This window comes from Amphiura filiformis, chromosome 6 (assembly GCF_039555335.1).
Source record: "Amphiura filiformis chromosome 6, Afil_fr2py, whole genome shotgun sequence".
Classification (NCBI taxonomy): Eukaryota; Metazoa; Echinodermata; class Ophiuroidea; order Amphilepidida; family Amphiuridae; genus Amphiura; species Amphiura filiformis.
In genome coordinates, this window is record NC_092633.1 from 35,320,231 (window position 1) to 35,392,319 (window position 72,089).

The window sequence follows — 72,089 nt, forward strand, 5'->3', positions numbered from 1 at the left end:
ATACTGTGAAACTAGGCCAGGTGTCGTCAATAACAACAGGATTTTTATTTTACAAAAATATATTATTTCAATATGTACGCATGCTGTATCTAAATAAGGGTGTTTATACAGTCTTAAGGTTTCTCACTTTATATGGTTAAATTATATGAGATATGATAAGCTGCTTTTAGTACAAATTAGTTTGACATTTGAGAACGTCGCTTTGCAACTCTTTGGCGCATTTTATTGGACAGGGCAAAATAGTAATATACATGTACATTGAAAAGACAATAGGTGCTGTTGTATCTAGAGCGTATCTCTTGAATATCTTTATCTACAAGCAAGTGAGTATGTTACCTAATGTAAATACATAGCTAGACATATTGATCATTTAGTAACAATATGTTCTTGTGTTTCTTGAACTAAAATAGAAGATTAAGACAAAAGTCAGAAATGACCAGTTACACAAGAGTAATCACTTCAACCAATAGCATAATAAACTGTCACATTCGAATCATACATATAAAATATATATCTCACTGCTCATTCAATTTGTACAATCATTCATATTCTACAACAATAATAACTTTACGATATCATATTCGCTGCTGGGTCAAAAAAACAAAGGAATGTTTTGACAGATAAGGATCTTTAATGCAAACCTCGGATGAAACTCTTAAAACATGAAACAATTCGCCTTCAGATGAATGGCAGGCTCTGAATACATTTTCCTTCAGTACATGAAAAACATAATCAATGCATTGATATTATTAAAATAGCACATTTTTCTTACAGACATTTCAATCTACAGGCGTATCTTCTCAAAGCAGGTTATAAAGCAGGTCATATATGTTGCACTCAATTGAACTTATTTCATACTTTAACAACAAAAATCACGTAATCTACACTACTTTGCTCACATGAAAGTTCATCTGTGTTGGTAGACTACATAATTAATTTTACAAACTTATGATTTCGACAGACGTACCATTCGGTCGCAATTTTGACCTTCATCAAAAGACTGGCAACCCAAGTTTGGGATCAGTGACCTTTTAGACACTTGACCCCAAATGTTTTGGAGCCACGTGTCCAAAATGTCACTGATCCCGATCTTGGGTTGCCAGTCTGCTGATGTCAGAATATGAGGTACATCTTATGTGGATTTGGAATAGAATACTACTTTGGTGTAAATATAATGTTGTGTGTAGGTTTCTTGCTTTCCATTCCAACGGAATAAATTTGGGCCTTCGCTGTCTACAGCAATTCACAGTATTTAGGTACTCTGTAACAATTTTTGCAAATTACCGGTATAAGAATTATGACAACTGGATTTATTAATGCTTAACTAATTACAATATCCAATACACATTGGCATATATCACTGACCTTGTTTGTCTATTATCCACAAACGCCAAAACAGGCCAATACTTCGGGCAATAAAATATCTTGATCTGTCCCGAAAAACTTGATGAATTTGATCAAGGCATTTGTGGATTAGATAGGTCCCCTCAAGACATCATATGGCCAGAGTTATTGACAAATTGGATTTTTGCTGTTCCTACATGAAGTGTAAATCATACAACTTTACACACATGTAGTGCAGACGTTTGTATTTGTAATGTTAAGACATTAACAGTGTAATAAGAAATAGGAATATTTATTGCAGTGAGCAATAGCCGTCATTCAACGCAGATAAGTTCAATGGCAATCAATGTGGTCTTAAGGGTGGATTAGGACTTCAAGCCCCTAAGATGAACACTGAATACCATTAACCACCCATGACGGGTAAACGTCCGAAAAACAAAACAATATTCCTTTACATGTATAGTATGTTTTTAACTTTTTATTATAGAGTGTTCGGAACTACTGACGGGATGTAAATATACTTAAGTTTTAAGCGCATCGTGTTTAGTATGTTAATCAGTGTTATTTACCCGTATGATATAACATTGTACTTACCACTTGTACTATATAGTAATGGCAAATTTGGATAAAAAAATTTTCATTCTAAATATGTATACTTTTATATAGTTTAGACCAACAATTTAACGTTTCCATAATTCCAGGGTTAAAACCAACCGTAATCTGTGATAACATGTTAATGACTGTAATATCTACCTACTCATATATAGTAATACGCAGTGGTACAAACAGATTTGTATCTGAAATCTTTACAAATACACACATTATATTTTTCACCAAATCTGTCCTATAAATACCTACACATGAAATGTGATATAAATGTGCCCAGTAGCTTGATGCAAGAATTGCTTGTAATTTTAGGAGTATCCTTAAAGCATTCTGTATTTTATTAATCTGTTCAGGATATGTTCAATTTATTACACATCTGTTTTTGTTCGGTGCCGTCGAAACATTCTTTTCTTTATTGTAAACTTTGTTAACTACCTGCAAATAAAAGTCCATTGATCACGTTGTCAGTTGACTAGAGGCATTGGGATCTATTCCTACCGAATGTGTCCCTTGCAGCATTGCCAATGAGTGACTTGTACATGAAGTTGCCATCCAAACTGCCAGAATATCACATTAATTGAAGACTGCCATCCAAACACACGATTTAACTCTTAACTTTAATTTTAAAAGTACCAATATGTAGTTGAAACACAGCTCAGCATTCATAGTTCTCTCTCTCTCGCTCTCCATTTCATCTCCTTTCGTATAATAATTCCATACGCTTAGCCGTCTACAAAACGAAACAAAATTGGCTAGTCAGTTTATTAATCAATCAAGAACACAACATATGTAGTAAAGTCCTCGGATCAGTGCTATTTCCCAAATAGCATACCATCAGACCAGCGTAATCTTGACTTTTTCCGTTTATCTACTACATCATGAAGTGGATATCGCTTGCCCAACATAATTCCACTGTGGAATACGGGTCTTGATCGCTTCTTGCTCCTGCTCATAAGACCCTCCTCTTCAAGTGGTGTTCTTTTTCCTTGCATAAGTGCGCTATGAAATGGTACTCTACTACGTCCTCGTATCTCCACATTGAAATGCCTAGTGTCTTCATCTTCATCGTCATTTAGAAAATCACCGGTTTCATCGAATCTTTTACCAAAAAGTAAACCTGAATTTAAGAAATTTCGTCGACCAGACTGTAGAAAGAAAAAAAGAAAAGAACAGAACATGTTAGTGAAACGTCAATATGAAGCAAAAATTGCGGAATACATTATCTGGACGATGATCGTGATAAAGGCAATGCTTTTCCTTTGAAGGTGTATGACACATCTTCAGTTAGGATCTTTAGTTAAGAAGAAAACTGCAGCATATTCGTCAGTTTTCAATTATTCAAAGCGAATTTTAATCGCTTTAAATACTTAAAAGTATGTATTATGTAATCGCTTTAAAGGGACAATTAGATAGCGTTTTATATTTTGCCCGGATATTTTGACGCTTCAGAAAGTAAATGCTCTTACATCGCGTACATGACCTGAGGTACATAACAAATGGGAGGATAAAGCTAGTACGTAAATCACCCTCGTGTAAAATAGGCTGTCGGACTATGATTAAGGTGTGTGAGCAGTCAATATTGGGATTGCCAGCAACATTTACAGATAGTTCTTTACAATGATTTATCAAAAAACATGAGCTATTACGATCAAATTGTAATTAATACTTGTTCATGAATTCAGAGAAATAACACCAGGTTTCAACAATTTTGCCGGTAGTTAAAACTGTTGGAACATAATGAAATATGTTTATTTCCGTAGTTCAGCATCCGTTTTTCTTGTTAATGCCATTGATGCTAACCCCTCAAGCAGTCAAATCCAAACAAACTTGTAAAATAGTAATTGTGGGTGGAAGATTTATTTTGCATTACCATTTTAGCACCACTCCCACCTATCAGTATTTAGATTTTACAAGCCACCAACCTTTGGAACATAAAACTCGGTGTAATAAGAACATTAACCCATCGTGCAAAGACAATGTGCTTAGATCACGATACTCTCAATACAGAGTTCCATCATGTTAATAGCGCTCTTTTAGTCCGCGGGTACACCAAATGGGTATAGAATACCCCCTCATGGTCGCAAACTGGATCCTAAACCTAACGCACGCGTGGAAACTGCACCTTCTAAAGGACATATAACCTTTCCATAATGTTCAGGAGGTATCAGAACCTTTGAGCAATACAATTGAAAGTCTGGGGGTGTGGTCCACGTACGCTCCACCAATACCATTCGCAGCATCTTATTTGCACCAAAGGACAAACCCAAGAAAGAAGACCGGTCAGGTGCAATCTATAGCATCAAGTGTTCTGACTGGCCGTCCAACTATGTGGCGAAACCGCCCGCCCCCTTAAATCAAGACTCACTGAACTCAAAAAGGACACTTCCTCTGTGGGTGACCACATGCGCCAACAAAGACATAGTTTCACCTCTCAGAATGTGAAAATTCTAGACTCCGAAAGCAGATGGTTCGAAAGAGTCGTAAAGGAAGACAACATCTGGCAGACGTCTATCGGCCGCTCCTCAGGTCACGTGATTCGGGTCTATTCCCTGGGGCACGTGACCGGTCAACAAACGTCTACGATAACAATTGAAGAAGAGTTTCACGGATGTGACTCGAAAATATCTGTGAGAAGAAACATTGCTTGCTAACGTCCTGCAAATAAAAGTCCATTGATCACGTTGTCAGTTGCCCAGAGGAATTGGACCCTGTTGCTACCAAATGCGCCTCTTGCAGCATTCCCAAAGAGTGACTTGTACATGAAGTTGTCACCCAAAATGCCAGAATATCATTATCACATTAATTGAAGTGAATTAGTTTATCTTACCTGTAATCAAACTGACTATAATTATAACTGCAAGCACTAGATATTGATTAAATCATTGACAAATATAAAGCAATTCAATCATTTTCAGAAATAAATCTTTAATGGATTATCACATAGATGTGGTAACCTTTTAAATCAAAATTAGCCTTTCTTTTTCGACGTACCAAATCTGCATTCGCTTTAACCAACACATCTTAACAACTTAAAATCACATTTTATTCAAATAACTTTTATTTTGTAGCCAAGTTTTAAGAGTATAATCATGAATACGTCCAATTGCCTGGCACGTAAGATAACATAGATGTGACGATGGAGGAAGTACTTTTGAAATTGCCCTCGTAATATAAGGCATCAATCATTAAATCTCTATTGCATTGGAATAATTGTGTTATTGTGTAATCTAGGACGAGCTTAGAATACTGAGCATTTTATGTAGAGACTAAATGTCAATTTTAAAACTCCTTTGTCAGTTAAACTCCAAAGAGGCTACATTAAAAATTCAATCAGCTGAGTATCACTGCTTCATATATGTACCAGACGGTCTCAGCCAATGTAGGTCATTTTGTATGAATGGTATTATATACGCTTAGTTGTAATGATAAAGTCAATACAATTAGCATACCCTGTACGATGTATTAATTGACTTTTAACGTAAAAGCTATGCTAGACCTATTGTCCGACGAGTTTGATCAATACTTAGCGTTGGGTATTAAATCAGCACTAGATTTTCTCTTCAATATTTTAATGACAATATAATTACTTTAACTATTTTCAATACAGTTTCATTCAGAGATTGGAAATTGCTTTTAAACAGTGAATTTTTGTAGAAGAACCTTTATAAGAGTCCTGTGTAATCATGGTGTAATTGAACACAATTCTATACTTGCTCTGTCTTTTATAATCATTTATGACCTACTACTAGTAAATGAGACGGATAATCAGAAATGACAAAAATAGGATTTTTTACAGCAACATCCATACCATGATCATAGGGAGTATTACACTTCAAACACATGTCTGGGTGCATTACTTAATAATTAGAATATGATGACAGGTCACAGAACGACATGTTCTGACATAATGAAAAACTTAATATAACATGTTACTTAGGGTGATTCACAAAAAATGAAATTGGTATTTTTCAACGAGACACCCCCTCATTTTGTTCATTTTGGTAATAAAATTATACCTGCAAAATATGAAAAAAAATTCAAAAAAGTTTAGGGGGTGCTACCGGTCAATGAACTTTTGTACACAAAGTCAATGGGATTTTTTGTCAAAAATTTCAAACGCTTATTTCAGGGCCTAAAAAGTCTACCACTACCAGGCTTGGAAAACTGAAGTAAATGTTCAATGATATACCTAACTTTGTGAAAACATGGGTTTTTACCAAATTAAAGTTCATATTGACTGTAATAATAAAAATGTTTCAAAAGTGACAGAGGAGTGTAGCTCAAGAAAAGAATACCCTGAGATATCCCCTGGAATCCCACAAGACACCCAAAATTTATACCTTATTGAACTGAACTGTTGATAAAAAAAAAGATTACAATTCTTCACATATTAGTTTACCCCAATGGTGATACCAGCTTTTGAAATCTTATGTAATAGTAACTATCAAAATCCATACATCTGTATCAGGGGTGGTCATTATGGCCATACCTGATGAAGATTTGTATTGTTTGAATTGAATGACCACAGGAAGGATTAGATTCACCATGGTTGAAAAGAAATGTATATAAATTGGGGTCACAACATTGGATAGTGGCCAGTTCAAAACTACACCTTGTGCAAGGTACTTGTGACAAGAGCTAGAGTGGCTAAGACACATTTACTACTGGATTACACATTAAACATTACACTACACTTACATAAAATAACAAACCTACACACATTCAACACTTGAATTTTTCTACACTAGACCTACATGCTCTGAGAAAACAAACAAAATACAATATAGGAAACATAATTATGATCAAGTAAAAACAAACAAAACAAGACAAAAACAAAACATAACAGAACAAAAACAAAACAACACATAATCATGATCAAGTAAAAACAAAACAAAGCAAAAACAAACAAAGAAACAACAACAAAAAAACATTAAAAAAAAAGAAAGAACTAGAGCCCCATAAACACAACTTTATATTAGCCAAGTACCATAATATTTTGGCTGTTCCAGCAACTGCCTTGCCCCAAATGTAACAGTTTTCACAAAATGCAATTTTCTGGAAAGCGGGTTAACATTTTACAATTTTCTTTAGTATTTATTTTAAGGACATTACTCACACTATGATCAAATATTTTTGGCACAATCAGGAGAAAATTAACATGGCTTTTTTGTGTTGTAAAGAAAATGGCTCATAAATCCCATTGACTTTGTGTACAAAAGTTCATTGACCGGTAGCACCCCTAAACTTTTTGAATTTTTTTTCATATATTTTGCAGGTACGATTTTATTATCAAAATGAACAAAATGAGGGGGTGTCCCGTTGAAAAATACCAATTTCATTTTTTGTGAATCACCCTAATGTTACTCTATTATTTATTTATTTATTTATTTATTTATTTATTTATTTATTTATTTATTTATTTATTTATTTATTTATTTATTTATTTATTTATTTATTTATTTGTTTATTTATTTATTTATTTATTGCTACGTGCTAATTTCACTAGTATAATAATAATAAATATTTATTTATTTATTTATTTATTTATTTATTTATACACCAGTAGCTTGGCTACCACTGGTTTACAAAATGTATACATACAGGGTGTATCAAAATGATTGGTTCCCATCGATATCCAGTGATTATGGACACGAATACCACATCAAAATGTAATATAGAACCCATGCTTTTGTAGATTAATGTCATAAAAGGTCATTAAACATTAAACTGTAGTCATTTTAATAGGATCTAATGTTGAACAATAAAGTGTGCACAATCTACGCAGAGCATTATGTGAGGTTACGCTTACAATTTCTTCGCGATACTCGCTGACACATACGCTGTGGATATGCGTACGCGTATTACCTTAGTGTAAACAACTTACAACATTTGTGCAAAAAGTAATAATTTCTCTTTAAACCACAATATTTTTGCGGTAAAAGAATAGAAATAAAGGTTGCTGCCTTATCCTTTATACCAAATAATGTGTCTTGGGCAGTCAAAACATTTAAATGGGTTCAGCTGTCCCTCAACCTATTACGTTTATAATGCCTCGGGACACATTATATGGGGTGTAAAAGATACCGCATTACCCTTTATTTCTTCACTTTTCAGCATGAAGAGCTTTGTTTCAAAACCCCTTACGTCCACTTTTGGCCAAATTGAGTTATTGGCATAATATTATAGTGTGGGTAAAAATACACATTTTGGTGGTTGTTTGACCTTCATACTACCTTCCCTTCCGGAGTTATCGCATATTTCCGTTTGGGAAATCTTAGAGGAATTTCCGGAAATCTGAACTTAAAATGAATATAGAATTGTTTTGTTTTAAATTTTTTTTTTTTTTTTGGTAGCCTGGAATGTTCTTTACCTATTAAAACCAAAAGGAACTGTTTTTGGGTCACTATGTTTGAAAAATCATTTTAATTAACAAAAGGTGTAGCTTCGGAAATACCCAAAAAATGCCATTTTCCCGAATTTAATTAAAAATTCATAATTAAAAAAGTAAATGAGATATTTCAATTTTTCTTTTTGATTTTCAAAGCATTAGTCAAGTTACATAATGTAGTGCAAACAAATGGGCTCAAATTTGATTGTAAAGGTGGTTTCTAGAAAAGGGGTACATTTATTTTGTTGCAAAACCCCTTACATCCACAAAAGGTGCGATATAAAATAAATAATAAAATAAATAGAAAGCCTTGAAAATTGTCCCAAATCTATTCTTTTAGTTTCTATTCATCAACACTTTATCCAATCCCAAATTGAATCAAATCGAACAAGTAATACTTGCACAATTAAAAAAAGCTGTTTTTCTCAAAAAGTCAAAAGTGGATGTAAGGGGTTTTGCAACAAAGCTCTTCATATACATAATACATTCTATTGCAAAGAAACATAGCAATATAAAAAATGCACTTGGTTAAGGAGCTTAATTTGTTGCTTATTTCACTGCAAACAGGGTGTTTTAGTGAACTTTGTATAACGCTAGTTGTAACACAAAATGGTGTATCGACGTATACATATTGTATGCCTCTATCAAAAAATTGCCGACATTGATGTGCATATCAATTATCATATGCAGTGCCATTCGCTTACATATCTGTTCCTCAAGGTACAGACGTGAATGATGTTTATAAAAAAGTATAAAAAATAACGGGGAAAACTGATATTGTCCAAAAGTAATTTGCACAATATATTCATGCTTTTGGTTAGGAGGTTTCTTTAATTGTGTCGTCCCAAGAGACGAGATGTTTTAATAGCACTGCAGAATGATTTACACATATCTATAATTATATACAAAACAAAGTTTCATAAAATGTGTCACAGAGACGGATGCTTTCATCAACAAATCATCGGTGAGCTTTAACTGGGCAAGAGCAAGGTTTAATTTTGAAATGGTTAGGGTTTACCGCATTATCCAGCATCAACAATCAACGGTGAGCCTTAAGGGCAGAGTAATGGGAGAGAACATGGACCTTTTCGAGCTTCATTATTTCTGAATTGTATGTCCAAAGTATATAAAACTATACATTTTTGGAAAGGAAATGAGTCAAGGAATCCTATGGTGATGTCAGATTTGTTCAAAAATCTCAAGTTTTTGAAAAAATCACAAAAATTCACTTTTTTACCCCAATTTTTGTGTGACAACTTAGAAAAAAATCCGTTCGGAGTAAAAAAATTCAGTTAGCTTTTCATGAAGAAGAGACATGAACTTAGGGAAGGTTTTTTTTTTTTTGAAATTCGTCTCTTTTTCGAAATATTGACAAAAACATGTGAAAAAAGCCATTTTGTCACTCTATTAAGCGAAAAATTGAACATAATGGTGTATATTTTTGTTTAAAACAAATATTAAAAAAAAAAAAAAAAACCTTCCCTAGACTTTGATGTACTCTAAAGGATAGTGCAAAAGTTTACCCTTTGCTTGCATATTTTTCGAGTTATTTTGTCACAAAAATCGCGCAATATTGTCAAAAGTGAACTCTGAGAAATCGACGTTTTAGTTAAAAAAATGTCAAAATTATGCACAAAACGTCCTTAAATTTTAAAACGGTAAGACTTTCACACTTGTAAAAGCTGTATCTGGTGCATGATCTAAATATGCATCTTTTTGCACCACTGAATCTATAATGTCTGCTTTCAGTGCGCCAAAATTCAAAATAATTAAAAAATCTAAGTGGCATTTTGACTGCAAATTTTTGTTTTGTTTACACCACATTTGCTGGCGTTAACAACATACCGAATGCGCCTTGACTGCGTTGGACATACGCACAGAGTTGCGCCGCGTCACGCGACGCGAATCGCGCGCGTAATCACAATATTTCGCATTCGCGCATTTCTGACTCATTATTTCCCGCCAATTTACTAAGCTGTCTTGAGCCATGTGACTTTTTAGAGTTGAAAAGAGTGAAATAAATCAAGCAAAAATACGAATAAATATTAGCAAGTTGTATTTTATCAGTTTCAAGTGATAGAATACATCTTAGTGTTGATAAATATCAAAAAATCTCAAATTCGGTCGTGGACGAATGTGTCTTCCATTACTATGGCCTTAACTGGACAAGAACATGGTTTAATTTTGAAATGGTTAGGGTTTACCGCATTATCCAGCATCAACAAATCATCGGCGAGCTTTAACTGGGCAAGAAAGAACAAGGTTTAATTTTGAAATGGAATTAGGGTTTACCGCATTAACCAGAATCAACAAATCATCGGTGAGCTTTAACTGGGCAAGAACAAGGTTTAATTTTAAAATGGTTAGGGTTTACCGCATAACCAGCATCAACAAATCATCAGCGAGCCTTAACTGGGCAAAAACAAGGTTTAATTTTGAAATGGTTAGGGTTTACCGCATTAACCAGAAATGGGTATGATTTCCCAAACTACCTATCGAACTGAAATTTGTAGGTAACTGTGTCGCTTTCATTACAGAAGCGAGTTTTACAACAGTTAAAATACCGATGTCGATTATAGTCGCCATAGATTATATCAAATTATATAAACTTGCAAACAATCATCATGTGATTCTTAATAACCTTGAAAATTGCGAAAAGTAATAGACTTATAGATGTTTTTGTTGTTCAATATTACTGTGCGAAGATGGTATTGTGGTGGATTACAAATCCAAAGCACTATTGATGTCAGCTGCACCTGTTACAGATATCTGAGGAAATAACTTGGGATAGTTTCAAGTTTCAAGTTATTTTATTGACATCACCAAACAAATAGGTACAGTCAAGTTATACAAAAGATACACATATAGAAAATAATAAAGAGAATAAGTAAATTATAAAACTAAACTATTAAACATCTAGGTTACTACGTGCTTCAAAAGCAGAGTTTACAAAAGTAAGAACAGGTTTTATACTATCAAAATCTGTGACACTCATTATTTTTATAAATTTAACATCGTCAGTCAGATTATCAAAGTTATCATACATATCAGTTAAAGAAAAGATTGGAAAGTTGAGCTCACATGTATCACATAGACTTTCAGTAAGTTCCTAAACTCAAGTGTGCCTGTACAGCTATTTTTGCTTCAAGGTCGTTTTAGAATTGCATTAATTACGAAATATTAGACAACAAAGTAATCCGGAAGATATCAGATTTAATTTGCACCTTAGCATTGAAATAAACCATCCCGTGACGAAGTCTTAAAAGACGATTGAAAAACGATCAACTGCATGTATGTCTTTTCTTGCTTTATTTATACTAAAACAGCTTACAGCAATAAACCAAATCAGTTCTGGTTAAATTATTCATTTGGCAAAATGGCATTTACATAATTCAAAATCTACTTTCAATAGTTAATAATTGAATAACAATATGTATAGTCTGCTATTGTTTGTTTGCTTGTTATTAAAGCAATATTGTAACATTTTCATAAGAAATAGAAGTGTATTTCATTTCCACAAAATATTAGGTTTAACTGTCATATAACTTAACTTTGATCCCTACAATTGAGGCAAAGCAAAGAAAATCGCAATTTAATACCAGCGCATATGTCGCCAATGTGTGTTGTCCGATCGCGACTAAGGTCGGTCCTTTTGATGTGTTATGACCTTCCCACACGCCATGTACGTATAAGGTTATAAACATCGTTTGACTAATATTTTGATCGTTGTAATTAAACGACGTATTTCGTGGTTTTAATAAAAAATTCGGATTTTGTCACAACTATCAGCACCTAAAGACTGTGAGGGCGTCCTCCTCAGCAAATGTTATTATAATGGCTTTAAATGGAACTCTTTAATCCTTTATGAGATTGTTTAATTTTGATGGCGATGAAATACACCTGATGCCAATATTTTACAAGATTCTTACTTCTTCAAAATTACCAGTCCAAATGTTATTTGCAGTTGGTCGATCTAAGAATTAAAAAGTTTCCTCGTTAGATGTGCCAAACAGAATCTATAAAATGTAACATTTTCACTGTATAACTGATTATCTTATGTAATCATAAAATTTGACCTTGAAAATATTGTCAGTCATTAATAATCTTGGTTTTGAATTTTTTTAAATCATCATTTTGCATGCCGTTAATATCAATAAGATGTAACATCTAAATTTGGATCAATAATAGTGTCATTTTAATGTATTTTATTGTATTATATATAATTTCACTTTGTTATTACTTCTGACAGTTTTCATCTCTTCACATTTGCAATACATGATGTATCTACATTCATACGATAATAACATTAGAATGTAGTGAATGTATTGTCGTACGCCTACTAGAGACCTTTGAACAACATATTATTGCAAATCATCAAACATTATTACATACAAACACAAATTATATAGAAAGCACTATTCATCTGTTATTTGTTTGGGTTCAATAATGAAGCTTCCATTTTACCTTCATCTAGATTTATATAAGCTGACGTATAACGTATGTCTAGGCTACACTATAAAATAATGAGAATTGAAGTTAAAAGGGGAATAGATGATCAGATCAATAACCTCATCTCCATCTTTTCTCAATCATAATAGAGATTTTGGTATCAGTCGAAAGCCCGTGGTTTTTCTCATTGCACCTCTAATATCAGGACTGAAATGTTTTGGTTGGATTATGTAAGCCAAAATGTATTGTAAGTTTTTGTTTTGTTTTGTTTTTCATAGCTTTAGACGAATTCAAACAATCATCACTTGAGAAGCAGTTTCTGAATGAGAAGTAAATATTCGTCTAATGGTAATAAGTTTAAAAACAAGAGTAGATCTGTTGAAGAAGAGACGTGTATTCTCTGAGACAATGTTTTAAAAAGTATACATTATAACGACGTGGTGGCGCCCAATATTGGAAGTATGAAATGGTAAAAAGTATGGGAATATTTTATTCCGTCCTCTGGAGTACACCATCCTTGTTAATAAAGACTATAAGTAGATGAAGGATTCTTCTTACTAAATGATAAGAGGATTCGGTAATACTGATATACGCGCAATGCCCTTCTGCTTGATTTAAGCTAGGGGTTTAAGGATACGTAAAATTTAATTTTATACTGTGATCCTAATAGTAAGTTTACGCAGGTTTGCTGTCATCTAAGATTTACCATAACCATAAAATGAAAAGCATTTAAATTAAACAATCGTATCTGTTTGATGGAATGGTTTAGGACTTCACATTTCCCATAATCGTATTTGGGACTTTGTGACCGTAAAACCTATACGTTTAATATAACAAGCTTGATCAGATATGGCCAACACCTATGCAAATCAACTTTAATTTGGGCATGTTTTAATTTTATTTCTCCGTGGATACAGAAAAGGTATTTTGCTATAAATTTATGGTTAAATATAACAATATATTGATGCTGGCGCGGTGAAGGAGATATCTGCCTGCCCGATGACCTGTTTAAACTATCATTGGTCAATCCATTACTGTATTAGCGTGGGTCATCGGAAAACCACGGTGAACAAACAACGAAAAAACCAATTATTAAATGCACATGTCCTTATAACACGCCAAGGGAATATTCGTTGTAAAGCTTCCTAATCAACTACGTATTCCTAAAAACACTGCACACAAATATTTGTACTTTTTGCCACATTTTTAGCAAATGAATTAGTGAGTATCACGTCGCGCGTCTTTTAGATGGATATTTTTAAAAGTCTTTTATAGTGTCTAAGCCCGTAGGGGGTATGGTACCAGATGGGGGGAGGGGCGAAGCTGTACTGCTACCATAGGTATGTGATATCATGGGCTACACCAAAATTTGTAAAATTGGGTATAGGTAATATGAACCATTTGTGGATCGATAATATGTATGCACTGTTTTCAAATATGGATGCATACTTCATACATCTGTTTGGCACTTGAAACCTGTTAAACATTATGATATATTCAGGACATGAAAAAAACGCCGTTAGTTAAGAAGCAATGAGCAATGGAATTAAAACAAAAACCTATACAATATACAAAAACCGTTCTTTAGCAAATTTGCAATTATTCGCTAGGGTACATTTTGGTGCGATCTGAAATATATTTCAAGTAGGACATATGTAGCACAAAACTCATTAAAACAGGGTGCTCAGTGAATTTTGTATAACGCCAGTTGTATTACAAAATTGAACATGAAAGAGACATGAACGTATTTTACACCCATTACACATATCTTGAGCAAATATCGAAAATTGTTGACATACATGTTATTATCCCGGTGATGTACATGTGTAACGATACATTTCTAATGAAGAACCAGTCGCATTCTCGTTCTTCAAGCTAAACAAATGAACGATGTTTATAAAACAATGGGGATAACAGAGATTGTCCCAAAGTAACTTGAACACTTAAACAGACATTTAGCGCAATAAGAATATATGCATGACTTTGGTTGCAAGTGTATTTATTTGTTTTGTAACAAGAGACGAGCTGCAGCTTTAACATGTTTTTACATAACACCGCAGACAAGATTTACACATATCTATATTACACAACAAAGTTCTATACAGTGTGTCACAGAGACGGATGCCTATCATCCATAAATGATGGGTGAGCATTAACTGGGGGAAATAACAGGGCTTAATTTTGAAATGGTAAGGGTTTACCATTTTCACCAGTAATGCGTATGATTTCCCGAGCTACTTATATGACCTATCAAACTGAAATTTGTAGGTCACAAAGTCTGTTCGATTGCAATAGCGAGTGTTTACAATACTTGACATACCGATGTCGATTACATTCGCCAAATATAAAATTATACACATTTTCAACAAAGGTAGTGTATAATTATGTATACGCAAAAACATACATAGTAAGTTTTATGTGGTTCTTGATATACAACCTTGAATGTTGTGTAAATGAAAGACTGTTTAGACGTTTGTGTTGTTCAATATTACTGTGCAAAAGCTATGTAAAGATGATATTGTGGTGGGTTACAAATCCAAAGGCCTATTGATGTCAGCTGCACCTGTTACAGATATCTGAGGAAATAACTTGGGATAGAAAAGATTGGAAAGTTGAGCACACACGTATCACATAGACTTTCAAAACTCAAGTGTGTCTGTACAGCTATTTTTGCATAAAAGCTCGTTTTGGAATTACATTAATTACGAAATACTAGACAACAAAGTAATCCGGTAGATATCAGATTTAATTGAAAAGCCTTTCATTTTTAAGAAATAGTTCGCACAATACATTGTACCCGGGCGTTGTACCCGGGGTCGTACCTTAGCACTGCTATTCCGTGTGTTAGGTTCCTTATCGCAGCATTATACTGAAGTCTTAAACGATTTACGAATTCATACTCCCAAAAGCTCTATTTTCTTGCTTATATACTACATGTAAAACAGCTTGCAGTAATTAACCAAATCAATTCTGATTAAATTATTCAGTTCAAAATCTACTTTCAAGAGTGAATAATTGACTATTAAAGCAATACGTATGGTCTGCTATTTGTTTGTTTAGATTGTGTTCTCGTTCATATATAGGGTTTTTCTCTATTAATTGTAACGCGCTAATCCTTTATAAGATTGTTTACTTTTGATACTGACGAGGTTTACCATACGCCACGGTTACGCCACGGTTTTACAAGATTCTGCTTATTCTAAATTACCAGTCCAGATAATATCGTATCTCACAAATTCAAACGTTTCCTCATTCGATGTCCAAAGCTCTTGTCCCCTGTTTCCCCCACCCCAAACCCAAACGAAAATTTCACCTTTTACGGTAATTTTGCCCAAAATTTGTTGCTTTTGCCCCCCTTAAATTCACTTTGCCCCCTCAATGCCCCCCGGAAAAAAAACCCCTCGTGCAGCCACTGTCGCTGTCAAAAAGAATTAATAAAATGTAATTTTTCACCATGTAACCTTTGATTATATTATGTGACCATAAAATTTGGCCTTGATATTTTACTGCATCTTAGAACATTAATTTAATAATCTTGGTTTTGAGTTTTTGAAAACATTTTGCATGTTGTTAATATTAATAAAAGCTATAGGATCTAAATTTGGATCAATAAAAGTATCATTTTAATGTATTTTATAATATAAATTTGGTTCACTTTGTTATCTTAGAAGCCAGTTTTCACCACTTGACATTTGCAATATTTTAAGGATGAATCTACACTTTCATACGATAATAACATTAGAATGTAGTAAATATAGCGTCGCACGCCTACTAGAGACCCTTGAACAACATATTATTGCAAATCATCAAACATACAACATAAGTTATATCACTATTCACTTAATATTCATCTGTTATTCGTCTGGGTTGAATAATTGAGCTTTCATTTACTTTCATGTAGATTTTGTAAAATCTGATGTTCTAATGTATTTATAAAAAGTACAATTACGGGACTTTTGGATGTCCAACAGATCGATTTGAACGTCTGGAGATGAGGCATTTCTGCAGACCATAAATCAATATGACCTTCATCCAGCAAGGATCAGCCAAGCACAAAAAGTTTATTGTTGAGCTCAACTAGGATGCTCTCTTCATTGATTTTGATTAATATTGTACCTGTTTTTCCTTGACATTGGGTTATGATACACTCACCATTTTTCACATACGCCTTCCAGTTTGCACATGGCGTATAATGAATAATGAGTAAGCGTTATTACATTACATTTTGTAACAAAATCATGAAAATGGGATTTCCTTTCACCGTTTCTTTTTCAAAGGAAGTTTACAAGCTTGAAATATAGTCACGGATACTTGTTGCTGCAATGATTAATAAAAATACCTGTGTGATGGTTGAAGGCTCTGATATTAACTGCGTACAAGTACAACGCCTAGACGTTGATCCACACGCCTCAGCACACTTTACATGTTGTCACTAATCACGGCCCCACATCATTCCACAAACCATTAAACAACAACACAATGAGTTGCAGCTAAGAAGCGTTCCACAATTGACTCAGCTCCTCGAGTTTCGTACCGGTTACTACGAGACAATTAGCAGTAAGTTCCTTATCCAAGGGAATTTCAGTCTAAATGTTTACACGATAGCCTACTAAAAAACCTAGGGGCCTACTACCTACCTTCTACCTCGTTTTAAACAAACATACTCCAAAAGTCCGTAAATGTATTATACAGTAAAAATGTTGAGAATTGAAGTTTAAAGGGGTATCGATGGTCCGATCAACATCTTCATTCCAACCGTTTATCAATCACAATGGATTTTTCCTTATTGTCGCTATGATATCAAGGATGAAATATTTCGTTTGAATATTGTAAGCCAAAAAATAGTATAAAATCGGACAATGCTCCTTAAATGAGCAATTTCCAAATGAGACGAGTAATTAATCATATGGCTAGATTAAGGGGTACTACACCCTGTGGTAAATTTGTGACTATTTTTGCATTTTTCTCACAAAATAATAACACACTGGTAACAAAAGTTATGTATATTATTGAAGCAAGGAATCCAATTACTACATATGATAGGAAATGAGGTACATTCTAGCGGTACCTCTTTTCTTATCATAAATAACGAACCGCTTGTCTTGGGTCACTGAAATTCCAGTGTAGTAATTGGATTCCTTGCCCTATAATATACATAACTTTTGTTACCACTGTGTTTTTAGTTTTTGAGAAAAATGCAAAAATAGACACAAATTTATCGAGGGGTGTAGTACCCCCCTTAAGTGTAATAATTAGTGTGAATCAGCTGAAGCTGTATCCGCTGGGACACAGTTTAAAAAAGTGTATAAGGAGCCCAAAATGAGTATGAAATGGTAAAAAGTATGGAAATATTTGACTCCGAAGTACATCACCCTTGTTAACAATGGCCACATGTTTTTTTAAATTACCAGAAGTTTTAGTTTTATTTCTTTTTATAACATTAATCTAGAAATTGTGTATAATTTATCTTATGTTGAATTTTGTCCATAACGAATGGAAACTGATGATTACCAGTAATTTTGTTTAAATTATAGTGTGTGTTTAATACTCACAAAGTGTATTATTTAAAAATGACAACACAGTAAGCTTTTGCTCTAAGGGTAAACCTGCGTCCATTATATTACTCTAAGAAATACCATCCAACGTGATATCATTAAACGGGCTCACGCTATTAACTACCGACTGACTTGGACTAATTGGGCAAATAGGGAAATACAATTGGGATCCCTAAAGCAAACTTTGAAATAGCGGGGGGAATAGCGCGGATTGTTGTGTGTCCATTCACTTCAAGATTCACTGGGGCGTGCCCACATAATAACGTCAAATTGAGTCACTATGACGTCATTATGAAATATTCAAACGTTGCGTACATGGGAAATAATCCACTCGTATCAATGATATCTAACGACACTTCAGACAACACTAGTAGTAGTCGTCCATCCTGTTTTTACATCCACTTCCAACTTTCAAATAATTTCATTTCAATCAAGCTTGATAAATATCTCCAAAGTCTTCAATGTCAATTATCAATTATGATCATCATCGATAAAAGACAATTGCTGTCAATACGTTAATAGCTTGATTGTTGTCTTAGCTCAATTGACTTGTTAATGAAGCGTGGGCGTGACTGAGTGCGTATTGAAATACCTGTTACGCGGTTGACAAAGCAAAGACTATTTAAGTAGATGATGGACACGCTACTCTAACTAAATGATAAGAGGATACGATAATACTGGTATACGTACGATGCCCTTCTGCTTGATTAAAGGGATATCAATGTTTGCACAGTATTTTTTGTGGGACCTGAAAGCACATCAGGCATATCGAATTGCATTCTGAATACGAGGAATGTCCTTCTGATATCAAATAATTTTAACTTTTTGAAATTTGTTATATAGTACAAATTTTATGGCAAATTTTTGAAATTTTATATTTTTGATAATTAACAGTCCTCGAAGTAAACTTTGTAAATCTAATGATATGTACTTAAAGTGTATGTATCTGGGATAAAAAGCCGACCATCAACTGAAAATTGTGAATAAAATCTATATCTTCAATACGAAAGGTCAAAATTTTAATATGATGGACTTTTCATCCCAGCTACATACACTTTAAGTATAAATTTCAAAAATATCAAAATATAATTTGCCATCAGAAGGACATTCCTCGTATTCAAAATGCAATTCGATATGTCTGATATGCTCTCAGGTCCCACAAAAATACGTGAAAATGTCGCTATCCAAGCCCTTAAGGATATGTAAAATTTAACTTCAAGCGCTGATTCTATATAGTAAGTGTGGCCAGGGTTACTGTCATCTAAGATTTCCCATAACCATTAACGACAACCATTTGAATTTAACAATTATGTCTGATTTATGGGCTGTATAGGACATATAATGCATCTTATGCAAAGATCGTATTTGGATTCTGTGACCGTAAAACCTATACGTTTAATATAATAAGCTTGTTCAGATGGCCCAACAGATTGCAAATAAGCATTGAATTCTCCGTGGCAAATATTCTCTCAGACCAAAAGGCTATTTTGCTATATACAAATTTCTGGTAAAATATAAAAATGTATTGATGCTGGCGAGGTGAGGTGATAGGTACCTACTGCATGCCCGATGACCAGTTTATACCCATTGGTCCATCCATTACTGTATTAGTTTTGGGGAAAAATACTCAAAACTTAATTATTAAATGCACATGTCCTTATAACACGCTAGAGAGTATTCATTGTAAAGCTCCAAGATGAATTCTAAGCAGACACTACGTATTATTATTATTAAAAAAACCCACTATACAAATAAGTTTTGCGTATTTGTAAATATGATTGTCGCATTTTTTAAATTTTTGAGTGTCACGTCGTGCGTGTTTATAAGGGCCTGTTTTCATTTTATATGAGACCGTACATCACTAATGAGCCGTAAATTCCTCATACGGCCAACTTTGTTTTATTTCGTGTTTAGAAAATATATATCATAAACTTTTAAATGGTATATCATTTTGACTTCAAACGATATCCAGAAGTGGAGTTATGGTTTGTTGAACTTTGCTCCTTCAACAAAATAGTACCTTTTGTCGTTTCTACATGTGTCTCTTTTCCCACATTGCTGGTAATAAATACCAAAAGTCATAATTAGCGGTCATTTCAACTCATCCCCCAAGTCAACGAGGTTCAGGAATGTCCCTCATTGTTAATTGTTGGTTATACATACATATACAAAATACAACCCACCACTTGAACAGGATTTAGCCAAAGCAAACAAAGACCAGAGCTATTAAGAATTCTATAGACATCTAAGGTCGAAGCTTATTATCCTCTTCAACAATAGGATTATTGATTTGTTTAAAATGAGATACATGTTGGACCAACTTGAGGTACATATGAATACGACCTTCATGCACATTTTACATGCAACTCAGATCACAATTTAGGACATTTACGCCTCATTCGTCGTGTACGATCACATATAAAACCATGATACCATTTTCATAACAATTGTGGGCATTTCAAACAACTTCATTGTGGATGTAATTGTCTAGAAATCATAAAAGAAAACCAGAACAAAGTTGCAGTTTGAAAATAATTTTTCCAAGTTTATATTTTTTTTGTAAATTATCAAATCTCTCTATAATATTACAATGCTTTTGGTGTAGAGCTGTTTATTCCTCAGGCGTGACTATGAATCCGGTCTTTCGGGATGCGACAACAACTTACCGAGCTGTAGCATTAATATTGAGAGTAAATAATGATTTCAAATATTGTGGTTGTAAATTTGCTCACTGTTTGGCTGTAACATTTCTTTTTTTACACAAAACTTCAAATTCATATTAAATTGATACTTTTTAACGCTTCTTTGACTTTTTTCATTTTTTCATTCATTCATAAATATATTTCATTTATTTATTTATCTATTTATCTTCTTACTATTTTAATCTAACCTAGATTTGAATGTACGTTAATTGTTTGCGAATGAATAACGGAAATAGAAAGGCTGCTAACCTGATTTTTCTCGGATATTTTACATTCTAATGTAATCATGGGTAATTTCAACTTCCTGGCACGTAAGATAACAGAGATATGACGATGGATGTAGAACATTTTGAATGACCTCGTAGTAAAAACTTATTTTAAAAGTTTCTACATCATATAAGTGTCCGACTCACAGAATAAGGAGCGAACAAATAACCTAGATTTGAATGTACGTGAATTGTTTGCGAATGTATAGCGAAAATAGAAATGCTGCTAACCTGATTTTTTCTCAGATATTTCACATTCTAATGTAGTAAAAACTTATTTTTAAATAGATGGACTACCGGTAGAAACTAAACTGGTAAAGTTTCTTCATCATACAAGTGTCTGACTCACAGAATAAGAAGCGAACAAATAACCTGGCACGTAAGATAACAGAGATGACGATGGATGTAGAACATTTTGAATGACCCTCGTAGTAAAAACGTATTTTAAATAGATGGACTTCCGGTGGAAACTGGTAAAGTTTCTACATCATATAAGTGTCCGATTCACAGAATAAGAAGCGAACAAATAACCAAGAATGTACGTTTGTTTGCGAATGTATAACGAAAATTGAAAGGCTGCTAACCTGATTTTTCTCAGATATTTCACATTCTAAAGTAGTAAAAACTTTGTTTTAAATAGATAGACTACCGGTAGAAACTGGTAAAGTTTCTACATCATACAAGTGTCCGACTCACAGAATAAGAAGAGAATGCAAGATTTGAATGTACGTTTGTTTGCGAATGTATAACGAAAATTGAAAGGCTGCTAACCTGATTTTTCTTGGATATTTCACATTCTAATGCAGTACAAACTTATTTTAGAATATTTCATGTAAGACGATATCTTAATACATATATCCTAACACTCTAAATAATGTGAATTACCTTAACAACAATTTATGACTTGCCACTATGTATCCAGGTGAGACGGGTCTCCTTAATTATACATCATCCTAGCGTGAAATTGTGGGCAACTAGTCACTAGTTACTGGAATATATCAGGAAAGGGTAACATGACCCTTTTATGGATCGAGAATTTGCGCTCACCGTTTTCAAACATGGATACATACTTCATAACTCTGTTTAGCTCTTGAAAACTGCTTATGTACCGTAAACATTAAGAAATATTCAGAAGTTTTTGGTAACTATATTATTCAACTAATACTAATAACATTTAACGAAACTAGTAAGAAACCAGTAAGAATCCGTCAAAATAACTTGAGCGGTATATTGCTTTTTCACTCTCGCTTTTTAAGCATAGCGTATCGGATAAATGCAACAGCGAAGCAGTAAAGCTTATCATTAGTACAGTGGATTTTCAAATGCACATTCAGACACCATAAAAACGCTAAAAGCCATATTAATAAAACTGATAAGATTTTAGTATCTTCCATTATGGCCTACGTAATTACAAAATTACCTGCAGGCCATGCCTGTATGACTATTTGACGCAATCGGAGAGAACTGTTCAAGAATGTCGTAATTGAGATAGAATTTGTTTTCAATGTCAGTCTTTCTTGCAGCTTTACAAGTTTGGCATTAAGATTTTCTAAACAATATATTGTAACTGCACAAATTCAAAGTATTTTTGTTTTGTATTCTAAATGCTAATAAATTTAAAACTCGCCATACCAATCCGATATTGCCAAATATGTTTCAATTAATTTTTTTAATTTAACTTAAATGTGGGCAAAATTGGTTGCACTTTGGTTGTATTAGCATCAAAACAAAGAGTCATTGGTTGTATTTTGGTTGTATATAAAAGTTTGTAAAACGCTATAATGACGTAAATATTTGTTGTTTTGGAATCGGCAATAGAGGAGATAACCATCTAATTCAGTATTTAAATTTTAAGTATTAGAAACGCCTTTTCTACGTCAGAGAGATACTGCAAAATCTTGGCTGTAAAATAGGATCTGCCTTAAAAAGATGATCTAGAAAGTGGTCGTCCAATAATATTAAGTAGCAGGGGAAATGGATGAATATACAATCAACATAAACTTAACATATCGATTAAAAAAGACCATGATAAACTATACATTATTAGAACTTTTGTTTAAGGCAGTCGACATGGTAATTAGGAAAAAAGGTAATGCATTTTTCTTTTACATCTAAATAATGTGACCGAGGCAGTAGAAACGAGAACACATTGTTTTGGTGTAAAGGCTAATGCTTTATTTCTATTCTAAAACCACAAAATAATATGATTTAAAGAAAAAATATTCCTTTTTTGCCCAGATATTTCAAATTGTTTGCTTCAAAGTGAAAGCGCATTTTCCTGAAATATTGTACGCGTAAATAAGTGTAATGCTTTGCGTAGAATGTGTTACGGCGCTTATACTACATTGCGCTTTGTTTTGCGTTGTCTTGAGAGAAGAGCATAAAATTCATTGCCCTGGCCACTTTATTGTAGTTTTTTCATTTTCATTTCGATTTTCATTATCTAAATCAATATATCATTGACAAATAACACTTTAATGTTTTGCAAAAGTTCTACAAATTATATACTTTGAAAACTTGCTTGAATTATTGTTATTAATGAGTTACGGTTACAAAAGTGTTGCTGTTTCAGTCCTCTTTACAACATAATTCAAGAACCACAGGATCTACAAAAGTATATTTGTGATGTTTGAAATCGTCTACATGCTCGTTATGAAATGATCAATGCAATTTTTGCCAAAGCTTACTGCCATTCGCAAGATGCTGTGAACTACCAAATCTCAGCAGTTTTAAATAGTTGCTAACCTTAAAAGGTCTTTCATTGAATGATTCACAAACAGTGTTGTCTATCAGATTAACGTAATTTTTGAGTAGAACGCCCTACACTACAAGCAGATTGCACTAATCACCTGTGTATGTCAACAAACATAGATTGAATACAATACCGCTCTTTTCAAAGATACTAATCTTACAGGTGCGAGTGATCAGCCTTTTTTTGACATCTATGGTTCAATGGATAGGTACCGCGTGAACGTTGTAATGCAGGGCGATATATTCAAAATTGTATTCCTCTATTGCTATGGTAGTTGATTCGATTGATTACGTCACTTCTACGGAGAATTGAGTGGGTGAGAAATGAGTAAACATGTCATTCGTGGGAGAGGAATAATTACCATAACTATAATATTAAACATGTATCGTTGACCAGGCCAATAGATTTGCACGGATCAATAAGGTTACTAGTACGGATCAGCAACTTTAGCAAATCTAAAGAGAAGTTGAAGACAATTAAAGACTAGCGTGATGTTTATCACGCATTTCCGTCAGCAACTGTTCATTTCTAAGAACGTGTAAAAATATTTAAATCGTATTAAGCTGTCAAACTTTGTGTTGTTTTTTCCTTGTTTATCGGTTTGATATGATCCGCTTTTGGCTCACTAATTGATTCTCACTGGAAGCCGTGAATAGTAAAAAGTAAAAAACCCGAGGGCAGAATAATATTCTTGATGCTTTGACGACTGATGGACTGAGCCTTTAAATCTTGGCGCATGAATTTTAAGCCCTGTCAGCATAAAAAAGATCAAATATATAACATCAAAATATATATTGTCATTGAAAATGTATGAGATATGTATTTATTAACTTGAGGGCAAGGGTTACAATTTTCTTGAAATAGTTAAGTAAGCAGCATTTTGTGATGATTAAACTTCTGTTAATTAGTATGCTTTAAGGGGTGGAATTCCTCACCAATATAATACAGAATTATCCGTTGGCAATGTATTCCTAAAAAGCAATTTCCAAGGAAATAAACCTAGCTAGTTTACGTCCTTAATTTCTTTTTCCTGTTCTTTTCATAGCCTGCATGTTTGTTCCGAAAATATATTTAGACAAAAGTAGACAAATATCCGTAATTTATATGTAACTATATTAAGCATTCACATGCCCAGTGGTCAAATACTAGGATTTATTTGACGGAAATTACCAGATTACTATATGCAGCTACTAAATCTCTTTTGTCAGTATCGATGAGAGTATCAGTTTAAATTTGTTGAAGTCAACAGAGATACATATATCATTATTCAATAAAGTCGGTCTGGACCTGTTTTCATTAATGTTTGAGAAGGACAAAATAGTATTGATTTTCTTCCTTCTGATCCTTTTTGAAAACGATATCCATTATATATTGAAGTAGGGCAGGGACATTTTTGTGAATATATGAATAAATAGTACTTAAGATTGTTTTGATAGCTGTCTATTGAAAATGTTGAGATGTGGCACTGAAGTAATATGATACTGCAAGTGTTCGGGTAATATCATCCAAGATAAGATCTACTCTTTTGGCAGGTGTTAGCAAAGATATTGGTGGCAAAAATAATTTGAGCCAATCCATGATATGTCTTCTTTTTGTAAGGGATAAAATCAAAACTCGACTGGCGGTCGACCACCGGTTTTGGGCGGTTCCGTCCGGTGTTTCTATTGCTCTAAACAATGGAACGCGATTTAACAGCCGGTAACCGCCGGTCAACCGGTAGTCGAGTTTTGATTTCATCCCTCAGTAACATACGATATACGTTATGATCCAAAAGAGGCCCTAATGAAGACGCTTACGACTCTCAATATCAGAATGAATGATATGGATCCTCGGGTGAGAATAAATCATTGATTGCATAACTATCTTAAGGGGCTCAATCATAAATGTCAAGGATGAATGATGTTACGATAGTACCATTTACACTTTGTAATCTAATGTATTTGACTACACAATTGATAAAGTTGTCAATGTTGTTATTGGAATGAACATCAGAATATTGAATATGTATGATTATTTTATGAGATAAAATTAGTCTCCTTCGCAGCCAGTTTGGTTACGCTCCCTCCATTTGTGTGGAGGAAGCGGAACCAAACTGGCTGCCGTGGAGACTAAGATAAAATATGGACTGTTCCATTCAACGAGACTTTGCCGAGTTGAATGGAACAGTTCATATTTCACCGAGAAAAAAAATTCTTTCCATTTAATGAATAATCAATATTTGTTTTATAAAACTCTTATAAATTCCTTTTCTTCCACATACTGTAATAAACCACTAGGAAAAATAAATTTATGTTTATGTAAAAGCGAAACCCACACCTATAATTGGCTAGTCGAAGTGGTCACCGCACGCGCTACATGCCTGCGTTTGTCAGCGTTGCCATGGTAGCTGCGGGTGAGTGCAATGGAAAATTGACTATTGCAATCGCGCTGAGTGCAATAATCTTTTTCTAAAAATAGCAAAAATAACGAATAGTGATTGACCAATCAAATGACAAGAATCTTTGTAAGAGTTAAATCCGATTTGATCCGAAAACCAAGAATAAACTTTTTTTTCGTAAAAATGCCACCGCTAAAGCAAAACAAGAATTTATCGAGGCACTGCGTGCATACGACTATTTGAAAAAGAAAAATAAGAAAATTGAAACGGCAAGATGTACAAAACACGAAGAGAAACTCTTTCGGTCTGATTTTGGGAACTTTGGCAAGAAATTAGTAAATGGGTCATTATATCAAAACCAAGAATACCCTACGTTCAATAAAACGGTTGCCGACGAATTTTATCAGGGAAAGTACTCAACACCAGATTTAAATCTTGACGATTTGTCCTGGATTCCCAACCTTCGTACTCCTCCTGAGAACAATTCTTGCTTTGCTTCAGCGGTGGTATTTTTACGAAAAGCTTGTTTTCTCAGTTTATTCTTTGTTTTGCGAATATCGTTTAAAGTTTTCGGATCAAATCGGATTTAACTCTTACAAAGATTGTTGTCATTTGATTGGTTTTGCTATTTTTAGAAAAAGATTATTGACACATACCACGTATAAATAATAAAATGTGATGCGATCAAGCAAAATCAGTCGGAACTCGGAAATATTAAATTTTCAGTTTCTTATAGGATAGTAAAAGCATTTATTTCAAAACTTGTGTTTGTCAAAAATACGATTGTTTTAATCAGACTAACATAACATTAGTCATTACAAATAATCACTATAAATACTTAATATAACTTTCATTTATTATGTAATAGTTATCATTGAAGACAAAATGAAATTTCGTCTGAAATGTGGATTTTTTTCAGATCACTGATGCTAAAATAGCTTAAATATACTATTTTAATAGAAAGAGACAACTTACAAGTTTTCTCTTACCCAGTCTAATATATGTTACGTTATTCCTTAAAGTTTGATCAGAAAATAAGCATGATAAGAGAGAAAGAATCAATCGTCGCTTGGCAGGACAAATCTATGTACATTTTCACTGTTACTCATTTCAAAAAACAAGGAATTTGAAATTTCCAAATTTGAAGGAATTTCGTTTTATAGGGGACGTCACCTGCAAAATAATAATAATTGTTAAATTTGATGTTTTGTAATTGTTAACTATTTGCCAAATAGGTATCAGCGAAAATGCCATGAGGATTTTCCCACCTAGCTACGTAATATATATTTCAAAGCTAGCAAACATGTTGATTTTTAAAGGGCCTTTTGAGCAAATTGAGTGACTTGAGCGCTACTTCACAAACACCCGTCCTATAGCCAAGCATCAGGTATAACGACTGAGTGCTTATTACCCGATAACGTAACGATTACTGTTTATCAAATATAAATACAGTACACAGAGGCAAGGCACAGGAAAAAGTCATTTGTACTGAGAACGTGAAAAGATGCGGGCGGATGGCGGAGAGATCGTGTGCGTGTTAGATTGTTAAAAAGATCTGACTATTGACAATCTAAATACGTGTGGTTTTATGTATTGCAATAACAATATCAATATGGTAATGAAAACAACCATCATAGGCATTAATTGTTAAAAAAATGTCTCATGAACTTGGCAGTAAATCTATGAACAATGTTCTTGTCATGTTTTTGTCGATTTTGTAGTAAAACAACTGATAATACTGTAATATTTAGGAAATGGTCAAACGGCTACTTCAGTATCCAAAGTGTCCAGGTTAGGGACTTCATGAACTTTACTTCCAAAATAGGAACTTTATTTTCCATAAATTGACTTCTGTAATGATATCAGTGTTGCTCTCATGTGACCTCAAACTCGATAGATGCATTTTAATAGAGTAGGATTGCTTATATACAACATGTATGCGGTATGAATACACCAATTAAACACTGACGCACAAACTTCATGCATTATGTTCAATTTATGGGAATAATTTGGAGGGTGTAATCAAGGTTAATAATCAGCATGATTAGTGAAGAAGCCATAGTATTTATTAGGGTTTTTTACTTACTGTCTTTGTTTCATTCTCGTCAACGACATTATCTAAATTATGTATCTGTAACTAGTTTTCAAAGCCATTATGGTAATAATGTTGTATGTCAGTTTCTCATAAAAGATTTATTCGGTAATGTGCTTCAAACTTACGGAATAAAGTACATAGCATGATAGGGTATGAAGGGAAAGGACTTGCTTGAATTAATGTCAAGATCGATTTCTTATATGTGATATTTTGATATGCAATTTTAAAATCAAATGTCTGACTGTAGTGAACCGGCATTAAACCTTAAATTTGCATGTTTTTGTTTTATTGGTATCCCATAAAAACAGAGGTAAATGAAGTGTGTGTAATCTTTTTAACGCTTAAGGATCCTTATCCGTGTTAGATTCAACGATTAAATATTCCAGTTATTAAGATAACACCGAAATGGTGTCTTCAAAAGTCATTTGTGTAGATTTGATGCAGTACAAAGGACCTTTTACATATTCCTAGTGTATGTTAAGAAAGGTACAAAGAACGTAAATTAGGTTTAACATGAGTCTATTTGGAAAGTATAACATTTGCATTTTGATGTGCTTACTAGGTTAAACAAAATGTTTTGATGAAGTATAAATTACACGATGCATTTTAGGAGTTTCTAATCGCTATCTCATCCTTCAAATTGTCATGCTACGATCAATTACCAATCTGTTAGCCTTCATATGTAATTAAAGAAGTACGAGGAAGCAAAATGTGTACGTGGTGATGGATTGATATAAGAGAAGATATATTTAATGTATAGCATTGTGTTAGAGGGAAAACACTTACAATGTGAAATTCTTGTTCGTTGATTGTGTGAAAGTCATGTTTTTGAAAGTTTACATGTTTGAAATTGACTTGAAAATGGGAAATTATTGGTCCACCTACATTGTCTGATCTTTTTCTAATAGGTGAGCTCCGTCCCAATTACTACTATAGAAGTTCAATGATCTCTGAGATATCTTGAGTTCTTTTGTGTTTGGTTTTTAGTCATTTATTTTATCTATCCACTACGGATAGCATTATGATTCACATTCTTTCCAATTTTGTTATCGGTGCTGTGCTCTCTGCTACATTATAAATTGGTTGGTTATAAATACGTTGTATATCATATACTACTGTCTGTCCAATTAACTTAGATACCCAGTTTTTGTTACGTATTTGAAAAAATACCCACTTTTAGAAAACGTCATGAAAGAAAAGTGTTAACATTTGCTGAGACCTAACGGGATTGTTGTGTTTCCAAAGCATTGAGTGAGAGTTTACCTGAAATTCGATTGAAATTGGAAGGCTTTTCTCAACACTTTAAAAATAATCCGGTAGAAGTTGGGTACCATTATTTTGGAAAGTCTCATTATACATATTTGTAGGTATGGTGATTTTGGATAGTGAATGGATGAATAGTAAATTAATTCCTCACTAAAAACATTTGTTCAATATAATTCAGTTCATAAAATGCAGGCGGTGTTTCTTATTGGCATACCGTAAACGTTCGCCTAATGGCGCTATGGGCTCCCTTGACATAACTGGAATTTTAGACACAAACTATAAGTGCCCTCCCTTATAAATCCCACCAGCAAATAAGGGCACATACCCTTAATTCTTGTTTGGTTTTTAGAGGAGGTAGCTCTCTATTTGTACATGAAATTTACCCCAAGGCAAAGGAGCCCAGGTGCGCCATTAGGCGAACGTTTACGGTATTCATTCTTAGCGTATTAACTCAGTGACCTGCTGTCCCCCAGCCAATTCAGCGCGGTATTTGAATCTTCTTCTGTGTATGCTTGTCGCTTGGCCTAATTATACAATAAATACAAATTGTATGCCCTATGAATGCTCGGATGTTATTGGTCTCAAAGCCAGCTATTCATTTCAATCCAATCTAAAACTGAATAAACCAGTAATATAGCTATTGAGAAATCAAAGTCCTAGACCACTATTATATTTTGCAGATTTCCTTTTACATATTAAACGTATTGCTAACCGTCGAGCGCCATACGCGATGGTTAACGCATTAAAGTATAACCTGGTAACAGGTTATACCTGACTTATCTGGTCGGTTTTTTGTTGTTGCAATATTGTTTTTCTTAAATGGATACAGTAACGGAATAGAATATAAAGGTCATCCATAATTAAATGGATACGGTAAATAAAACTAAATATTACCGTAATTCATTAAGAAACAGTTGTCATCCGCACCACAGCTTGCGGATGTAATCTGTAATTATTTAATATCGTTATTGGTGGATGACTTTTCTTTTCACACCATATTCACTCGATATGAGGTAGTGTTAATCAATTGAGTGAATACCTCATATTGACACCTTTCCAATTTTCTTGAATCCTTTCCTTCAGGCTGAATCTTTGACCTAATTAATCATAACGTCAATTCTCATTCTTCCTACCAGTCTTCTACGATTGTCGCAGTTCCATGTGCACCAGTTATAACAACGCACAGGTGTTAGTATTTTGTTACGTAATTACGATTTTAATTAGCCTTGTTGTAGATTGCACTGGTTTTATGCAACTTGTTATAAATATAGATCATAGTGCATCTATATCCCAAGAATAATTAAAAGCAAACTGGTGTTTTTTTAACTTTTTGATATTGTTGATTTTTTAAATATTCACCCTACCTAATTGTAACTTTCAGCTTCGAGGGCGCACTGCCATTTTAAGGTGTTTACGGTTCAGTGCGTTAAAAAAAGTCACAGGTCAACCTATGTTGAGTTAGATTATTAGTCTACACATAACTGCTATATATTTCTAACCCATGAGTAAATAACAGATACATTTATGTATTCCTATGTGGATTGTAAAACAATGAAATTTAATATTTTGACTCTATTATTGTCAGTTAAAAATTCAAAACCTCAAATTATCAAATTTGATGAAAAGAACAGACACTTGATTTAAAGCCGTAAGCCTTTTCATTGGGACTTCTTTTGGGTTGTCACAAATGCTATTTACAAAGCAACTTGATGACTTATTCTGAATATATTTGGTTGGCTTAAATTGGGCTAATCCATTTAAAATCCACACTACCCCTGTGGAAGATTTTGGAAATGTCTTCCACAGAGGGAGTATGAATTTCAAATGGAATGAACACATTAGGAGCTCTTTTTGAAACTCACCCTCCTTCAGTGGAAGATTCAGGTTGAATCATTCTCAGAGGGTGTATGAAATCCAAATGGAGCTGCCTAATGTGTTCATTCCATTTGAAATTATAGTCCCCTGTGGAAGATATTTCCAAAATCTACACCGGGTAATGTGGATTTTAAGTGAATAGCCCATTATTTGTGCTACCAATCTTTACTAACACCTGCCAAAAGAGTAGATTTTATCTTGGATGATATTACCCGAACACTTGTGGTATCATATTACTCCTGTGCCACATCTCAACATTTTCAATAGACAGCTATCAAAACAATCTTAAAATACTATTTATTCATATAGTCGCGAAAATGTCCCGACCCTAGTGCTTCAACTCATATCAATATGGATATCGTTTTCAAAGACGGCTTTTAAAGAATAAAGCCAATACTATTTTTACCTCCCCAATCGTGATCAAATATTCATGAAAAAAGGTCCAGATCGATTTTATTGGATAATGATATATTTATTTCTGTTGACTTCGACAAATATAAAATTGATACTCTCATAGATACTGGCAAGAGAGATTTAGTAGCTGCATAAAGTAATCTGGTAATTTCCGTCAAATAAATCCCGCATTTGACCACTGGGAATGCTTAATATAGTTACACGTGAATGGCTCTATGCCTACTTTTCTACTAACACGTTGATTTAAGATATGCTTGAAAAAGCACAGGAAAAAGAAATTAGGGACTTAATTTATGTTAGGTCTGTATTTTCCTAGGATCTTGGTTTCTAGGAATACATTGCACACGGAAAATTCTGTATATTCTGATGAGCAATACAAAAAAAACATCCACAAGCTTAAGCACACGTTACAGGTCGTTGCTGATCACTACGACCCACATCATTCCATAAATCATTTAACAACAACACAGAGATTTTGCTGTTTCAAGAGCGCACACCCTAGACATTCCATAAATAACCATCGCCAGGATCATAACCAGGATCAGCTCCCCTAGTTTCGTACGGGTTACAACGAGACAACTAGCAGTAAGTTCCCTGTCCAGTGGAATATCAAGTTTTCCACGAGAGCGTACTTTATCAACGCCCGGGTTCGAACCCGCAACCTCTCGCACCATAGTCGGTCGCCTTATCGATTGAGCTAACTTGATTACTTGAATACCACCCCCTAAGGCATGCTAATTAATATAACCCCCAAGATTTGACCTTCTTAAACGGGTCACGGGTAGGTCAAGCTATACCCTTGAAATGAGAGGAATAATTTGTTGTGCCTTTAAACCAGATTTGAAATTTGACCACTGTGTTGACCTTTGACGTTGAATATGACCGGAGTGCCGGGAACTATTTTTGTTAACATCTTGAATATGTTATAGGACCATAAAAGGAAGCTAAAAAGTTGGTTTGGTAGAGTCCTGGGGGTGAACATTAAGCCCTGGTATATACCGAACTAAAGATACAAACCACTGTAAGGCATGTTCCGCAAATGCCGATTGCTTTCAGGCATTGCAACAAGGTGATCAACCATATCAAAAGCAGCTGACATGTCCAGAACAGGCAGAACCAAAGCAAAGACCTTGCCTTCATCTATGCTATATAACTGGCTCAAATTAAGTTAAGATCAGATTGGAATGGATAGCTGGCCTTTGAGACCAGTAAACTAATATTTTTCCTACAGCATATGTTGCAGACGGATTATGCAACGTGTATTTGAAGACCGAATTAAAAAGACTAGTTTGCGTCTGACGTACTGTCAACCAGACCAAAAATGCCGTACTGCGCAGGTCAGCAACCATTCAGAACGCGTCGTTGCCCTGACGTCAAACGCAAACTAGTCTTTTTAATTCAGTCTTCAATTATAGTGCCAGACAATTTATAATGGAGCAGAGATCAGAACACCGATAACTAAATTTGAAAAAATATGATCATAAGGCGAGGCATCCTCCAGGGTAAAAAGACGAAAAATGTATTAAAAATCAAACAAACAAGAAGTCAAGACATCCCTTAATCAGACAACACCGAAGAATCACGACTCGTAAAAATAATAATTCATTGGCAGCCCAATTTAAAGCACCTAAAATAATAATAAAAACAAACCATGAGTTTCATGCATCATAAAGACTTTAATATGTCGATCTCTAACTATTATTCAACGATCAGGCATCTCATGCTGTTAGTGTGTTTTCTAAAACTGTACTACAAATTCAATATAGCTTGTTGTAATGCGTCACGCGTACACTTGTTGGTTACATAATTACGTACGGGAATCTCCTTCTTATCATGAAATCTTACATTTGTTGGGCGGTTCTTACGCATAGATACGTTGATCTCTTTCTTGGGTAAACAACTCATAGCAGAGATAGAAATAATCACTTACTTAACTGGAGTTGGTGAATATTATTTCCTCGCGCTATCTCCTTTAATTACATATGAAGTCTAAAAGATTTATTAGAGAAGATAGTGATTAAAACTCGTAAAAAACATCTTTTAAAATGTATTTTATCAACATATTTTTGTTTAATCTAGTAAGCACATCGAGCCATTAAAATGCAATTATTACACATGTTAAACCCAATTTACGATAACATATCGTTTAAGTATAATGCAAACTGCATTTTATGTCTTGCAATAAAAGATCCATTTGAAAGTACTTTAATCTGCATCAAAGGAAAGAAAATGGCTTTTAAAGACACCATTTGAGTGTTATCTTAATAACTGGAATACTTTATCGATGAATTTAACACGGATAAGGATCCTTATCAAGCGTTACAAAGATTGCTTATGTTTTAATTAACTAAGCAAGTCAAAGAAAATTAAACCTAAGTTTCAGCAAGTTGTATCGTTTTCTCAACGCCATTTCAATAAGTAATATTGATAAAGAGCATACACATTTAAAGAGTAATGGTGGTTCACTAAAATCAAACATTTGATTTAAAATAATATTGCATATACAGTAAGCCAAATATTAAGGTACCAATTATATTCACCGCCTGTATATCCTAAACAAAGACAGATATGTCATAATTGGAACCAGCAGCCAATAGCTGCATCTTTTAGCTCAAATTTAAGACCTCATTCGTTGAAATTGTTCAAGAAATAAAGACATGGCGATCCCAAAACCCAAGGAAGATACCAATTTAAAAGTTGCAGTTTGCTGCATTAAATGCCCTATTGATTTGTACACAAAGCGTTCGTGAACAAGAGAACTAGCGTTGCGCTTCCATTGATTAGCACGTTAAAACTAGCGTCGTGCTTTCATTGATTAGAACACAAAAGTGCAACTTTTGATTTCGTTTCTTCGTTAGGTTTTTAGATCACCGTTTCTTTAATTCTCAATCAATTTCAACAAAATAAGGTCTTGAATCAAAGCTAAAGAGTACAGGTTTTGGACTGCTTGTTTTAATTTTGACATATTTGTCTTTATTTAGGATATACAGGGTGAACACAACTGGTACCTTAATTCATTGGCTTACTGTAGATTAGAAATCGATCATTACATTAATTCCAATAAATATTTTCCCTGCACACATCGTGTACTTAATTATATTTAGGCACATGCATATTTGCCTACATAGAGTTAAAGAGAGCCCTCAAGGATTATTTTCAGACTTTCTGGCTGGATGGGTTTTCATCTCTAGAGGGGGCTATTATTGATTCTCAGCAGTCTTCATCAGGTGATGAGCTAATTTGCATATCACCTGGCGGAAAATTTTAAAGTGCCACATGTACACATGTGGCATCTTCATTGGGCAGGTGGCTTGGAAATAGAATCACTTTTGTGAATGCTGTTGGAGTATCAACACCTTGGACAAGTTTGCTGCTGACAAGAAGCAGTTTGTAATTTTCTCATCGGTTACTGCATGGAGATAGAAGATTTTCTTAATTTTTCATCGTTGACTGAGTGGAGATAGAAGATTTTCTGAATTTTTACTGTGTCGGATATCGAGTACGGTGTGGAGAGAGAAGAGATCCTCAGTATCAGTAATTGGAATACTGGTAGGTTGAATTGAAATTGTTTGTGATACATGGGGAAAGTAAATTATTATAGTTGCATTTCATTATCACTGCTGTGTAGCCAATTTGAGAGAGAATAGTATGCCTGTTATGGGAGCATGGTATGGTGTTTAGCCGTGGGTGCTTAAATTTTGTTGTATTTTTACGCTTGAGCTATTGGGCAGATGGGGCAGTGGTGAGAGGGCTCCCACATGGGAATCATATGTTTGAATCCTGCTGCTGCACATTTTTTCCTATTCATGCAGAGTCATATTATTTGGGTTAAGTTTCTTCTCTTCGCTCCGGAAGAAAAAAAATAATTGCAATTCATATACATGTACTGCTTGTCAGCGAACCAAGGTGGTATTTCTTTGATTTTTAATTTTGTATGACCAAATGGTGTACAAGTTCAATTTTGCTAATGGCTAGCGTGTGTCTCAGTTCATTTGTAGATCCTAGGATGCCGAAAGCAAGACGTGGTCGGAGCTGTCGGTGGGCCAGTGCGACAAGGAAGAAGTTTGGGTCAACAACGGAGACAGATGGCGGAGCCGCAGCTTGAGGAACCATTCCAACTTGTGCGGCAGAGGACTGAAGAAGCTCAGCACCAGTCTCTTCGAGTTGCCAGTCCTCATAGACGAGTTTCCGAGAGTGCAGGTACCCCAAGCTCAAAATCCAGGGCCTTCCTGTGGTCTAGGGCAATGTCGCCCAAACAGTAGTGACGGGATGTTAAACCCCACAAATGGTGAGTTCAATAGTATGCCTCATTTTGCTTTTTGTTAATAATGAAACGTTGGGTTGGGGATGAATAAGATACAAAGCATAACCAAATTCTATGAATGCCACACAGACAAACATAAAGTCTGAAAAATCAGTGAAGCATAAAATGCGCACTAAAGCAGCGCATGTAAATCCATCATACAGGTGAAAGCACTTTACTAACTTTATCATGTAAATATCCATTGAGGAAGTTTTGTTTGAATGTTGTTTTTTAATGCTGTCGGAGAAGGGGTGAGTTTAAGGGATTGGTCAAGATCATTCCAGAGGAGAGCACCATGTGTTTTGATGGTATTTCTAGCAAAATCCGTATTAAATAATTGGATGTGAAAGTCTTTAGAATGTCTGGTATCGTGGGTATGGATGTCATCATTAGTAGTAAAGAAGTTGTCGTAGAGGTCATCTGGTAGCATTTTGTAATGAAGTTTATGCATAAAAATTGCTGTTTGAAATTTGAACATGTCATGGATTTTAAGGGCGTTTAATTGGTGGAAAAGTGGGTCAGTGGTAGGAGAAAAAGAGAATCCAGATTGCGTTGTTTTTATCTGCCCAGACAATTGCACAGTAAGTTAAATAGGGAAGGACAATTGTATTTTAATAAGGTTTGCAAAGAGGCCTCCGGTAGAAAAGTGCGGACTTTACGTATAATACCATTTTATTTTGACACACTTTTAGTGACGTGTATAGTGTGGGATTTCCAGCTGAGGTTATCATCAATAAGTAGGCCTTGAAATTTGGTAGTAGGAACCAGATTTAATTCTGTGTTATCTATTAGTGCTTTTATATTTGTTTCAGATTTATTATTGTATTTATTTCTGAAAGCATGAGTGAACATTTAATTTAAACCAATTTGATATTAAATTAAGCTTAGCATTAATAATGATTCGAGGTGATGGTGATGTTAATGCGAAAAAAGTAAGTTGGTATCATCTGAAAAAGGATAAAGTGTGGGACTTTGGAACAAAGGGAAGGTCATTAATATGTAATAAGAAGAGGAGGGACCAAGAATTGACCCCTGTGGAACTCCGCAGGTGATATTAGTGAGAGGAGAAACTGCTTCATTCAATACCACACATTGTTTCCAATCACTGAGATAATTTCGAATCCATGTATTGGCCAGACCTCTGATACCATAATGATCGAGTTTGTTCAAAAGGATGTTGTGGTTTAAGGTATCGCATGCCTAATTACTGAGGTCAAGGAAAATGCCTGCCACGTGTTGCTTTTTATCAAGGTTTTCGGCAATTTTGCAATAAAGCTCTTAGAATATCATGAAGTGAAATAAAATTTAAAATACGATTATAAATGACTTTTTCAAGAAGTTTGATTGTGATGGTAGAATTGATATAGGCCTATAATTAGAGAAATTGTGACAATCGTATACTTTAAAAAATGGGTGTGACTTTAGCAATTTTTAGTTTTGTGGGTACAATACTGGATGATATTGAGGAATTGGAGATGTGGGTGAGAGTAACGCTTATTTCGAAGATAATTGATTTAGAAGATTGGAGCTTATTCCGGCTACACCAGAGCTATATGTGTTGTTTTTTGAAGAGAGCTTGATAATTTACTCAATTGATGTTGGGGAAAGGAAGAGTCTTTTGTTGTTTGGAAAGTCATTGAAGGTTGACGGGGAATTATTATCGGGTTCGGTGTATTTTCGGCCAAAAATGGTCCGATGTTTGTGACAAAGTCATTACATTTCAATGCAATGTCTTTATGATTAATGGCTTTATGACCGTTAACGGTATCAGTAATGAAATCGGGAAATTTCATTTTTCTGTTTTATTTATTTATTCCTACCTAAGAGTTGTTCGAGTTTGCCACATTTATTTTTTCATGTTATGACTATGAAATTCAATTTCGGAGGTAATGCACAGTTTCTTTGAGTACGTAGCAGGGAGTTTAAATAGTTTCTATATTTGGTATATTTTATTTCATTCTCGACAGTGGGCTTGGAGATATACTTTTCATAGAGTCTGTCGTTAGTTTTAATCGATTTTATTAGGCCACTTGTACTGTAATCCATGGTCTCCGAGGTGATTTTTCTTTAGATAATTTAGTGGTCGTGATTGGACAGTGAATATCAGTCAAGATGGTTAATTTGTTAGTGAATTCATTTTAAGCACCTTCTGTGTCATTGTTTGTAATGAATGACCATTGACCAATCCACAAGTGCAAGAGCATTTTAAAACCTCTGATGCTAGGGGAAAGTACTTGGAAGTTGCCTCCCAATCTAAAAAGATTTTGCCACTTTCAAGAGCATCCATTTCAGTCTCATTCACTTCGAATTGGTGCAGCAACAACGGCTGGGCAAATAGGCATATCGGGCCAACCGATTCAGGCAATGGGATATGCATATGTTATATTGCATGGAAGCCTAAATGGGGGATCTGCAGGAGCTTCTAGTATCTTCAGATGACGTCCCCGACTTGCTTGTCTTTCACCTTGGGTGCAACAATTTGAATTTTATTAGCAGTTCAGGTAAAGCATTTCACTATAATTATGGTGAGCAACCTTTTCTCTTTCTGTGCGGAATTTTTGCCTCCTACCCAACTCATTTGGTCCTGCATATTCCCTCGGAAAATTTGTAGATTTTTTAGATACGATGGGTTGGAAGTTGACGCAAGTGAACAGGAATGCAAAAAATCTCTTCCTCAGGGCAGGTGGCAAGGCCATTGGCCATCCGGAAATCCATCCCTTTGGGTGCAGAATTTGTTTAGGGGCGATAATGTTCATTGGGACACGCTTGGATTAGACTTGTTTGTCAATAACCTGAAAGGTGCCTTGGGAGTTTTTCCACCTTCAACCTTAGGCCTTGGTATTTCCACATTGGATGCTGCGGTAAGCTTACAGACAGTTTGGGCGACATTGGTGGGCCCAAAAAGCGTCTTTTTGGGGTGGGTCAGTTTGTTTATAACAAGTTCATTATTCAGCAAATAAAGTAATAAGGTTAAGCAATGTTCAGGCTCCACAAGCACATTGTATCCAGTAAACGGGATAATTTTAAATTCCAATTTGAAATGTTGGAATTTCACAATAAAAAAAAAAAGAGACAATCCTCAAGTCACAATCAAAATTACATAAGTTTGCAATTGCAATAATGCAACAATTAAAGAATAAGAAAGGAATCATCAAGTGCACAAGCACAAATACTGTAATTTCACAATGTTAATTTTAAAGAATAGTAAAACAATCGTCAAGTGCACACGCATGAATTTTATTGATTTTCACACATTGTCTTTTAATGACCAAACCGTGTGCCATGAGCTTGAGTACTTGGCACACGTTGATTGTAGTCTGGTATGATCAGTATGATCATGGTCATCGGAAATAAACTTGCATTCACAAATGGCAATACATTTTGTGTTTTCAGCTTCTTTCTTGAGGTGTCTTATTTAATTATATTTAGGCACATGCATATTTGCCTACATAGAGTTAAAGAGAGCCCTCAAGGATTATTTTCAGACTTTCTGGCTGGATGGGTTTTCATCTCTAGAGGGGCTATTATTGATTCTCAGCAGTCTTCATCAGGTGATGAGCTAATTTGCATATCACCTGGCGGAAAATTTTAAAGTGCCACATGTACACATGTGGCATCTTCATTGGGCAGGTGGCTTGGAAATAGAATCACTTTTGTGAATGCTGTTGGAGTATCAACACCTTGGACAAGTTTGCTGCTGACAAGAAGCAGTTTGTAATTTTCCTCCCACCCTCCCATATATTTTCTCTGGGAGGCAGCTATCTTGCCGGCAGTTTGGAGGTAGTGGTTAATTAAATCTGTGTGGTTTGGAGGAGTTCAGGTAAAGATGGAGCCATGGATTTGGGTGGTTGGCCTTTTAAAGGCTGAGCTATACTCAGGGAATATATATATTTCTTATTTCAAGTAATATTTCGGGAGGAATAATGTTCAGTATGGACTAGTTATATGCAACCCTTGTGTCTACATACTGGGTAAAGCAATGTTATGTAATTGCCACTGCCTTAAATCATACTGTTCCTTTTTACAGGTTATGCTTTAATAAGGTCTTGGAGGATCTAATTCGTCACATGTCTTGAGCCTACGCGCTTTGCAAAAAGATGGCATTGTGACAGGCCTGAAAGGTCCGTGATAAGCGATTTATATGCAAGCCGTGAGCCTTTGTACTTGGCAAAGCAAAACATGGCTTTGTGAAATGCTTTAAATGCAGTCCAGGATGGGCTAATTATATTCAATTATGCCTTGAGCCTGTAGATGTACTTGGCAAAGCAAGATATGGCTTTGTCAAATGCCTTAAATATAGTCCATGATGGGCTAATTATATGCAATTATGCCTTGAGCCTGTAGACAGACTTGTAGTATTGGGACCCGTCATGAGTACGGGTACGGGTACAGGTCCCGGACCAGGGGTACAGGTACAGGTACAGGTCCCAAGCCATGGGTACGGGTTCGGGTCCCAGGTCATGGGTACGGGTACGGGTACGGGTCCCAGTCCATGAGTGCCTAGAGCTTGTCGAGTACGGGTACGCGTTCTACAAGTCTGCCTGTAGATGTACTTGGCAAAGCAAGATATGGCTTTGTGAAATGCCTTAAATGTAGTCCATGATGGGCTAATTATATGCAATTATGCCTTGAGCCTGTAGATGTACTTGGCAAAGCAAGATATGGCTTTGTGAAATGCCTTAAATATAGTCCATGATGGGCTAAGTATATGCAATTATGCCTAGAGCCTGTAGATGTACTTGGCAATTAGCAAGATACATGTATATGGCATTGTAACATGCCATCAAGAATGTCCATGATGGGCTAATGATATGCAAGCCATGCGCCTGAAAGTTGTACTTGGCAAAGCAAGATATATGGCTTTGTGATATATGCCTTAAATGTTGCCCATGATGGGCTAATATGCAATTTTAAGCCGGTCTTCTCTGGAAAAATCGCCTTGAGCATAGGTACTGGGCATGATCATTTACTGGTATAACAAGATGCATGGAAAGTGTACCTATGTAAGGTGTATTCCGTTATGAATGACTATCTACGTTGATATGTACATATTCTAACTATGATGGTTTGCTTTATTCCAGATTGAGAGCTTCAGGAGCAGCGAGTTACGGTCGTGTACGGTGCTCAATAGGATGTCGAGTCAATATTGGAGGGTTGGGATGGGTCAGTTTGTTTATAACAAGTTCATTATTCAGCAAATAAAGTAATAAGGTTAAGCAATGTTCAGGCTCCACAAGCACATTGTATCCAGTAAACGGGATAATTTTAAATTCCAATTTGAAATGTTGGAATTTCACAATTCCATCAAAAAGAGACAATCCTCAAGTCACAATCAAAAATTACATAAGTTTGCAATTGCAATAATGCAACAATTAAAGAATAAGAAAGGAATCATCAAGTGCACAAGCACAAATACTGTAATTTCACAATGTTAATTTTAAAGAATAGTAAAACAATCGTCAAGTGCACACGCATGAATTTTATTGATTTTCACACATTGTCTTTTAATGACCAAACCGTGTGCCATGAGCTTGAGTACTTGGCACACGTTGATTGTAGTCTGGTATGATCAGTATGATCATGGTCATCGGAAATAAACTTGCATTCACAAATGGCAATACATTTTGTGTTTTCAGCTTCTTTCTTGAGGTGTCTTATTTAAATACATAACGCATTATTACCATTATATAGCTTTGACAATTAGTTACAGATAATTATGCAAGTTCAATGATGGCGTTGACGAGAATGAAACAAATCCACATCTAATCAATACTGTGGCTCGTTCACTAATCATACTAATTATTAACCTTGGTGACACTCTCCAAGTCCTTCCCATAAAATAAGCATATTGCATGAAGTTTGTGCGTCAGTGTTTAAATGGGTATTCATACCGCCTACATGTTGTATATAAGCAATCCTTTTGTATTAAGATGATTAAGATGAATTTATTGACTTTGGTGTCATAAGAGAGCATACTGATATCATTACACAAGTCAAAGTTCGGAAATAAAGTTTCTCTTTAGGCAGTAAAATACATGAGGTACCTAACCTGGTTCCTTATTAGGAAACTTTTACTAGATATCACAACATTATCAATTGTTTTAGTATAAAAGTGAAACAATTCTATCACAACAATCTTTTTGTAGAATAAATGCCAAGTTCTTCAGACATTATATTTTAACAATTAATGCTTACGACGGTAAATTGTTTTTGTTGCCAGATTGATATATAATATTGTTATTACAATACGTAAATGATACGTATTTAGATAGTCAATATGTCTGGTATTTTTGACCGATTTAACTCGCACATGATCTCTCCTCCACCCGCCCGTCTGTTTTCATGTTCTCATTACAAGTGTCTGTGTCCTGTGCCCTGCCTCTGTGTACTGTATTATTTGTTTAACAGTCATTGTAACGTTATCGGGTAACATCCACTCAGTCATTATACCTGATACTTGGCAATAGGATGGGTGTTGTGAAGTGGCGCTCATGTCTCTCAGTTTGCTCAAGAGACCCTTTAAAGACAAACTTGTTTTTATATTTATGTTATTTCTTTTTCACTCTTGCCATTGTTAAAACATAATGTATGAAGAATTTGGCATTTATTCGATAAAAAAGGCCGTGGTAACAAAATAATTGTTTCCCAATAGTACTTAAACAGCTAATAATGCTGTAATCATGTATATAGTAAAGGGTCAATCGCCTTCTTCAGTTCTCTTATTTTCTCATTTTCTCATGAGAGTCCAGGTTAGGAAACACCTGAACTTTTCTTCAAAAAGAGGAACTTTATTTCCCAAAGACCTGGTGTATGGACAATTTTTGAACTGCTAACTTATTTGGCGCGTGATCTGAGCTTGTCCTTTTCTGATGGCCGTGTCTCTTACAGGCACACTCCCTGTAGAATCCATTCAGGGTTCCGCCCTCTATACATCACTTAACTTATGTAATAATAGCAGTGTTGCTCTATTGTGATCCAAAAGTCGATCAAATGCATCTTAAGGGGGTACTACAGCCCTGACCAATTGTGTGCATATTTTTGCATTTTTCTCAAAAATTATAGCGCATTGGTGACAAGTAAGATATGTATATTATAGGGGCAAGGACTACAACTACTGCACTGTAAATTTTATTTCAGCACAGACAACAGTTGTAGAGTTACAGTCAAAAATGAGGGGAAACCAATATTTGATCAATAAATCCAATAACTACTTGCCTTGAGTTGCTGAATAATATACATATCTTACTTGTCACCAATGCGCTATAATTTTTGAGGAAAGTGCAAAAATAGGCACAAAATTGGCCAGGGGTGTAGTACCTATTAATACAATAGGATTGGTTATATATATATACAACATGTAGACAACCCTAGGAGATACAGGGTGTCCCAAAAAAAGAGGCCCCTCATTGCGCCCTCTTTTTCTCCTATTTCAGAAAAGTTGATCAAGTATATGTTGATATGTAAAGAAGCCTTTACCCGTTAGCTTTAATAAACCGAAACAATTATTTCAATCGGCTCATAACTTTTGAAGATATGCCCTTTTAAAGAAATGTATCTGTTTTTCGCTCTGTCCACGGAGGAGGTTTGGCTACTTCAAAGATTGAAAAGTGCATATACCATGTATGAATATAAAACATTCCTCGATGATAACTTTATAAAATAATAACTTTATTTTAGGGAATAGGCTTTACCGGAGGACTTATGGGTTATGGATTTTAGTGTCATTAATTTGGGCGAAATTGACTTTTTGTTTTATTATGTCTCTTACGTTCTTACTTTATTGTTTCTTGCTTTCTGTTTATTGACAACATAAGTCATTTCTCTTTTTTGGAATAAAAGGTAGCCCTGAAAAGGGCTGTTTAGTTTGTCTTTGGTTCTTTTGAAGTGAGTTTACTGTGCTGCTGTGCCCTCTACCTGACTGCCTCCTTGACGAATACAGGTTTCAGCCCTAGTCCTCATTGCATCAATTGCGTTGCGTACCAACCTTGTGCGCCGGATACTTGCGAATATAGCAGTAATACGTTTGCAAAGATCTTGGAATTTGCCACAAATAAAGAAATCAAGTGGTGTGAGGTCTGTTGATCTTGCAGGCCACTCCACAGCATGACCCATCCCAACCACTCTGTTTGCTATCCGTGGACAAATATATTTGATCAACTTTTCAGAAATAGGCGAAAAAAATGGCGCAATGAGGGGCCTCTTTTTTTGGGAACACCCTGTATGAATATACCATTTAAACACTGCCGCACAAATTTCCTGGAATATGATCGTTTAATGGGAATGACTGTCATCAAGGTTAATAATCAGCATGATTAGTGAAGGAGCCACAGTATCGATTAGGTACTTTGTATATTGTTTCATTCGCGTCAACAGCAGTATTGAAATTGGATGTCTGTAATTAATTTTCAAAGCTATTCTGATAAAAATTTAAAAAAGTTGAATCCTAACGCAAGAAATATAAAGCTAATATTATATAATCCTATTACGATAATTGCCGAAGTTATTTCTTGTAATTTTGAGAACAAGGTACAAAACAAAGTTCATGCATGGTATTTTGTGGTATTTTGATATGCAATTTTAAAATCAAATGTCTGACTGTATAGTCACAGTACAGTCATTTCCCTTCATACACCACGTTATTTATTTACTCCTTAAAGTTGCACGTCTTATCATATCACTTAAAATTACTTTTAGCGTGAATTGAGGTTGAGAAAACAATACAGTTTGCTAAAACTTGGTAGGTTTATTTTGCTTTTCGGTTATTTAGTTAATTGAATTATGTTAAATCTTCTTTTGCAACGCTACGAATCCTTATCTGTGGATAAGATAACACTAACATGGTGTCTTCAAGAGCCACTTTCTTTGCATTGATGAAGATGGCAATAGAAGTACTTTGAACATTTTATTTCATGACATAAATGAAATCCAATTTGCATATTACTTAAAATACTTAAATACTTAGTATATGTTACGACCGCTAAATAGATCGTAAATGACCTTTAAAATAAACCAGTTTTAAAATTGTAACATTTGCATTTTAATAGCTTCAGGTGCTTAGTAGGTTAAACAAATGTGTTGATAACATAAAAATAAACAGAGGCGTTTTACGGGTGTCTAATCGCTATCTCATCTTTTGATTGTCATGTTACGATTGAGTTCGAGGAAATTAGAGCCACGCGGCTGCTATTACCAGCAAGGTTACAAATTTAAACGATTATACGACAAAGAAGACTATAATTATTCACACACAACATTAAATTACTTGAGTTCTATTTTTCGCTGGTCACAAATTAGATCTAAACACATGTTTTTATTACTATTTTTAAACCTCAAAAAATAAAAAATAAAAATTACACCAATGTTGTCACATCCAACATCTTTGATGATAAACAAACATTCTCGTTTCATTTCACCCGGTATTTCATCGCCAAAATTAGTGGAAAATAATACTAGTATTCAGATTTTTAGTATTTTTGTATATGGCTACAGCCCTAGCTACAAATCACTTTCCAAAAAAGGTTTTCGCAATTATTTTGTTCTTTCCGGACGACAGCATCCATTCACATTCGAAAAATGTGTAGTTTACTACTTCTACAGCGAATACTAAATAATGTTCTTTCACACGTCGATATATAGCTGTTGCCTGTGACCTAGCGGTTAAAGGTTTAGACATCTGATCCGGGCTTTTTGTCAAAGCCGGGGGCACTTGAATTTTTATATAATTATGTTTTATTCAATAATTCATTGTCATAAATCAATGATAACATAAGTTTAAACATCCATTGCCATTATGCTATGACAATCAAATCAAGATATTTGATTTTAAGGGAAATTTCCTGTGTATTTATATTTCATTCACATTTACTTTTACCATCACAGGCCCTTTGTTACTTTAACTTTATATGTCACATTTAGAATTCATAATATATTGGTTAAATGTTACCCTAATTAAATAGATATGGTATATGAAGTGAATAGCTACGTACAAGAAAACTAATTGCAATCTTGTACCACAACTTGTGGACGTAACATATCAATTGTAAGCGCTCTTTAGCAAAGTCATAGTTCATTGAATTCACAACCGTATGACAAAACAGGCGAAAATAGTAACTTTTTGCATAAGATTTGCTATTTAAAGAGAATTGGCCATTGCTCATTCTAGTGACGCTAGTATGTGGACAATATAAGTATGCTTTTCATTTAATGACATAAAATTTGAAAAATATTGTTTTCAACCGATTTTCCACATTCACCTTGCTATAACAATGAATTGCGTTATCTGTTGACCTAGTGACGAAACGTGTTTGTAGGGGGAAGTATTAGCTTTCGTTTGATATAAAGAATTCTGACTGGATGAAGGGAACACTTGAGGTTTTGATATATAAAAAAATTCTGACTGGATGAAGGGAACACTTTAGGTTTCGACAAAAACCAATCAAAGAGGCCCCTTTTCAGCTAGAAGCGCCACAGCTCTTACATTGTTATCCACTCAACCGTGTAGTGTAATCAAAGACTGTGCGGAGACAATTCACTGCTTGCTTGAGAGCTCTTGGACGAAATTGTGTGCTCAGGTGTATCGATGTGGAAACTGTGCGCATGATGGTTTATAAGCGAATCGTTTTTGTATAGAAACCTTTCCAGGGACGATGCTGACATCGGACTGACAATGCTGGATACGCGCCTACAAAATAGCAATGAAATGAATAAAAACACCACCGGTTACTGTTTAAAGTTTGTTATCTTAATCATACAGGCTGTATGAAAAGATTGATAACCATCAGTTTTGATATTTTAATAAAAAGCCAGATTTTGCTAATTGAAATTTTACCTCTTGAAATGACCCTTTGCAACATAAATATAGACATTAGGTGATGTATGTATATTGATGTAGCAGTCTTTTTCCATAATATCGGGAAACTGGTGGGGTACCAATCATTTTGATACAGCCTGTATATCTATAAATAAACGTCAACAACATACTTAGTTGGAAATTAGTTTGTGATCAAGGACGTTAAGATCCAAAACTATTTGGAATATACGCCATTCTACATTCATATTCGCACTTTGGTGTTTTAGTAAGTAGGGCACGGCATGGTTTTGATATTTTAATAAAAAGCCAGATTTTGCTAATTGAAATTTTACCTCTTGAAATGACCCTTTGCAACATAAATATAGACATTAGGTGATGTATGTATATTGATGTAGCAGTCTTTTCCATAATATCGGGAAACTGGTGGGGTACCAATCATTTTGATACAGCCTGTATATCTATAAATAAACGTCAACAACATACTTAGTTGGAAATTAGTTTGTGATCAAGGACGTTAAGATCCAAAACTATTTGGAATATACGCCATTCTACATTCATATGCGCACTTTGGTGTTTTAGTAAGTAGGGCACGGCATGGCCTGCAACATTCCCTGTTTTAATCGAATGCAACTTTTAGTGACTATCACTCACTTGTAGACCGCTCTCTTCCGAAGGGCATTAAAGCTAAACCACTTGACGGATATTTTTTGTACTGAGGCTAAAAACTGAGTATGTGGGGCATCTGCAAATGTTCGTACCTCCCTGATATGTAAATGACAGATAACAGCAAAAACAGCTCCCATCAGTGCAGCGAGTCAGGGGGTTTCAAGTGGGTGATTATTGATTGGCAAGTGCCATATTTGGGCATAAGTGCAGTCCACCATTCAATGTGGAGGATGCACTAGACTTTATCGATTGATTTTGCCGGGGTAGTTTCCTGTTAACCAGGTTTAAGTACTGCAAAGGTCGAATCATGTTTGCTGCACAGTATAACTGCACTATATGTAGTATTAATTTCCTACAGTACGCCGTCTGTTATCACAGTACCGTTGCAGCCGGTCCCTGTGTGAGTTGTCCAGCTTTCATCATGTGTCTCTGACTTAATCAGTTCTAATGAAGTCAGAGTTACATCTGACGAAAAATCGACCACTCCCACAGGGACCGGCAGCACGACAACTTATTATGAATTCCCGTTGAGAAGGCTAAATCTTTGACCTAATTAATTATATTAAAGATCCTTTCGTCCTATTATGATCACACACAGGTGTGTTATTACGTAATTACAATATCTGGTAGTTATTATAAATGTTGTAGATGTATCTTTCAATTGAACACACTCCTTATGGGCTGCTCACTTTCATGTCAGAATTTAATATTTAGCATCACTAGCTAACGACGGCTCTTCACGTATCCCGAAGAATGTAGGCAATTCATACTTTTTGGTCTAAAATAATCCCGGAAAATAACTATCAATTTGTATTCAATTTCAATTCTTACAACGTATTGGTAGTCTAGGACTTAGTACACTAATACGTTGTTCGTATACTAAAAGAAACTACCCATTTATTATTTTGCTATCTTCGCGATAAGTTTCAATACTTTTTGGCAATATTAAAACAAATTTTAAAAAATGTATCCAAATTTGATTAATGCATATATTATAGAATGTGCTTTATTTTTCAAAGTGAAAAATCACTAAAGTACACAAAGCGATATATTAATATGAATTGAGAAAGAGAGTACCATTTTCTTAAAATAATTATGTGATGCCTCTCTGTGCTTGTGTTCGCGAAAAAAAAAGCAGGGTTTGTATACTTGACTACTGACTGCTGTGAGATAAGGATATCTCGTTGCACTGGCGGAGCTGCGTGGGTCATCATATGGGGGACACCAACCATGATTGGGGTCACCGGGTTTGGTGTGGGGCACAAGCCATTTTGCGGCAATTTTCATATGGAATTTTTCGTCACAGATCGTTCTTAACCCGCAGGTCAACACACGAGTAAAATGTATATTTGACTATACATTTTATTAGGATGAATAATTGTTTTACTGTTTTTGAATTTAACAACTGATCTCATCAGTCTAAGCATGAGTTTGCATAAATTATCTTAAATAATACAATTATTTGGTTAATTTTAAAGAATTTAGTTTGGCGCCAAGAAAGATACTGTTAACTATAAACAAGTCTAGCGGTGCACGAAATCTTGTAATTCCACTCCAAATTCGATATAGGTTAGGAATGACGCTGGGGCGTGATGGAATACATGTCATAGTACTAATTTTACGGCACAAGATGGTTAACAAGCAGTGTCTAAGAAAATCTCTTCGTTACAATTCAAAGCAGAATACTTCTCATATCCTCAGCGTAGATAAGCACACAATCCCTTATTCTGTATGCAAGAGAACCTCCCTCCATTTGCCGCGGGTCATTTTATTTCTTTTTCCCGACATTTTTATTCTTTAAACCTTTCATAACACGTTCGAGTAAACTAAGTCCGTTTCTCATTTTCAAAGATTTGATTTATAAATCAAATCTATGATTTGCGTCGAAATGGGAAAGTACAGGATTAGCTTTGTCACCTTTGTATGATAACAAAATATTGGGAAGATTTTCTATTGCCTTAATATAGACTCATGACTGAAATGAGATGTGTTGGTAAACTTATGTCTAAATTTGCTAGTCCGTGAAAATGTATACGTTAGCTTTCACAATAATAGAACTGTGTATGTATTTATTCATGTTAGTATTTTTTAGCGTATGATGTTGTAAACAATTGCAAAACGAGTACCGGGTGACAAAGTCATTTCTTATTACGCTGCTGTCAAAACAGTTTTATTGGATATAACTGAAGATGATATAATTTACAAGATGCATTACAAACCTACTTTTCATGATTTTGGTATACAACTGTTTAGTTATCTTTATCTGCAGAATAGACGCTGATACCGTAATGTGTTTGTTAAAACTTAGTATTTTATAACTAAATTTGTTATGAAGTATAATCCTTATATGGAATAAAGGTTCTGTTACGCTTGAGTGACCTAATGCTATTCTTCCTTTTGAAAAATAACAATTATTATAATCATTTTGAAATGCTGGCAGAGATTGATTTGTCATTAAAGTATAGACGAATCCAACGAGCCAAGTGATGGTCAGAATTCAGTTGGCCATTACTGGGTCCCGTTTGCACCAAACTAGTGTTGTTACTGCCCAATTTGGTGGATTAAATCCGCTTAAAAATCGATGTTGAATCGTATTGTGTTGTTAACTTTCATCATTCTTTTGTCTACGTGTAACTCGTCCAGCAAAGAATAGTCACTGTAAATGGTTGCAACATAAAAGAAGTCAATGAATATATATACCTGGGACAGCAGTGCAGCTTGAAGGAAAAAGGACAAGAGCAGGAAATAAAGAGAAGAATCAAGCTAGGATGGAGGCAATACGGAAAGCTTAGCAATATCATGAGAGGAGAGATACTAATATTCCTGAAAAGGAAAGTGTTCAACCAATGTATAATCCCAACTATTACATGGGGCTGAAACATGGACGCTTACTGCAAAAATGGAAAAGAAGCTACAAGCGGCACAGCACAACATGGAACGGAACATGTTAGGGATCACCTATAAAGACAGAAAGACAAACAAATGGGTTAGAGATCAAACAAAGACTCAAGACATCTTGGAAACAGCCAAACACAGGAAATGGAATTGGGCAGGGCATATCAGCAGAAGAACAGACAACAGATGGACTACAGCAATTACTGTATGGAGACCGATGGTTGGAAACAGAAACCGGGGAAGACAGTGCAAGAGATGGAGAGACGAGAAAGATCAGTACTGGGGAACAGTAAATTATTGGTTCAGCAAGGCGAGAGATGGAGCTACCAGGCGGAGAAATGCTGAGGCTTTCGTCCAGCAGTGGACCGACAATGGCTGATGATGAATGAATGAACACGGGTGATGGAATGCAATTTAATATCCCCACCAAGGCCACATCATTTCACATTTTAGGTGGGATAGACCTAATGGGGGACTCAGCTATGGCTCTCATTGAGGTGTAGGAATGCGTGAAAATGGATTCGTCTATAGAGAGTGCCGCAGCATGTATTTATATTCACAGTATATTACCAAACCTGCCGCTACGGAAGGGCGAAGATTAAATTTACAGCAAGTTTATTAAGCAATTTACATCCTCTGTAATAATTAAATTTTTGGGTAAAAATTGTGTAATAATTACATCAACCGTGATAATTATCTGAACTCATATTAAAAATTCAAATTGTCATTTGGTATTATTGAAATAACAAATTTGGCAAGAAACAAAGAAAACAGCCAGCAGTATTGACGAAGTTGAAGCCCCATTCAAATACATGTAGCTAATTTAGATACTGTCAGTATCTAAATTACAGATTCATAAAAATTCCTTATTTTTGTCTTAAATATACAGCTTTCGGCTGAACCACTAGCAGGCTATGTTAACATATTTATGACAATAACAAAGGAACCAAACACTAAATTTTGATGATTTTTACGATCATCCGGATGAGCAAATCACTGAATGGGCCTTTAATCCCATATCAAGAATTATTCAGCATTTTAAGCTCTATATATGAGCCAAATTTATTTCCTACAAACGAACGTATGATTTGTCCAATATATCGGCTAGACGATGGCAATTAAGCATCCATGTGTTTATGAGGCCGTGACACTGTAAATTAAACACATCTAGTTTTCGTCCTCTTTCAATAATATCAATGTCACGCCAAAATAAATCAAGCTATTTCAAAGAAAGTAAGAAAGAAAGAATAAGTAGGTGACATGTGTGCCATTGTATTTCACGTATTAAAATTTGACACACTGTTCATTTTATATTTCTAACATTTGTTTTTCAAACACGGTATAAATTATTCTGGGACACCCTGTATTTGTAACATAACGTATAAGTGTATATCCTGATTGAAATAAGAAAATATAAAGGTATACTTTTACACCAGATTCATAGAGACCCGCAGTACAGGTACCATCTTCAGCTTTTGTCGTGTTCATATTCCAGGACCATTTATACGATGTGAGACTTACTATACAAAACAATATGATTTTACAGTGTAAAGACCCCTATCGAACTGGATTGTAAACGCCTTTGTATTTATTACAGATCATTTCTTACATTCCAAATATATCTTAAGGGATGTATAAAGGGTGAGAACCTGGCTTGGATTCCAGAGGGGGTGTGCCTGCAGGAAATACAGCCATCAGAAAAGGACTAGCTCAGATCGCGCGCCAAATAAGAAATTACAATTTTTCCTAGACTTGAAATAAAAGTTGGCAGGGCTGGGAATCGAACCCGGGACCTCTCGGTTTTGAAACTCAATGCATTACCACTAAACATGCTAAGCCGACTAATTATTTGCTTTGAGAAGTTTGATAGTAGTCCTTGATATTGCTGTATAGAATATAAATCAATACTGATATTTATCTAATGTACGATGTTATTCAAATAGACGTTCCACATAAACTAGGAATGTGTGAAATGGCTATCAATCGATCAATCAATCAATCACGTTTTCAGTTTTCAAGTTATCAACAATCAATACTAAACAGATGAATCATGGAATATTACTAATTACTTCCTAATGTACCAAATAAATAAAAATAAATAAGTCAGTAAATAAATAAATGAATAAATAAGTAGGCATAAACAAATAAATACAAAATGCAGAATGCAGTTAGTATTTTAGTTACACAATTCCAAACATTCTATTATTTATAATTTTGTGCTATACCAGCAAAGGAGCTGTGCTTTTAATATCAAACTACTGTGTGCCCTGTCGGATTATGTATTGACCAGTTGCTAAACCAATCAGTCCTTTATATGAATGTTTTATAACAGATTAAGAGTGTCCAATCAAGTCTATAACAAGGTCAGTCATTGGCCGGCTTGCTGATAGGTAGGGCATAATACAAAGAGATATCTCAAACAGGTGCCAATCGCAGCACATGTTTGATAGTGGCCGACCAACGTATCCATATTAGTATAGTATATAGGCGTAGACGCAAGCTTTTATGCGGGAAACATGAAGATACTCTTGCTAGTCGTGCCCATTTTTGAGATATTGATACAGCGTCAAAGACTACAGCTTTTCCAAACGCAGCTACGAACCCTGTATACAGAGGTAAATTATAATCGTGTTACAATGAATTCAAAGTAATCATATCTTAGAGATACCCACTTAGAGGAATTTAACATTCATCGTGAGCCAATCTGCATTCTGTTGCCTGTAAAAGCCGACGATCAGACTGAAATTCTAAAAGGAGCATTTCCAGATACCAGCGTTAATTTCATGGTAAGCTTATCAATCACATTGAAAACGATAAATTGCAGTCACAAAATGTTTAATATTATAAATCACTCAAGCGAATGGTAACGTATGTATGTGGGAAATACCTGTATTAACAATAACAAAGTATGTGCCCAAAGATTTGTCTTTGGCATGTCTCTTTTTTGAAATATCACCAAATATATCAAATTTTGGAGAAACGTCCCAAAACATGAAGCTTCCAAAATAAATACATATTCGCACTCGGCGGCCCAGTCACTATCTGTCGCTGTGATTTGGGGGTAACTCGTCGCTTCCCCTCTCCAGTTACCTGTACTTTATGTTTGCCCGTACCCCAGGCCTTAATGCACAAAAGAATATTGTATAAAGAAAACACAAAACATCATACGATATGAAATTTAGTACATCTTATGACGTCATGTTCATTTAGCGTCATTTAATTTTGCAAAATATAGCAAACACAACATTATTGCTATACATAATCGTTGAAAGAAGGTTGCGATTACATTAAAATGAGTTATAACAGGTTAAAGTACTTTCAAGTGTTCTGAGATGACGTGTATAAAAATTGTTTTTTGTTCATCGATAAAAGGCGTCTCAGCAATACAGTATAAATAACGATTTTGTAAATTGTAATTAATAGCAACGATCTTTAACAACGACATTTTTTTCAAGACTTTGTTTTCAAGATTTTGAATTCATGCCTTATCTCATTTCATATCATAATCATAAGCAAACGCGCTGAAGTCATTTTTAAATACTAGCGATTATGTTTTAAATTTTGGGTTCTTTTATGTTAAGTGACGATAAGTATGGCTTTAAAATAATACCATATCAATAGATTTTTTTATAGATATAGAGGGCGGGGTAAATCTTCTTTAATGTCTAAGTTAAGGTGGTACTACGCCCCCTGATAAATCTTGTGACTAATTATTTTGCATTTTTCTCAAAAAATAACTACATGCTGGTAACAAAAGTTATGTATATTATGTTGGGGGCAAGGAATCCAATTACTTCACTGAAATTTCAGTGATTCAAGACAAGTGGTTCATTATTATATGTAAAGAAATGAGGTACATTTTAGCGGTACCTCTTTTCTTATCATAAATAACGTACCGCTTGGCTTGAGTCACTGAAATTCCAGTGTAGTAACTGGATTCTTTCTCCCTATAATGTCCATAACTTTTGTTACCAGCGTGTTATTATTTTTCATTTTAAAGTTTGGGTATCCATTACTTCCGTTTTTCGTTGTTAATTTCCGTATGATTGTAGAAAATGGACATGGTTTTACATTGCCAAAGTCATTTACAGTATGTTTGTTAACAATTGGCTTTCTAAAGATTTAGACATAAGAGAATACCTCCAGTGTTTCGTGGAACTGCTCTGTATTCTATAATACAAGGTGTCCCATACAAAAGTGAAATTTGTCTCGCTGACCCATTCCCAAACTTGCAATTGTACATTATTTTGGACTATGATCAAGGTAAAGGGGTAACTCTACTCCCTGCATTGCCCCCACCCCACCCCATCCACACACATCCACCTAATACGCCTTTTGACGTTGTATCCTTTAATGTATAATATACAGTCGTGTAACAATTTTTAGACATCTTCCTTTCAGTTACAACTCCTCCATCTGATTTCGTTGTACTCTTTATGTGTTTCTGTTGTTTTGATGGAAAATAAAATACGATACGATGTACTTCAAAATGCATTTCAGGTGTTTGTAGGAATGCAATGAACAAACACGTATGGAGTCCTGCCAAAACATTTTAGCATCAGAAATAAAACCAAACTCCCAATAAGTGTATCCACTTTAATTCAAGCAGGGTCCCCTGAAATGGTCAAAATCGACAAGTGTGTTCTTTTTAAATGGTGTTTCTGTATTAATAGAACAACTCGCAATACGTCTTCAAAAACGAGGACATCTTAGACATGTCGTAAGCGCTATTTAGCAAAATCATAGTTCATTGAATTTACAACCGTATGACACAAACAGCCGAAAATGGTAACTTCTTGAATGAGATTAGAATTTAAATTGAATTGGCCATTGCTCATTGGAATGAAGCTGGTATATGGGCAATATAAGTGTGCTCTTTTATTTAATGACATAAGATCTGAAAAAATGTTGTAAGGATCACTTGAGGTTTTGACTTTGAAAACCTACATTTTGGTCAAAAATCGTGCTTGGATAGGGAAGTGTTAGCTTTCGTTCGATACAAAAAAATTCTGATTGGAGGAAGGGAACACTTGGTGTTTTAACAAAAACCAATCACAGATGCCTATTTTCCAGCTAGAATCTCACACAGCTCTTATGATGCTATGCACTAAACTACGTTTTTGTAGCCAAACCTTTCCATATGTATGCAAATTTCAGTGATGCCACAAACATTTGAAGAAAACCCCGAAACAAAAAAGAAAAATTCAAGCAATTTAGCCCGGTTAAGAAACGCGAAAGAAATTAAATTATTAAATTAAGAATAGAGTATGTTGAGCACAAAGCAAGTTCTCAATATACCCATTCCTAAACCAAACAAATAATGCATCGATTTGTCATTTGTGTTCCCTAAAGATGCCGCGTCTGTCAGCTGTTGATGTTAATGTTGATAGATTACATTAGTCACCTTTGTCAGATAGAATATGAAATGGAAATGAAGAAGACTGATTAATGTGGACGGCATATTTTCTAATTAGGATTCTCTTCTTACTAACCTTTCTCCTCCTTGTAACAAATTGAATTAAAAATTCAACCCACTTTTGGTAAGCGTGAGTATGGTTTTATATACAAAATTATATGGGAAAGTTCAGAACGAGCAGATACATGGTACAGAGTTTCTCAAATTCAAGAGGTACTATACGTTTACCTCGGCGTGCAGCGCAGGGTATTTCGTAGAGACTTTCTCTCCGTTTTCAAATGTACTAAAATGATCTACTTCTTATAATGTACTTATAGTAGTAGAACAACATTAGTTCATTAAGTTGTCGTTAATGACAATTATACATGCCTCTTAACTGTTTATCAGTAGTCCACAAATCAGTAGTCCAAAATTGGGATGAGTGTAAATATACCTATAAATGTGCCTAGTATTGATCGATTTAGTCTCTGAAGTTTAGAAAGTTATATAATTAGATATGGTGTAAGAATTCATTCAAAAATAGCAAAGGTCTTACCCGTCTTTCTTCAATGTCTCTGTCTTCATTTTCCATTTGTTGGTCTTTAACCATAGCATCGTAGTTAAAAGTTGGAGTCTCGTTACCACTTCTCCTTGGTATTGTCCCTGCTAATACTATTGGAACTAGCGCACATATAAAACCACAATCCGAGGTTGGAGTCTCATCTGGAACAAATGATAAAAATATTGGCGCCAATTTGTCAGTGTAACTTTGTATGCCGCAGCAGCGTAAAATCGTCAGCTTGCTCTCTGCCTGTTACTTGCATTGGTGTTCTCTCATCAATGAATACATTTACGGGGTTTTGCACATCACACTACGTGGTTATATTAACCAATCAGCTATTTACCTTTCCTATGACGTCATTTTGTAGCATAATTTCAAAATATTATTGAATAAGTGTATAATTTTAATGACCTAAATTATCTCGTGTTAAATGATGTTACCCACGAGCTTTCGCATACTCAATATGTAAGAGCACGTCGCAATTGAGCAATTAAACGTGATAAATTGATACATCGCGTATCCATAATTAACATGTTTTTGCACTGGATGTTTTGAACATGAATGCAATTTATACAATGAAAATAATGGAACATGCCAAACAAACTTAGCCAAATAGTACCTATTCAAAAGCCACTAACAATGATTCGCTATTAAAGACCATCAACATTGTTGCATGTTTGTAAAAAGATAGGTGTGCTAACATACTCTGTGATATATTAAGTAAACGGGTAGCAATGTTTGCACAGTATTTTTGTGGGACCTGAGAGCACATCGGTCACTCACACCAAAATGCATGCTGAATACAAATTGTATGGCAAATTATTAAAAATTGATAAATGACTTATATTTTTGATATTTAACAGATATGTACTTAAAGTTTGTGTAGCTGGGGGGAAAAATCGTCCATCATTTGAAAATGTTAACCTTTCGCATTGAAGATATACATTTTGCCCCCCCCCCCAAAAAAAAAGACCTAAATATATTTAAATATTTAGGTCTTTTGGTGGGAAAATGTTAAAAATTGTTTTGGGAGAAAATGTATATCTTCAATTTGAAAGATCAAAATTTTCATATGATGGACAACTTTTTCCCAGCTACATACACTTTGAGTACATATTATTACATTTATAAAGTTTACTTTGAGGACTGTTAAATATCAAAAATATCAATCTTTGCCATAATACAAAATTTGTATTATATCGCAAAATAAAAAAAGCTAAATAATTTCATATCAGAAGAACATTCCTCGTATTCAGAATACAATTTGATGTATTTGATGTGATCTCACAAAAATACTCTACAAACGTTGCAATCCGATCCCTTAAGGATAACATTACTTTTTAGTCAATGATGTAAGCTACTGTCCTTAAATACAGCAACACACATTTGAATGTGTATCACCACTGCTGCTTTCTTTCTGTTTGCCAATATTTGAATAACATACCTCCTAGGAATTATATTCACTTATCCTTCACTTGTTTAAACTATTCCTGCAAGTTTCAAATATTTTACGTGTCGTGGCAATCACTTCTAGTGCCTTTAACCACAGATTGTGGCAGATTTTCTCCCCACGCGCGATAGGTGAAATAGCTATAAATTGTTCAATACTTCACAGACTTGTTAACCTGACCGCTCTCTTGAGATGAAAACAGAATCAAAATGTTTAAAAAGTGGGGAACTAAAGCGAACTATGTGTTAAGTAACCCATTTCCAACAATCAATATTGTATGATACTTTAAATAATTAAGTCACTAATGCAGCCTGCGTTAAATTAATCGCCCAGTGGGTTCTATTTCAAATTGAGATAAAATGAGGTCAGTACCTTGTCACATCTCCGTATTATATGACCAGCAATTGGGATTGCTTTCTTTCACCGCCACAAGTACATTTATCAATATTATTGAATTAGTGGTCAAGCGCAACACGAGTTATGAAATGGCGGGAGTGGACGGAGTAAACGAAACCTTCCACGTAATAATATGACAACTTGGCAAGAGGCAAAGTAAAAGAAGAAACATACAGTGGTGTCCCGAATATGGGGTGTACGTTTAACCACTCCTGGATGTATACTGTACACGCCACAAAGAATTGTGATAGTGCACGTTTATCGGTTCCCTGGTACACATATACAAAGAATGTGATGGTGTACGTTTATCGGATCCCTGGTACACACATATATACAAAGAATGTGATAGTGGAAGTTTATCGGATCCCATGTGTACGCATACAAAGAATGTGGTGGTAGTATACGTTTATTGGATCCCAGGTGCACACGCCCCAAGAATGTGGTAGGATACGTTTATCGGATCCCGGGTACATACATACAAAGAATGTGGTAGTGTGCATTTACCGGCTCCCTGATACATATAATACAAAATTTGTGGTAGTGTATACGGAATTATGCAAGTAAAAAATATATAATCGGTGTCTCAGTAATAGTGGTGAAGACGCTGCGCTGAAGTGATGAATTTGGTAGGTTGATGAATTTGATATAGTGATGATAATGATTAGAAGAAGGGAGGAGGAAAAGAAAGGGAAGATGAAAGGAGATCTATTGCAAACATTCAATTACTTTAACAGATGTGAGAGATTACCACAGCAAGTATATTAGCCTTCAGATGCCATAGGCAAAAGCCATTGTGTGAATTGATGACGTCAGGTATAATACTTTAATGACAGCAATGTTTCCATATTTTAGACGTTTAACAATATGCTAATTTGATATCCATTATGCAAAAACACATTAACATAATAATATTTTAACAGTAATTCTTCAATCAAACTTGAAGCGTTATGCAGCCACGAACATTTGTTAACATAACGAAATATTTTTAATAGGAACATACGCACTGCACTGGCTGTTGCAATTTTACTGAGAAACACCAACTTTATTAGATACAATTCTATTCCTTAAAACACGAATAAAATTGTAAATCGTTGGAGTCAACTTGTCGATGACATTTACATGCACCGTTGAATAATCAACTGTTATCGATTACTGACATGTATACGTTTGGTCTTCTGATGATCATAATTAAACATCCCAGTGTTCCTATTCAGGGAAACACAAACATTCATTCTATTCCCGGTGCGTATACTTTTAATTCAAATGTCAAACTGCCAGGTAATTAATGAAGGTTTATTTTCTTATTTCTGAATATGTCAATCAGCATTGCGCATTTGTACGTTTCGATTACTATATTACACAATTCAGTCGGTTTTAGCTAATTTGTAGTGCAATTTGATCCAAGTTCACTTACACCGTTGGTGCCATTTCATGTTGGATACCGTTTGCGTACCACGATTGCGTGCGACAATTTCATTTTATTGGGAACAAAAAGAAACTGGAGACGCCACAGGGCGCGATTTTTTTTACACCTGATTTCACTTTTCCTTTCGGGATAGCGCATAATGGAAGTGTAGGAAAGGAGTCTGTGTATGAAGAGAAGCTTCTCTTGTTATTATTGATAAACACCTAATACGTAAGGAAGGATGCCTGCTTCTTGTTAGTCGAAATATGTGTTGAGTTCATCTGGGTGCACGTGAAAGTGAGATGTGAACATTGCCTGTATATAATGTGAGATCCTTTTGGATCGTGAAGCGCGTAATCGTAGTGTTTGTTTATTTCGCGTTTATATTCATTCTCATCGTTTCAGATTTTATCAGAAATATCAATGTTATTTAGCAAACTCTGTGGGTAACGCAGCTATGAATATATATCACAGTTATTTATTAGCCATCAATGCTCGGGAGCTATATTGAAAGAAGAGTTCAATAATAATATCTTATCAATGTCTTATCAAAAAGGATGGTTATTGTTTCAATTTTATATATTAATCACCAAATGACTTAAACTACTTTGTAGACCACCCATTACGTTCGTTATAGCGACAGACGCTTATACACTTACTCCCGGGGTAACTCTGCGCACCAATTCTATAAGGTTTAATTTAAATTACAATTTTGCTTTTACTCTTTTTTGTTCTAAATATTTATTAAAAATTTGGAATTCAAATTATTAGATCTGCGTTCAGCCTTCATGCGTACAGAACAAAATGTCAGATTGGTTAAGTCTAAAATCCACTTTTTATGATTTCTTAATGTCTCAAAGGCGCTCAGATATTGACGTCATATGGAGACTGTAGATACGTCATATACGTGTCCTGAACTTGTCAATTGACAAAGAATACCAACAGTGTATATAATAGATTTGTATTGAATGTAGCATGACTAGGCTTGAATATTCAGGAAAGTTTGGTCTATTGGACTGTTTACGCACCACATATAATTGTAGTACAACTTAATAGTAAACCTGGGATACTGGTTATTCCGATCCTCCCTTCTGCTGGAGTACAGCTTCCCACCTTCACAATGGCGTTTTTTCTGTAGAGAATAGGGATAAAAATACACGCACATAATTCTGAACGCTTGATAGCGGAAACATTTTGCGAGAACAAAGTTAAAGGTAGACGTTTTATTCAAAGTTTCTCGGCAAATAAATTCGGCATAAACCAATAATGCATTACATAATGAAGTTTCCACCACGAGAAAGGTATTGTTTTGAGACACAGATATCAGGATTATAGTTGTTTAAGAATCATATTTATGTATTTAAAAAAATCCTTGTCTTCTTGTACTAGCGGCGTGTTTTCCTGATTCGGACTGGCGTGGTGTTATTATTCTTATCTCTACGGAGATATCGTTGTTAACATAGAATGTTGTGTTCCAAAGGACGGAATAACCAGCATCCCATGTTTATGGATAGGCACGTGATACTAGCCATGGTGCATAACTTGTCTAATTTGGGGAGCTGTTACTTAATCTTATTCACTTCTTAGGTATGTAGAGTGTTCGTGAAGGACAACCCCGCTGGGAAGATATGGTATCCATTTAAACATTACATTTAAGAATCATATACTGCAGAAACGATTTGAACTCTACTATTGTTACGACACATTATGAACTGATATATGACCCAAATATGGTAATAATATTTTATTAGAGCATAAACTAAACACTTGACGGCGTATATTAATTCAACCTAACGACTGAGTGACATTTGTATCCTGATGTTTCTCTTCATATAATTCGGTTTTAAGATCTTACACCTCAATAATATCGAACAAATTCAGCTGGCCAAACACGAGTAATTCAATGTAAAACTACCATTGTGTAACAAAGATTTCGCACATTTGATGATGCCTTATATGGAGCAATGTATGCAAATCTTCTATTGCGCTTGTTACGACCAGGTACGACAGTGTCAACCTTCAGATTATTCCGTCTATCATTTGAGACGAGCGCATTTACCCTCTTGAAATTTGTTATATTCTGAAAAGCCACAGAAATTGGTACATCACAATATCAGTTTTGACATTTTAAATGACAGCTTTACCTTTTGAAGATGTAAGTTTTATAAGAACAAAAAGTGACATCAAATTGCCCAAGACTCGATGAAATTAAAGTTATTAATTCTAAATAGACATCTAGGAGTCCTAATGTCGAGACAAGTACAATTATAACGAATTAGGGTTTATCATATTACTATTAAACTAAATGATTCATTTATTACTAAAATTGATTTTTGCATTATGACCAAAAGAATAGCCAAGATTGCTGAATGAAAATTGATTTTGCATGACAAACGAATCATGTTGTTTGATCTGTTGTATTCAAACAGCGTCAGCGTTGACGATCATTATTTTAAATCTGCATTAAATTTTAATTTTAAATTTCAATCAATGAACATGAACAGGGTCGATGCAGCATAAATAGTTCAGTGAAGTATTTTTCACGAGGGAGGAGCTAGCATCAAGTTTCAGGTCCAATTAGGTTCTAATCAGTTCTTCTTCACAGCTTTAGCTCCCAAAGGAGTTTTTTTATCTGTCTCTGATACGACCAGTTTACAGAATGTGACCCACATGTGGAGTCGATTTACCAGATGACCATGTTCAGTCTCGGGTTATCAGTCCAGTTTTAGGAAAGTGGCCTTTCGCTGATTCAAGAAGTTGTCAAATATTGCATTGGGTAATGATGGAAGTCTTTTATGATTTCCAAATATCAAAAAGGCGCTCAGATATTGATGTTATATGGAGACTGTAGATACGTCATATACGTGTACAGAACTTACGTCAATTGACAAAGAATACCAACAGTGTATATAATAGATTTGTATTGAATGTTACAGTACTAGGCTTGGAAATTCAGGAAAGGTTGGTCAACTCATTGGATGGACGTCTTTTGGAAGAGAATAGTAATATAAACTATTCAGCCCCTTTTCAGATAAATATATCTATGGGTGAAATATAACAAATCGTGTAAGGGCTCTGTAATGTAATGAGGATAGAGGACTTGTATTCGTATTATATTATTGATTTACAAAGGATTCGAACTATTATCGTAAAGCAGTCTAATCAATGGGTTATTCATTTAAAATCCACTCTCCCCTGTGGAAGATTTTGAAATATCCGCCATAGGGGAGTATGAATTCAAATGGAATGAGCGCGATAGGCAGCTCCATTTGAATTTCATACACCCACTGAGAAAGATTCAACTTGAATCTTTCCAGTGAGGGATGGCGAGTTTCAAATGGAGCTGCTAATGTGCTCATTCCATTTGAAATTCATACTCCCCCTGTGGAAGATATTTCCAAAATCTTCCACAGGGGGAGTGTGGATTTTACATGGAATAGCCCAATACACTGTTGGGATCAATCTATAGTGCCCATTCTCAATTCTGAAGATAAAGATTAGAAGGAAAAAATGGAACTGCTTAAAGCCATAATGTACGATTTCTACCCAATTTTAATTGTGTTATTCTTTACTGAAATGCTAATAGTAATAACTGCCAGTTCTGTCTATTTTATTAAGGTACCGTTAAAGTAATCTCACAGGCTATTATGGCCGTTTAGCATGGAGTTCTATGGAGAACTCAATGTGTGAATAATATGACATAATGTCAAAATTGCTCTGTTGACCTGACAAAGTTGGGACATGTGTAGACATTACAAATATGTCAGAAAATCAGGGTTGGAAAAGAATAACCAATTTTATTATATAATATCGTACATTAATTATTCCTGTAAAGAAATTAGTAAGCAATATCTATATAACGTCACTATGATGTCATAGACAACTGATAACCAATTATAAAATCATTTCAAGGTCATCAGAGATTTTGAATATATAAAGATTGTTGGATTTTCATGGAACTTGGTAGAATAATCGATATTGGGTGACAACAAGTTTCCAATTCATATCAAGATCATCGGGGTCAATTCAAGGTCAAATAAGAGCAATTGATGGATTTTTCTAGAAACCCATAAACACGAAAGATAGGTTTTTGGCCTTAAGGTGGTACTACACCCACTGATAAATTTTGTGACTAATTTTGCATTTTCCTCAAAAAATAACTACACATTGGTAACAAAGGTTATGTATCACAAAGTTTTGAATTAAATCAAATACTGGAACTTACTGGAAGGTTATGTATATTATAGGGGCAGGGAATCCAATTACGTCACTGAAATTTCAGTGATTCAAGACAAGTGGTTCATTATATGTTACGAAATGAGATACATTCTAGCGGTATCTCTTTTCTTATCATAAATAACGCACCGCTTGTCTTGAGTCACTGAAATTCCGGTGTAGTATCTGGATTCCTTGCCCTATAATATACACATACATTTTGTTACCAGTGTGTTATTATTTTTTGAGAAACTAATCAACATAGACAAATTACCTTGTAACGTCACTGTGATGTCATAACACGCTCATAAATTTAGCGATCGTCACAAAATAAAAACAAATAATTTCATCAATCAGCAACAACAATCGTATTATGTTTTGAAAGACTTTTTATCCCCTTGTAACGTGAGATAATGTGCTATTATTATCTGTCACCAAAGTAAGCCTAAGGCCCCCTAAGGATATTCAAACAAGTTTATATGCGAGTTTTGAGCTAAAGTAAGTGAGTTACTAAGTAAGTAAACACAAGTTGGTAACGGGTACACCCAGCAAACACACAAGGTTACAAACGTTGTTTTGGTTTAATGGTAAAATGTTTTTATAGCACTTAAAAGTCATAAGATGTTATTGTAAAACATTGTTAGCAAGTAAAATATTCTGTCAACAAATTATATTTTTAACGTTATTAAGAGTTTAAAAGTTCTCACGTCTCAGGGGTGTACATCCCGCTCAGCTCGACGCGATGTCCGCTTCGCGACCTTTATTAGTAGTCATTGTTTAAATAATTTTCTACATCCGCCATTCACTAGCCCCTCTCTTTCAAAATCGTTCCGCCACCGCTGATTGAAATACTTGTACGCATTAAGAATCGTTTGTTAATGATTGGATGAGCAGGTCTGACAATAAATCCGGTTCCCCGATATATCTTACTTATAAACAGCCCTAGTTTCATTTGACGGTATACTAATACGGCACTGTAATTGATGCATATTATAAGACATTATTTTTCAAATGCGATGACTTTTACTTTTAATAAAATTGAAGCACTCCATATATTTTCAAACACGCAATTGGAGTTCTAAGTGATCTCCCACCCCTCATATCCATATACAATGGCCGTGGATGATTTAATTTGTAGGTATGAATACACAAGGATTATTAATCAACTGAAATGCAGATTTACGTTTGCCAGGTGAAATACTACACCAAATTGAAAATTAACAAGCTAAAACCTGAAATCATGATGAGGTTAGATTAGAAGAAGGCGTGGTTTGAGGTAAAATGATCAAAAGAGTTATTAATTTTAACGTCAATCAATTACGCGGAAACAACACGTAGGTAAAGTTGTCAAAATACTTTTTCTTCATTTGATTTATCATTCACTTTAATTGCTTGCTTTGTGTTGCTTTTATCTTTATCTTTAAGGTTAGTTTTAAGCCTGGAATTATGACAGGTTTGGGGCCTTATAAATACTAAATTGAGCTCAAAAAGAAACTTATAATTTTTCACAACTTGTGAATCACAAGGTCATATCTTAAAATCCTCTCAATCAAAATGAACTAAAATCACACTTCTCTACTCAAAACACATGTCAGTAACCAAACAGTTGTCCAACTGACACAACAGCAAAAAGCACTGATACGGAACAGCTTCTTGGACCACTTTTACAGCGCAATATTTGGCACCCAGTACAAGAAATCTGTGAGAATGCATATAAGATCCTGGGACAGATGATGAAACTGTGCTGCTTACTGCTTTTCACCTCCTCTCGTCAAGAAACCGGTCTTGTTCCACACTATTCCAATTACCCTTTGGGACTTGTACTCATTCTCACAGATTTCTTGTGATGGGTGCCAATTATTGGGCTGTGGATGTGGTCCAGGAAGCCGTTTCATGTCAGTGCATTTTGCTGTTGTGTCAGTTGGATAACTGCTTGCTTACTGACATGTGTTTAGAGTAGAGTATTGGAGTAAACATGTGTGTAATTTTGGTTCATTTTGATGGACAGGATTTTAAGATATGACCTTGTGAAAAAGTTTCCTTTTTTAGTACAAATGCTCAGTTTTACATCAGATGAAATAATTACTCACAAAAAAATAATTTAATTCAATTCAAGACTATTCTAAATTTTTGATATGAGATTGAAACGTAAGTTCCAATTGTTTCTGAATAAAAGATCACTATAGGGAACAAATTTAAAGATCACTGACGTTCTGTAGACATCCTGTTCTCCGGCGGACCCACCCACTTGTCAGAAACGTACTCCTGAAATGTAGAAAATATGATCCCAGACTCACAAGACGATGCTTAAGGTCAGAAACTATTTTAAACTGTTGCGATTTGGTAGTTCACAGCATCTTACGAATGGTAGTGAGCTTTGGCAGAACTTGCATTGATCATTTCACAGCGAGCGTGTAGAATAATTCAAATATCAAAGGTTCTTGAGTTATGCATAAATAGGGCTGAAACAGCAACACTTTTGTAAAACGTACATATCTCATTAACAAAAATAAATCAAGCAAGTTTTCAAAGCATATGATTTGTAGAATGAACAAAACACTAAAGTGATATATTGCTTTAGGCAATGAAATCAATTTTTGGTTGCTTTGGTCGCCTTAACCTAAGCAGCATTTTGACAATTTATATTCTGAGAGATACTTAGAGAAACATGTTAAAGAATATTTATACTACACTTGAACTTCTCTTTATCAGGATCTTGCATTTTTATTAGCCCACACGGGGAGGTGGGGGCGTAGTTGAGCATGTTGAGCGGGAAATGTGCTCCAAATAAGCCCACTTTTTTTTCGAATAATTATACTGACTTTTACTTCTTGTGAATTAAAGAAACCCCATATACTTTCAAACTTGCAATTGAAGCACTGAAGCCGCATATCCATATGCAATGACCGTGGAAGATTGTATTTGTAGGTGTCAATTCACACCTGGATTATTGAGCAACTGAAATGCAGCTTTACGTGAAATACTACACCAAATAGAAATTTAACAAGCTAATCTGAAATCATGATGAGCCTCTTTTAGAGAAAGACGTGGTTTGAAATATGTGGGTATATGATAATCAGGGCCAATATTAACGTCAATCAATTACGCATGAACAACACGTAGGTAGAATGATCAAAATACTTATTATTTGAGCTTTTTCTACCTTGCTTCATCATGTACTTTATTTGCTTATGTTATTATCTCTATCTTTAAAGTTGGTCTTAATCGATAATGGAAACTTCTTGGGCCTCACTGCTAAAACTTTGGTACACACAAGTATACATAATTAGAATGACAAATACTTGACAAATTCATCTGGGACGTCAAATTTTGGTAGCAATGCTCGGTTTGGAGACCTCCTCAAAAAATAGAACAAAATAAATCTTTTTGTCATGACAAATTGAAGCTAAAATAGTGAAATGTGGTGCAAAAGTTTAACAAATATGCGCGAACAGAGAAAAAAATGCACTTTTTAGGCTGAAGTGGCCAAATATGATATTAATTTACTCAGAAACTTTCATACAGCGACAACATTGGGGGAATAATCGTATGGACGCGATCTACGCTTATGATATTATCAGCTGACAAGAGAACTTTATATTGAAATGGATATTCAAAATAAAACTCCTGTTATTCTTAATTTCAAATAAGCAACGCAAAAGTAAAAATAAAATGATATAAAAAACTACAGGTTATAAACAAAAAACAAGTTTCATTGTAACGTCACCATGATGTCATTACACCCTCATAAATTGAGCAATCATCGTGAAATAAAACCAAATGATTTCATCAATCAGCAACAACAATCTTACTATGTTTTGAAAGCCTCCATTTACCCCCATGTAAACGTGAAGTGTTATTAACTGTCACCAAAGTAACCCTAAGGCACCCATAAGGATATTAAAACAAGTTTATATGCAGTTTAAGAGCAGGTACGGAAAAACATAGAGGTGGTAACGGGTTTAGGACGCGAGTTAATTGTGGGTTTTCATAGCGATAGGCAATGACATGGCGCAGCAAACTCAGGCACATCAATAACCGCCCTCAAAGACATCCTCTTATACCTCCACAAGAAATGAGCAAAAACAAAAACAAAATTTAAATTACAAACATTTCCGCCAGGATCTCACTTGGTTTTAGTGAGCCTTTATTTTATTTTAAAAATGAGATAGGCTATACCTGATTTTTTCTTGAAAATCGTGTATCGTATTCTTTTTCAAATTCCTAAACCATGCAGTGTCCAGACCCGAAATGAAGTTCTTTCAAACCCAGCAATGACTGTATGTGACTAACGGCCCATGATTGTATTACAAGGTATTATACTCGTGAATTCTCTGTTAAGTGAGAACTTAACAAAATGGTTATCAGTATCTTCTCATTGCAATGAAATACCGGGCTTTTCATACAATGTCATTTGAAGCATTTGAAATTAAGGATTCGTAGGAGAAGAATATATCAAGTTTTTTTCAATGACAATTCTAAATTGTGAAATTTGTATTTATACAATAAAATGGTTTAAAAAAGAAACTACCGGTAATAAACAAAAATATAAAGTTTTCATGTAACGTCACTATGATGTCATAATACCCTCATAAATTGAGCAATCATTTCATCAATCGGCAACAACAATCGTACTATGTTTTGAAAGCCTTCTTTTTACCCCACTGTAACGTGAAGTAAGGTGTAATTATCTGTCAACAAAGTAACCCAAAGGCACCCCTAAGGATATTCAAACAAGTTTATATACTGTTTAAGAGCAGCACTAAGTACGGAAATACATAGAGGTGGTAACGGGTGTAGGACGCGAGTTCATTGGGGTTTTTCACAGCGACAGTGAATGACGCAACAAACACAGACACACCATCATAGAACATATTATGAAAACTTCCTGTGTGTAAGCGATCGAGTTCTCTGACGATTCCATAACACCCCTTAAAGACATCCTGTTACTTCCACAAAAAATTAGCAAAATAAAAATATCTAAATTAAAAGCGAAATAAAACAAGGCAAACATTTCCGCGAGGACCTCACTTGATTTTAGTGTGCATATTTTGTTCTATTCTAAAAATGAATCATGCCTGAATTTATTAACTTTCTTGAAACCATGCAGTGACCAGACCCGAATAAACTTCTTTCAAACCCAGCAGTGAGTGTATGTGAATAATGATTGTCCATGATTGTATTGTAGTTATCAGTATCTTCTCCTTGCAATGCAATATCGGGGGTTTTATACAACGCAATTTTAATAAATACTACTATTTTATAATGTTCAGACTATGTTCAAGATTTTTTAACTTAGATTTTCTTTTCTTTATCAAATTTTCATCTTTTTGTGGTAATTTTCATTCTATCAACTGTATATTTGTGTGCAAATTGAGGGCGCTATTTACATATATTTTAAATTTAATTTAGCCCAATAATATGAGTTATTACTTTCATTTCATGATCAAAAGTAGCTTGAAATATCTTTGCTATCTGTTACTCATTTTTATGGTTTTCATCTTTTTGTAGTAATTTTCATTCTATCAACTGTATATTTGTGTGCAAATTGAGGGCGCTATTTACATATATTTTTTAATTTAATTTAGCCCAATAATATGAGTTATTACTTTCATTTCATGATCAAAAGTAGCTTGAAATATCTTTGCTATCTGTTACTCATTTTTATGGTGTTTAATCCACTATACAAGTGTCTACCCCTTGTAATGATACAGACGAGATTTACGATAAATAGCGCCATCAGTTTTCAACTTTGCTTAAAAATGAATAAAGTTCTACATGCCATCAAACAATCGTAACAAAGCAAAATATTTCCGCCAGTACATCACTTGTTTTAGTGCACATATTTTGTGCATATTTTGTTCTATTCTAAAAATGAAATATACCTAAATATATGAACTTTGTTGATAGTTGTGTATCTTCGTCTTTTTCAAACTCATGCAGTGACAAGACCCGAAATAAACTTCTTTCAAACCCAGCAGCGAATGTATGAAAATAATCATTGCCCATGATTTTATTTGTTTTTAGTTATCAGTATCTTCTCCTTGCAATGCAATATCGGGTGTTTTATACAACGTAATTTAAAAAAAAACTAATGCTTTGTTCAGACTATGTTCAAGATTCCGTTGCTTTCCGTAATTAATGATTATGCAATGTCTATTTTTTTAACATATTCAGATGTTCTTGGAAAATGGAAGATTAACAACAAAGTGATGAAGTGCTCGTTAATTGAAAAAAAAATCTAGCTCAGTACCTTTGGCGGTTTAAAATTATTAAATCAATGTTTTTTGCGAAAGACGAGTACCCTTAATTTAAAATTAAGAGATCGTAAAAGAAGAATAGGCACGTTGTTGTTTTGTCAATAAAAAATGTTAACAATTTGATTAGGAAATAACGGCTCCAAAATTTACTTAGCAATTATTGCTCCTTCTCAGAATGAAGAGTTATTAACTGCATAGTATTGTAGTTCCGACAGATACTGCCTTACAAAATACCTGCCTTCCCAATACAAATGCAGTATATATATGTTATATAAATGCAGTATACAACATAGCAGATATTTTTTGCAGTATATGTATACGACACTTGACTAATATAAAGCATTATTTTTCCAAATATATTGACTTTCATTTTAGTGAATTAAAAGCCTTCCAAATACTTTCAAACATGCAATTGGAGTACTAGAGTCCCCATATCCATATGCAATGTCCTTGGAAGATTGTATTTGTAGGTGTCAATTCACACCTGGATTATTAAGCAACTGAAATGCAGCTTAACATTTGCCATGTGAAATACTACACCAAATAGAAATTTAACAAGCTAATCTGAAATCATGATGAGCCTCTTTTAGAGGAAGGCGTGGTTTGAAATATGCGGCAACAACAATCGTACTATGTTTTGAAAGCCTTCTGTTACCCCCCTGTAACGTGAAGTAAGGTGTAATTATCTGTCCCCAAAAGTAACCCAAAGGCACCCCTAAGGATATTCAAACAAGTTTATATGCAGTTTAAGAGCAGCACTAAGTACGGAAATACATAGAGGTGGTAACGGGTGTAGGACGCGAGTTCATTGTGGGTTTTCACAGCGACAGTGAATGACGCAACAAACACAGACACACCATTATAGAACAGATTTTGACAACTTCCTGTGTGTAAGCGATCGAGTTCTCTGACGATTTCATAACACCCCTTAAAGACATCCTGTTACTTCCACAAAAAACGAGCAAAATAAAAATATCTAAATTAAAAGCGAAATAAAACAAGGCAAACATTTCCGCGAGGACCTCACTTGATTTTAGTGTGCATATTTTGTTCTATTCTAAAAATGAATTATGCCTGAATTTATTAACTTTCTTGAAACCATGCAGTGATCCAGTTTTAAAACTGACAAACTCAGTTTCTTCAATTCAGCTTTATTTAAAGCAGAAAGTTTTTATTTCAGTTTTTCTTTTCTGTACTTCTTCTTCTTGTATTTTCAGTTCTTTTGTTTCAGTTTTCCTTTGTTCCTTTTCTTTTAAATAATGGGCCCGCGTCTAATCCTATGCTTGTAACTTTACTTCTTGAGGTCATATTGGATTCAATAGGGTGTCATAATTTGCATGATTAGATCTTTATACATGTAGTGCATCTATTTTTTTAAATTACCCAAACATGGTATAGTTTTGAAATTAGGATTTTTTCCAAGTGTTCGGATACTTTTTGGCGCAGTATATATAAATTATAGCTTACATAAATTTCAGCACATTTCCATGATGTGGGTTGGTACCCTGGGTTTCACGTCCGTTTTCTACGGGCGATCATCAGCCAACTGATTATTTCTTTTTTACACGGCTTGTTACCTTTCTCCTATGACGACAAGTCGATGAAAACGGACGTGAAACCCAGGGTACCAACCCACATCATGG

General features: G+C 34.7%; 1 protein-coding gene across 1 annotated transcript; it reads right to left on the bottom strand.

Moving 5' to 3' along the window:
• Positions 1 to 2,348: 2,348 nt before the first annotated feature.
• Positions 2,349 to 56,989, bottom strand: LOC140155336 (uncharacterized). The gene is given in 3 exon segments (XM_072178133.1): positions 2,349 to 3,095; positions 56,715 to 56,854; positions 56,857 to 56,989. Coding segments are annotated over 3 exon segments (498 nt in total). The 5' UTR covers positions 56,882 to 56,989; the 3' UTR covers positions 2,349 to 2,762.
• Positions 56,990 to 72,089: the final 15,100 nt, after the last annotated feature.